This window comes from Podarcis tiliguerta (genome assembly GCF_965153285.1).
Source record: "Podarcis tiliguerta genome assembly, chromosome: 8".
Taxonomy (NCBI): domain Eukaryota; kingdom Metazoa; phylum Chordata; class Lepidosauria; order Squamata; family Lacertidae; genus Podarcis; species Podarcis tiliguerta.
The window spans coordinates 2,350,289-2,421,335 of record NC_139541.1 but is presented as its reverse complement, the minus strand read 5'-3'; the positions used below and the strand labels follow the sequence as shown (position 1 = coordinate 2,421,335).

General features: G+C 47.1%; 1 protein-coding gene and 1 long non-coding RNA gene across 3 annotated transcripts; one reads left to right on the top strand and one right to left on the bottom strand.

Moving 5' to 3' along the window:
- Positions 1-4,418: 4,418 nt before the first annotated feature.
- Positions 4,419-29,071, top strand: ARID5A (AT-rich interaction domain 5A). Its single transcript, XM_083453923.1, has 7 exons — positions 4,419-4,557; positions 13,360-13,514; positions 21,284-21,476; positions 22,139-22,191; positions 23,985-24,082; positions 25,388-25,544; positions 27,157-29,071. The coding sequence occupies exons 1-7, from the start codon at positions 4,554-4,556 to the stop codon at positions 28,684-28,686; spliced, it is 2,190 nt and encodes a 729-aa protein (XP_083310049.1). The 5' UTR covers positions 4,419-4,553; the 3' UTR covers positions 28,687-29,071.
- A 15,435-nt stretch (positions 29,072-44,506) lies between these two features.
- On the bottom strand, positions 44,507-70,801 carry LOC310683949. Of its 2 annotated transcripts, none has more exons than XR_014514577.1 (4): positions 70,779-70,801; positions 62,429-62,522; positions 54,117-54,246; positions 44,507-44,677 (listed from the first exon to the last, which is right to left on the bottom strand). It is a non-coding gene; the product is annotated as an uncharacterized lncRNA (long non-coding RNA). The 2 variants fall into 2 exon arrangements; XR_014514578.1 differs by lacking the exon at positions 70,779-70,801 and adding an exon at positions 62,881-62,896.
- Positions 70,802-71,047: the final 246 nt, after the last annotated feature.

Genomic DNA, 71,047 nt, shown 5'->3' with positions numbered 1-71,047 from the left:
ATGCGTGTGATTCCATGGGGCAGGGCCTTCTTGGTAGCAGCCCCCCAATTATAAAATTCTCTCTCTGTGGAAATCTGCTTGTGGTCTTCAGGCATCAGCCTGAAGAGATACATGTTCAGCTGGGCTTTTGGAAGGTAAATGCCTCGGGGTCCTAGCAGATGTCGTGTGCACCAGCATGTTTAAGTTTGGCTCTGCTGTCGGGAGTTTGTTTTTATTGGTTTCATCTTCTAGCCTCACTGTAGTTTAATGGTGCTGCACTCGATTGTGGGCTGCTGCTTGGGAGGAAGAGCAGTAGAGAGATAAATTTAACAGCAACAATGACGACGATGATGAAGAAGAAGAATTGCATCACTTTGGCTAGATTGTGTAACGTGTTCCACCCCACCCCACCCCCATGATTAAGAGGCATATCAATTATGTTAAATAAACTAACTAAATAAATAGATTGTGGCCCCTAACGGTGAAAAGACACACAAATCTCCTGACTTTTTATTTACTTTAGAGCACTGGGGAAAGGGGAGGAGCTATTTCGCCTACTCACACAACCTCCCTGACCAGTACTGCCCTCTCCTACATGCTATTGAACCTGCTGGAGAAAAGCCAGCTTCCCCTACTGTAGCTGTCTCTTCCGCTGCACCCTGGAGGGTGATAAGAGCAATATCTGGAGGGCAATTTAGATCAGGGAATAAACACAGTTTCTTTAAAGTTTTAAGAAAAACGTTGCGATATAACATCCTCTAATCTCCCAAGTGACGTTATAGTTTCACCTCTAAAAGTAAACATTTTCAGGCTTTATCAATTCAATGAGCTGCCTGTTTGCAGCCAGGCTTTTGTGGGGGTTATTTAAAGGTGCCTTGGTGTCAGACGTTTGAGATGCTCTGCTCTAGAGATGTTGATGGGACAGTGCTGAAAATATACAGTGGTCTTTTCTCCTTCCTGGTCTCCATATAATTCTACTTCTCATTTCCCACAGAGATCTCCTGACAGCGTTTTTATGACCGCTTCTTGCTTGGAAAGGACTAAAATCTTGCCCGCCTCACTTTCCTTCTCCTCCTCCTCCTCTGGAATCTGAGTCCTGAACAGTCTGTTCATTTGCCCTCCAGATCTTACTCATGCTTGCAATCCAAGCGTAATGCCTGCACAGATTTCGTCCAGCCTCTGAGCTGCATTTGGTGATGTAAGCTGATATTTTAATTCTCTTACAAGGAATGGTGTTTAGAGGAATGACTTAAGTGGATTACTCATCTTCTGTAATAACTTGGCAGCACTCCCGTTTCTATTCCTAGACATGACGCTCGAGGCTTTGATTCCTCTCCCGCCTCTTTGGGTTGTTGCTTTTTTGTTTTTTTAATCCGAGAAATTTACGCTCATGTGTTTTTCAAAGCCTCAACCCTCCCTGTGATGTGGCATTGCATTCTGGGAGGCGTAGTTCTGTTTGCATTCAAGGCAGAGATTCCTGAAGCAGAAAAGCCAAAGGGCAGAAAAAGCTGGTGGTCAAAAGCGATGCAGAAACTGGTATGGCAAGACAGAGCCGTCCCTGCTGATAAGATAGCAGAGTGTTTCTAAGAAGTGGACTTCCTATTTCTTTACAACGGAAGCCAAATGCTCACTAAGCCTTGGGCACTTTTCTTGTCCAAAGGTGATTCAGAAAGGTGATTCTTGGGAAGGAAGAAAGTCACCCAAGGAGGCACACATTTTGCACATAGATGGTCCTGGGCAACTGTCCTGCAAAAGGAGCAAGGCACAACTTTATTCCTTGCATATATATAAAAAATCAGGTTCCTTTCAGTCCAATGTTAGTGTATTTGCGGCATTGCAGTGACAAACACCAGAAGATCAGCACGGGATGTCTCTGCAGAGAGTGTTAACCTTTCCACTACGATTTAGTTGTTTATTGTTAGCTGCATTGGTGCACCCTCTGCTCGTTCTCAGCTCTGGTGGGGCTTAGAGGACGGGCACTGATTCTCTTCTCTCTGCCCCATCAGGAATGCTGGCTAGAGAAGAGGACTCTTCTTTGGCGATCACTCGTAGCTGAGCAAGATTGTCTTTCATGAACTTGGTCTTAACAGTGAGTCCGTAAGTTACAGTGGACTACAGGTCCGTCAAGGGAAGACACCATCATGGCAGCAGTGACTGAATTACAAGGGGCTACCCCCAAAGCATAATATGTCCCCCTCCACGTCTGACGGTGGAGATGGTGTTCTTGGGGTCGTAGGCAGCATTCCTCCTCCTCCAAACACCACAAGCTGAGTTGATGCCAAAGAGCTCAATTTTGGTCTCACAACACTTTCACCCAGTTCTCCTCTGGGTCATTCAGATGCGCATTGGCAAACTGCAGACGGGCCTGTACATGTGCTGTCTTCAGCAAGGGGATCTTGCGGGCTCTGCAAGATCTCAGTCCTTCACGGCGTAGTGTGTTACCAACTGTTTTCATGGTGACTATGGTCCCAGCTGCCCTGAGATCATTGACAAGTTCCCCCCGTGTAGTTCTGGGCTGCTTCATCACCATTCTCCTGATCAATGCAACTCCACGAGATGAGATCTTGCATGGAGCCCCAGACTGAGGGAGGTTAACAGTTATTTTGTGTTTCTTCTATTTGTAATACAAGGGGAAAGGTGGGCCTTAATGGGAACAAGACAAAGCCAAAATTATGTGACTATTTAGCTCAGTAAGAATTGCCTGCACAATTATTGGTAGCAGCTCTGCAGTGTTTGAAATTATGTCTTTCCAGCTCTATTTGGAGCTGCCTGGGATTGAACCTGGACCTTTCGCATGCAAAGTGGACCCTAAGGTCTCTCTCTTTCTCCCCCCGCTTGCAATTTGTTTAAATATATGTATATTCCACCTTCCTTCAAGGAGTTCAAGGTGGTCACATGGTTCTTCCCATCCCCATTTTATCCTCACCACAACCCTGTGAAGTGGGCTAGGCTGGGAGACTGTGACTGGCCCAAGGTCGCCCAGTAAGTCTTATTCCAATCACTACACCATACTGTCTCAGCCAGATGGGAAACCCACCCAGATGGGCATGGCATAAATAATAGAATTATTATTATTATTATTATTATTATTCCTCCACGCTTGTTGCCAACCTTCTGTATGGCAGTGAAAAGGTAGCAAGTGGTGCTGTCAACTGGTTAAAGAATGTTTAGGTGATCAGCTGTCTGCTGCTTGTGAATTACATATTTCCATATTACTAAAACCTCACAATACGTGCCTTTTTGAGGCTGAAGAAAACATGTGATTGTTGTTTGTGTGTGCTTCCCGACATGCAAATAATCTCTCTGTACAACAAATCTATGAACTGGCTCAGCTGAAAATTTATTTTGCTTTGAAAGAGATGCGAAAGTTCTCTCTGAGTTTATGTCATGACACGGAGTGGCAACCAGGAACTGGTGATCTTAGCCAACCACTAAATCTTTCCTTGCCAGCCACATCCCCTAATCAGCTGCCACAACCATTGCCAACCTGGTGCTCTCCAGAGGGACTATGGCTCCCATCAGCCCCAGCTGCCATGGCTGTTGGAGTTGTAGACCAAAACATATGGAGGGCATCGTGGTGATAAAAGACTAAGCTCAGCACATATATCTGATTGATCTGGCTGCATTCTTGCACAAAAACGTAAATTGATCTCCCTTCTTTCCCAAGCAAGCTGGTTCTGCTAGTGATTTTAAAAGTTCATTGTTGTAAAGTCCAGTTGCATTTCTTATTCTTTGCCAATTGTTTGAATGGATTCTAATATTGTACCTTTATTCATTGCTGTAACCCACCTTGAGAGCATATAGTGAAGGATGGGCAGGGAACCAAATCTGTAATAATAATATTAATAAGAATCTTTATTTGATCGCTGATTAAATGCCCCAAGTCTCCCATGATCTGAGCCAGCCCTGGACCTCTGGAGGCAGGGATGCCAATGTCAGAGGGGCTTGCCTTTAAAACAGGCTGTGTGGGGCAAACCCTGGTCCTTGTCAGAGGTTGCTGGACCACCCTCATCCCTGACGGATGGGAGCTGGGGGCCAAGGACATCTGGAGGGCCACACCCTGGCTTAGCCCTCCCCAAAGGCTCTGCGAGGGATTCTTCTGGCTGTTCTTGACCTGGGTCCTCCGTACTGTACAGGGCAGCACCCCTAAGCATCCACCCCCAGCCAGATGCCCTCCAGGTGATTTGGACAGCGCCCAGCAGTCCCATGATGTCAGCTGAAACACACCTGGATCCTGTGGAAGATTGTTGCTTTCACCGCAGCAGGCAAGGATGGCTGTCCCACCGGGAAGGATGGAAGAACACCTTTTTTTATTAATGGTGCAGAAGTTTCCTTCTCTCCGAACCACACTTCCCAGAATCCACTCGGACCGAGCAGGCGGGTCCCTTTGGCCTGAGTGACGGCCCTTCTCCCTAATCGCCTGAGGCGGGTGCTCGGCGCCGCCCTATCAGCGCGCAGGATGAGGCGCCCGGCGAGCCGCGCTCCGCGGAGAGAAAGCGCTGCTGGCTCAGTTGTGGTGCGGACGGAGCATCACATGGGAGCTGCGGAGCCGGGCAGGATCGGCGCTCCGGGCGATGGGTGAGCGGGCCAGCGGGGCGGGCGCTTCGGGGCGCGCTGAGGACTAGCCACTTGCTCGGAGGCGCGGAGAAGCGAGGGATGTGGGACAGAGGGTCGGGTCGGCTTGGACCCCCTGCGCTGATTCAAAGTCTTGTTGGCGTTTAGGAACCTCTGCTGGAGGGGAGACTTCCGATCGGGGTGGAGGTGGGAAAACTTTGAGTGTTTGTCGCGGGGGGGACACGCGTTTTCCCGCAGTTATAACAGTTAGTTGTTCCCGGAGAGTTGTTTCTAGCGAGTGTAGGTTGCAATAAAACGAAGCCGCTTCCTTTCTTTGACCCGCTTGGGAGAATTCTCCCGAATCCCGTTTATCCGCGAAGACTCGACTTTTACCCCGTCGCCTTCCCGGGGGGGGGGGGGGCGAGGAAGGGGCTTGTCTTCTTCTTCGGGATGCCTTGTTTTCGGTTGTGTCCGCTTTGGAGCGGGCGGGGGGGGGGGGGTCCAAGCGATGCGCGACTGTTGTTGTTTTTCTGCTGGGGGAACCATCGGACCGGGCTCTAGGCAAATCCTCTTTCCCGTTTTGCGCGGCTCAGCAGATAATAATTGGCGGCGATTAAGTTGCAAAGTCCCTGAGTTTGCATTTCTGAGCAGGTGGAGGAAAGAACAGAGGGCGGATTGCGGGAGGCGGGGGGGGGGGAGCGCGGTCTGCCAAGCCAGCCAGTTTGCTTGTTGGAAATCGTCTTAGTTTGCTGTTAAAACAAAACAAGCTCCCCCCCCCGCTCCCCCCGCTTGGTATTCGGAACATGGGGCATGCCAACTCCGTCCACGTGATTGGATCCTTAAAAAAAGAAACCCAGCATAAACTTTGTCTGAAGTTTTCTTGCGTGTTTTCCCAGTACTTATAAGGAGATTTCCACCTACCGCCCCCCCCCGCGGATTTTTAAAAGTCCTTCTTGGACTTTCTGGTAATTTTGATTTCAGTTCTCTTCTCCCCCCCCCTTCCAATTTAGTCAATTTCAGCACTGCCTTCTCATATTTGGTCATTCCTTTTCCTGTTGTGGTTTTTAATCTCTTGCTCTTCTCAGCTAATTTATTGTGTCAGCTGTAGCAAAAGCCCCCCCGCCCCCCCCGCATTCCCAGAAGAGGCCTCCCCCTCCCACCACGCTCCCGCCCTGCCAATCTCAGCCCCTAAAGAGTTAAAAGAATATGTGCTATATTGAATGAAGTGTGTGCACACGCAGCCCTGGGTGTATTGTACTCTGTGTCATTTCCTGAAAGTGGCTTGATCTACATTCTTTGAAGATGCTAACGGCTTTCGGCTGCTGCTTCCGCATCAGCCCAGAAATGTTTTTCTAGGTTGTTGACCTTTCTCATTTTCCCAAGAACATTTTTTTTCACTGAATGAATAGCGCATCTGCTTGTGGAAGGACTGAGCCGGCAGTCTCCTCCTTTCTTTCATCTGCTGCTTGGCGTACCTAGGGGTGGAAGAAATGGTTGACCCTGTGAGAAAGAGGGACACAAATCGCTGCAAAATAAAACCGCATCCTGGCATCATTGGCAAAGCAGGAGCTGAGCAGGAGCCAGGGAATTTGAAATGCCAGCGGCGCCTCCGCTCTTCCAGTTCAGAAGGGTGTTGCAGTTGTGGAGTGGGGGGTCCTTTAAGAAATCACCCTCGTTCACATGGACACACACTCCACTTCCTTTAGGCCAGATGCTGTTGAGCTTTTCACTCCCAGCCGGCTTGTCCAATGGTCAGAGGCAACTGGAAGTGTGGGGTCTGGCAAAACATCTGGAAGGCCAGCGGTGCCCCATCCCCATTTTCAAGGGTCACATCCATCCATTCCAAATCCTGCACTGAGAAGAACTGAATTCTGCAGCCTGTATAAAATCCCACAAGCGGAGGGAGTGCATTGGCGGATCTTCTCTCTTGTTGTTGTTTAGTCGTTCAGTCGTGTCCGACTCTTCGTGACCCCATGGACCAGAGCACGCCAGGCACTCCTGTCTTCCTGATGTTCTGTGATCTTACACATGCTATATAAGGAACAGCCCACCCATAGAATGAGGTCATTTGTTGGTGATGCTGAGAGGTCAATGTGCTTTGCGGGAAATTCCCTCTGGAGATGGAGTGGCCTGCTGGTCTTCTGCCTTCTCAGGCCGCGTGTCACGATGCTGTTGAGATGAAATGCCGGCTGACAGTCTTGTTGCTTCACTTCCTTACCAGCGAAACAGTGATTAATGCTGCTTTCTTAAAAGCTATAGGTGGGAGGCCAGATAAGATTGTGAAAGGGGCGTTGTTCATGGTAGAGATGCGGAAGTCCCAGCTTCAGTCCCCAAAAGCATCTCCAGGTAGGACTGGGGGAAAAGACCCTTGCTGTGCCTGACACCCTGGAGATCAGCTGCTGGTCAGTGTGGACAATACTGGGCTAGATGGACCAGTTGTCCAATTCAGTCCAAGTCAGCTACATATGTTTCCAGGGTGGGACAGGGGTCTATATTCTGGAGCAGGGCTGAGGAACCCATGGCCTTCCACACATTTCTGGGCTCCCAACGCTCATCAGCCCCAGTTAGCCTGCTCAGTGGTGAACTGGAGTCGAACAAAATATCTCAAGGGTTGTCACATGGAAGATGGAGTAAGCTTGTTTTCTCCTGCTCTGGAGGGTAGGATTCAAACCAGTGGCTTCAAATTACAAGAAAGGAGATTCCGACTAAACCTTCTGACAGTGGAACGGTCTCCCTCGGATGATGGTAGGCTCTCCACCATTGGAGGTTTTAAGCGGAGGTTGGATAGCCATCGGTCATGAATTCCTGCATTGCCAGGGGCTGGACTAGATGATCCTCAGAGTCCCTTCCAACTCTACAATTCTGTGATTCTGTGGAGGGCTACAGATTCCCACCCCTGCTCTACAGAATGGCTTAGGCGGAGACCACCCCTCCTTCCTGCCCCTCCAACTCTGAGAACAACAAACATAATGAGCTCATAGCCTTTAAGCTGTGTCTGATTTCTATGATTCACCCTGAAGTTTTGAAACTGATCTGTGGTTCTTCTCTTTAACTGTATTTTTTTTTTTTTTAACTTACTGGCACTGACAATCTTATTTCCCCATTTCATTCCCTGATGTTTTGTCATTGTGTTTGAGGTTTTTATTGCTGGGTTGTTGTTTTTAAGTTGCTTTCTCTGGAAAGAGGCTTCAAATAGCAGCTCTGAAATGGCTGTTCTGAGATCTCTCCTTGGGCAACTGCCTTTATAAGATTTGCCGTGGCTGGATCAGGCCAAAGGTCCATTGAACCCATCATTCTGTTTCTTACTCAGCCAAGCTGATGCCTCTGGGAGGCCCATCAGCAGGGCCTCAATGTTGTTGGTCCCTGGCATCTGGCAGCCAAAGGTAGAGCAGCCCTGAAGATGGAGGTTCCATTAGTATTTGTCATTATGAGCCATTGAATTGGTCACCATGGGTTGTATCCAACTAAGTTCTACACAGAGTATGCCTATTGAAAAGAACAAACCCAAGTTAGATATGTCTGTCAACTTCAGTGGGTCTACTCTGAGTAGGACTAGCATTGGTTACAACCCTAAGTGTATTCCACTTTTTATACAAGTCTTGTGACTTGTGGCAGAGAGTTCCATAAATTAACCTGCCATTGTTCGACGAAGTAATTAATTCCCCTTCAGTCTTTCTGGAAGGGAGGACACCATCCTGACCCCCCCCCCCATGGCATTATTTTACTTCCTTATTCTGTTTCCTCATCTCTGAAATGGGTTTGAGGCTACTACCCCACTTGGGGCCTGCGCTGGGATGGGGCGGCATATCACTCCAAAAGCCTTAAATCTGCCCCAGATGGAAGGACAAATAATTGGGTTGAGGTCAGCACATTCCTCTCGCTCTCTTTGTCTCTCTCTCTGCTGAGGTTACAGACTGTGGCGCTGGTGTGTGCCCCTCTCCCACCCATGCGTCAATTCCACAACTGTGGATGGAAAACAATTGTTTTTATTTAAGCCACACAGAGTCCCGCAAGCAGCTGTTTTGTATGGTGGGGGCCAGGAGGGAATTAAAAAAAACAGGTGTTTTTAGGACTGTCAAAGGAAACTGAAATGCAGAGCTGTGGCTTCAGATTGAAAACCATTTTAGGTGGGGGGAGTTGGGCAGAAAGACCAGTTCCCTCTACTTCTCTTCCAGTTCACAGGAGGGGTGGCTTTCTGCAGGCAAAGGCTTTGCTATTCCCCCTTGCACAGATGTTGCTCTCTTGGGTTTGCAAGAGCTTGGAGTGGCCAGTCTCATGAACAGGTGGCAATGGTGGTGGCAGAAGCAGCCAAGTCACCTCTTGCCCCCCCCCCAAACCCTCAAATGGTGGCAAGGGGGTTCAGGTGACTTTTCTAGATATATCATTTTGGAGGTAGCGGGTGGAAGAAAATCAGCTGTTTTGGCTTTCGTTCCCAATACCAACCAAGCATCGTTAGATAGCAACCCCCCAACCCCCCTCCAAACCAGACCATTTTTTCTGAAGTGAATGGAGGGCATTTGTCTGGAGGGGGGGGGGGTGCAGAGGAGAGAAATGGGACCATCCTCTGTTGTTTCCTCCATCCTGCTAAGCCTTCAACTCTGCTTCCAATTTAACTTGTTTGGGTTTCTTGGGTATTTTACTCCCCCTGTCCCTTCCCCAAACCCACCCACATTTTTCATAAAAGATGTTCACCTTGGCACTGAGTTGGGGGGGGGGGTTACCAGTGCCACCTCCCCATGCCTCCTTTAATTCCATGTGAAAGCTTAAAGGGGGGGGGGGGCTAAGCTGGTTTCTCCCTCCCCACCCTTTCCTTTTTTTCTTTTTTTGTTTCCCAAAGTTGTCATCATGTCCAGTAATCCTCTCAGAAGCTGGACTTGTTTTGGCTGCCGTGGGCTATGATCTCATTTCCAGAGAACATTAAACTGGAAGGCTTCCCCCTCCTTTTTATAATTCTCTTCTTCTTTCTCTCTCCCCCCCCCCCCGCCTCATTGTACAGCATGTGAGTGTTTGGGGTGAGCTCAGTGACTCCTGCAGGGGGTCTGAGAGGGAAGGAAACATACAAACTCTTTTAGCAAACACGAGCTGGAAATGGATGAGGGGGCAGAGGACTGGGAAGGGCTCAAAACTCTGCTTTCCTTCTGTTTTCCTCCAGAGCCAGAGCGAGCAGCCGGCCTCTTCCTCTGCTCCTGGGTTTGGAGTTTTTGTGTGCCCAACGTACTTTTTGTTGATTTTTTAGACAGCTATTGCAGGTTCATGTGCTAGGAGCCCAGTCACTGAAGCGGATTAAAGCTTTCCAAAACGGAGAAGGTTTTTACATAGATGACCACAGGTCACAGAGGCAAAGGAGAAAGGGCTCACAGCAAGTGTGGAGACAACATACATAAAAATAAAACATGGAATAGGAATGAATAAAAAAGAGGTTACATTTTCCAAATAAATAGAGAGCAAATAATGTAGAAAAATAAAACAGCAAAACACGTCACAAAAGCCAAATCGCACAATTTGGTATGGGGGGAGAGGTTTGCGTATTTGAATTTGGCACGTTTGGAATGATTAAAGCCTTCTGCGCCCCATTGCTAGACTCCCCTTTGCCCCCCCCCCCATTGACATGGGGTGGTGAATAGTGTGCAGTTGGCTTGCAGGGAAGGGTGAAATGTTTGGGAAAGGGACAAAAGTGGCCAGAAATATTGGGGGGGGGGGAGTGAGGTGGATAAAACATTTGGCACCCCCAGCCTCTTCCCACCCCCACCCCATCTGCTTTGCCTCTTTTTAGTAATGGGCCTTTTCTCCACCTGGGAGGATTGTAAATTTGTGGGCGCACCACCTCGTTTATGTGCCCACTGTGTGCAATGCCCCCCCATCAGATGTCAAGCAGGAAAAGAACTCTGTGGCTTTTAGAAGAGATGTGAAGGCAGGGAGGTTTCTAATGGTTATCTTACTGTATTTTTATTATTTTATTGGGAGCCACCTGGAGTGGCTGGGGCAACTCAGATGGGTGGCATATAAGTATCATCACCATCACCATCATCTCTGTGAGTTACTGTTCCTGATGACTGTATGCAAGTAGTATTTTCTAGGCCCTCCCAATAAATAAGAGCATCTCTTGGTTTATCTTCCGCACTTTGTCAGCTTCTTCCCTGCTCTCCTTCCTACGTCACAACCTTCCACAAAAAGCCCTGATGCTGCTCTTCCAAATGATGACGTCTGCCACTATCAGCTGGAAGTACCTTGTTCCTGGGAAGCCACAATAACCTCCGTTCTCCCTGGGATGCTCTCGGAAAGAAACACCAATTTGGTTTTCTTGGACAGGATTCAAGTAAAGTTAAGGCTGGCCAAGGATGCAGAAGACTTCCCAAAATATCGTCAAGTGCCGCTTTGTTTTGGCTAGTGAGAGAGGATGATGGACATGTTTTGAGTGTCCAGAGTCCCTCAGAAATATTACCGCAGTAAATCTTCCAATAAGTCTGTCAGAATTGCCACTGTATTGCAGATGGAAAGCTCAGGATCACGGAGTGTGGGTCACCTCAGGCCACAGAGAGAGTGTGGATCTGGTGAGATCTGAACCAGATTCTGTCCTCTGTGAATTTTATGTACCAAATGTTCTCCAGCTACTCCCTGTATGTTTAATATTCACTGAGTATTCAGTAGTTGTTTTGACATGTGGCAATATTTTGATTTCACTGTTTCTTGCCTGGCATTTGGCAGTATTTCATAGCAGACAAGAAACAGTGGTTTTGAGTGTTGGCAGGAGGTAATATTTGACTGATAACGTTCAGTGGGATTTAGCAGTTGACAGTTGATGCTTGCCAGAAACCAGACAAGATACTGAAAGGCCTGAAAACACTTGGATTTTGAGGTAAAATTTCTCTCTGTTTCTGAATTTCATGTTGAATGGTGAAATTGAAGACTTGGGTGAATTCTTGAGAGCATTCTGTTGACTTTGTGGTGATAATCCTTTGGTGAATGGATGAGGGAAGGACCATAACTCAGTGCGTAGAGCATCATCTGCTTTGCATGCAGAAGGTCCCAGGTTCAATCTCCAGCATCTCCCAGGCGGGGCAGGGAGTGAGTTCCACTGTCTGAAAGCTGGAGAGCCACTGCCAGTCATTGTAGACAATGTGGAGCTCAAGGGATTGTTGGTCTTACTCTGTATAAGGTGCCTTCCTAAAATTCTTTCTTAACTAGTATTTTTGAATCGTCACTTTTAATTATGTAGTTTTTGCTAGTTCTTTAGTTATGTAAATTTTTGCAAGTTTTTTCTCCTGTAAACGCTTTGGTGTAAATTGAATCATAAAAGGTTCAAATAGTTGTGGACACTCATTTTACTCTTGCTCCATTTTAATCATTTTGGCAGGAGAGGCACAGATTAACATAAAATGGTTATGCAGCCAAAAAGGTGATATTCCCTGACTTGGATGAAAGCTTCAAGAGTGAGGCTTTTTCACTTTCCCAAGTACCAGGAGAGTTGTTTTGCTGCCTGCAGCCCGTCTTGGCTTCACCCTCCCTCAGCTGCACTGTCAGGTGGAAATGATGGGTGTATTCAGTAAACCCTGGATTGCGCAAGAGGCTCCCTGCGTCTCCACATGCAAAAAGGAGGTGATTTTTGCACTGAGAGTGGACTTTGGAGGGCTTGCTTGTGGCAGTTGGTTGACGAGCGTCTAGGAGGGAAGGATGTGGCTGGTGGGGGCAAGGCTCACACCATTCAGGAAACCACCTTGAAAGCGAAAGTGGAAACTCTGTAGTCTTGCCCGTCTGCCGTATTCGCACTTGCTCTTGTGTGCAATTGCACCTCCAAGCAGGAAACCATTGAGTTGCATGCGTCAAAGGAGACATCTCTTCTAAGAAAACCGCTCCAGTGGAGTCAGCTGGGGCCCCTCCTCAGAGCCCAGCATCGCTGTCTGCTGCCCAGAATTTCTTGTCGGAGGCAGACCATGGAGGAGTCATAGATTCTGGGTGCTCTTGAGGCAGAGCAGCAGGAGATGGAGACAGCTAATCCATGGGCCACGTAGGGCCTGTGGGCAGAGGTTGAGATTTAGACCACATTTGTACCACACATTTTAAGCAGTACAATGCCACTTTAAATAGCCATGGTTTTCCCCAAGGGATTATGAGAGCTGTAGTTTGTTAAGGGCGATGAGGGTTTCCTCTCACAGAGCAATAGTTCTCAAAGTGGCTTCATCCCTCTTTCCTGGAGACTCTGGGAATTGTACCTCTGTGAGGAAAATAGGGGCTTCCTAGCAACTCTCAGCCCTTAGCAAATGGCACTTTCCAGGATGCTTCTGAAGAAGCCATGGCGGTGTAAATTGGTGGCATAGCACTTAAATGTATGGAGTGAATGTGGCCTTATGGTGGCGAAGGAAAAAAGGCAGCAGGTGGCCAAATGCTGACTGGAGGTTGCTCCTCAGCGTTTTGGGCAGTGCTGTTTCACATCTGCTTTCAAAACACTACCAAACACTTTGTCATGTTGTGTGTGTTGTTCAGTTTCATGTCTGCTGACTGATCCCTTTTCCTTAACTGGAGATTCCAGAATCAAATCTGATTTTGCCTTCTTACAAAGCACCTCTGAACTGTGCCCCTACCCCAGAGGAGCAGGTGGCGGTGGGCAGTAGGCCTATGGCTAAAAGACCCCCGCCCCATCTGCTGGCAGCCTCTCCTCTGCCTCACATGTCTTCAGGGGGTGTTTCCTCCTTGGTCTTCCTGAGGTGGGTTTGGATATTGCTGGGATTTAGGGTAGGGGTCCCTGTCACTCAAGGTCTCTTGATTTGAGGGGAATGGGACTTGGGTCTTGGTTCTTAATGGCTTCTCAACTCTTCTCCCTTGTTGCAGCACCCAGCCTTAAAGGCAAGCGGAAAAAGAAGACCATTCCCATGGCTGAGAGCGAATCCCAGAATGCTCTGGTGCTGTCCCTGGCAGAAGAGACCGCAGTGGGAAGCCCTGGCACTGAAGAGCATCAAAACACGCCAGAGAAGCTGGAAGAAGTGGTGAGTGAAAATTGTAATAATAATTGCATCACTAAAGCCAAGAACTGAATCCTAACACATCTGTGATGATATTCTTTCAAAACCTTGGCCTTTGCAAATCACAGCTAGACCAACCTTTTGCCAACCTGTAACCCTCTAGAGCAGCCTTTCTCAACCTGTGGGTCCCCAGATGTTGTTGAACTACAACTCCCATCACCCCTAGCTAGCAAGGCCAGAGCTCAGGGATGATGGAAGTTGTGGTCCAACAACATATGGGAACCCACAGGTTGAGAACCACTGCTCTAGAGCCGCTGGGGCTGGGGCTGATGGGAGTGGTAGCCCAAAACACCTGGAAGGCAACTTGCTGGCATTGGCATAACTCTACATTTGGATGTGTTTGTTTAATCAATGGGTGCTATGAATGGCCATGATACACTAAACATACAGCAGCCTGCAATCTAAATTTTCAACAGCAGACATGACAGAGACATGACAAGTTCTGGTGTAGCTAGTGAGCAACATATTTATCCCATTCTTCCTCTAAGAATCTCTGGGCAGAGTCCTATTTTATCCTTGCTTGAATCCTGGGAGAAAGATTAGTGATTGGCCCAGCGTCACCCAATGAGCTTAGTGTTGGTTGGGGCTTTGATCTTGCCTCTTCCTGGTCTAGACTGAACCCTCTTAGGCAGCACTCATGCAAGGACGAGCCTCAGCAAACCTTATGCTCACACACCTCCGGCTTGGCTGTAAGTGGGAGGTAGAAAGCCTCTGCTTCCATTCTAGATTAATCATTGTTTAGTGTTCCAGCCAAACCATAAACTCTTACCTATGGTTTGTTGAAACAAGCTAGTTTCATAACCTACCATTTGAAGTTGACTTGTTTCAACAATTCATAGGCTGGATTAACCACAGTTTGTGCAGTGTTGGATATTACAACAAACTGCAGGAAGGCATAGAAGACTTGTTTAGGCTTATCTTCATAATACTAGATGCAGCTTAACTCTGTCACACTTGCTCTAAGTTTCAGGTGTTTAGGCTTCATTTTGTTTTGGGACAAGGACCAAAATAGTGAGCAAAGGCTCTGTGGGCTTTGAGAGAATTGAGTGAGGAGGCACAATATAGAGGCTGGATTTTGACATATTGTGGAACCATGGTTTGGGGTACCCATACTTTGATCTCCCAGAAGTACAAGCATACAGTGGGATAGATCTGCTTGTCTGTTTCTTTTTTTCCATGTGTTCTGCACTCACATCTTGAACTGGAGCAGTGGCCCAGAATGTGGTTTGTCAGTGGTCTGTAAATTCAGACATAGCAGCGAACCCCAGTTAGCTGAATCTGGTTTGAAAATCAGGTTCAAACTATGCTTTCAGGTGCTAGTTTGTCAGTCCTAAACAAGCAACTGTTTGTGGGCAGGCTAAGGTTCAAACATCAAAGCAGACCGTTCTATCACCCCGAGGCTTATTCTGTAAATGGAATAAAAGGTAAAGGACCCCTGGACGGTTAATCCAGTCAAAGGTGACTATGGGGTTGTGGCGCTCATCTCGCTTTCAGGCTGAGGGAGCCAGCGTTTGTCCACCAGATAGCTTTCCGGATCTTATGGCCAGCATGACTAAACCGCTTCTGGTGCAACAGAACACCGTGACAGAAACCAGAGCGCACGGAAACACTGTTTACCTTCCTGCCACAGCAGTACCTATTTATCTACTTGCGCTGGCGTGCTTTCGAGCTGCTAGGTTGGAAGGAGCTGGGACAGAGCAACGGGAACTCACTCTGTTGCAGGGATTTGAACTGCTGACCTTCCAATCGACAAGCCCAAGAGGCTCAGTGGTTTAGACCGCAGCGCCACCCGCGTCCCTAGGCTTTAAATGGAATGGGGTGTACCTGTAGTACTTGCAATTTAGTGGCAAAAAGGGTGGAATTGGAGCAAAGAAAAAAGAAAAGGACTTTCCAAAATTCCCAACTTGCATATGCCAGCTTAAATCTGAGATATTTCTTAGAATCTTGTCTATATTTTGTTTCAGCTTTGAATAAGATAGAGAACAAAACCTTTCCTTCTTGGGGTGCTTCAGGGTTGACCCCTCGTATAGACGCAGTAAAACAAGCGGATTGCTTATGACTTAAAAATGGAAAAGTTTTGTTACAAGGGGTGCAAAATGAAAGGTTCTGTAGAATCATATAAAAATGATGGGTATTAGGACCCAGGAGCTCTAATGAAAAAGACAATCCTTCCAAGCATGATTGGAATCTGGATTCTTGGAGTGCCTGGTGCCGACTTGCCAGTGATGCCTTTTCTATTTCTGCCCCTACAATTCTCATGTCACGTCTTTGACAGAAACTCAGAAAGGCTGCTGGTGTGTGTGTGTGTGTGGATATAAAAATGATGGCAGCACCACTAGTGCCGTCTACCTGGAGTCAGGATGTGACCCATGCAGAACACTGACCTCCTGAATTGGCCAAAAGTTACGATTGGCCCAGAAATGCTGGCTTCCTTCAAATCAAAATGCAAAAATGGGGAGCCAGCCTTGGGGATGCATGCACCTTCCCTTTCTCCTGCCCCCCCCCCCCCAATTTCTTGGCATGTTTGCATTGACCACAGTTTTGCAATAGATCTGCAAAATGTAGTTGATTCCCACTGGAGCTGCTATCTTGACCAGGGTTTGTAAACCTCAGGTAATATAGGAATCCTGATTAGCATCACCCACAGTTAGCATTGGTGCAGATGTATCGGTGAACTATAGTTTAGGCTTGAAAGGGGAGGGAGAGCAAAGCATATGTTGAAGCCAACTCTCAGTTAGTTATTCCACCCCCCACCCCCCCAAGCAAACTGGCGGCTTCATTTTGGGAGTCCTTCTCTGATTGCTTGTCCTGGGTCTGGCTACTGAACTCTCTCTTGATTTTTTTGACCTGTTTATGGAGTGACTTGAAAGTTGAATTGAGTTGACAGAGAGCTGGTTTAGAGGATCATATCTTGGCTTAAAACCCCGCAATCGTACTATAGGTTGCTGATTCACTGAGTTGGTTTGGGTTACCATTACTTTGGTTTCACAAGCCAAGAAATGAACACACATTTTGCCCTTCATGCAAGTTGTGTTTAAAGCAGGAAATATTTTATTGGCCATAGTTTACTGTTTCATAGAAACAAGGAAACGATGGGTTGCCCGCTTTGGAACAAGCCAGGATCTTAAACCAAGGGCGGGTAGCCCTTAGTTTCCTAGTCTGGATGAAACAGGAAACTGTAGTTCATTAGCGACTTCCTGGTTAAAATTATGGCTCATGCAAAGGGTGGGAGGCAGCAACTGCATGCTAATATCTTGGCTTGTCAACCCAAAATATAATAGTTCAAAGCAACTTGGAGTCTGCAACCCCTAGTAAGTTTGGGGGTTCATCCACCTCTCTCTCTTCACACCCCCACTCTCCACTGTGGCACATAGACTCTTCAGTGTTGGCAGTTGAGTAGCTCACTTTTGCCTAGGTTTGTGGGCAGGGTTTAAACAAGAAATGGAGGAGAATGTCAAATTTTTGAAACCAGAGGGTTTAGCGTCAAAAGAGAGAAACTGAAAATGCAAGTGTCGTGTATGTTGGGGAGAAGAAACCTGTGTGAACTTCTGAAATGAGCTCTCTGTTGCTAAGAAGTAGTTGGGTGGTGGTGGGGCATCCTTTTCTTCTCCTTCAATCTCTGAAAATAATTTTTGCGCGAAATACATTGTGCAGAATTTGGACCACTTTGGAATGGGGCAGATGAGGGCTGACCTTTTATAGCTCAGCACTCCTAGAAAGGCATTGCAGAATATGGGTCCACCTGTCTCATCACACTTGCATATTGCCTTCCATTCATGCATGGGACTCTCCTGCTTTATCCTCACAACAATCCTGTGAGGGAGGTTAGGGTGTGTGTGTGTGTGTGTGTGTGAGAGAGAGAGAGAGAGAGAGAGAGAGAGAGAGGAGAGACACTTAGGGCTACCCAGTGAATTTCATCCATGAGTAGTTTCGTCCTCTACATGACCTGGAGTGCAACTGATTAGCATGGTGCACAATGCCAGGTAAAGTAAGGCTGGAGATGGACAATAATTTTACAAGAGTGTAAAGTAAGCATGGTTCAGGGATATTTGCCACACACAAACACGTTTCTTTTGTCCTGCCACAATCGCCAGCCCAACAGGTTTTGGAAACTGTATGAATGCCCGCAACACCTGTTTGACTGGATACGATGGTGGAATGAATGCGCACACTGTAGGGAAAAGCATGCTTGTATCATGTTACCTGCAATATTGGGGGGGGGGGGGAGTGGCCCGTGCAAAGATACAGTGTTCTATCTCCAGCTTGAATGCCGGCAACCCTTCCTAAATTTCACAATCTCTGCAGACTTGTAGACTCTAAATTTCCTTCAGGCAGGACCTAGGTAGCCCTGCAGCCACCGCTTGGGGGGGGGGGGGGGAGAGCATTTTGCAAACACCGTCGGCTTGGCTCTCTGTCCAGTTCAAAATTAGATTCATTTGAAAAAAGAAGCAGCCCCATAAATAGCCCCACAGCTAAAATAACATGTCTATCGTGAGCGGGGAAAAGAATAGAAAGGAGCAGACGTGTTGAGTGCCGAGCAGCTGCCTTGACCAAAAATAGCAACAAGTTTTATAACTCCGGAAAATTTAGAACAAAAAACCAAGAAAACAAAACGCAAGAAACGTTTTTTGAGCCGAGGGCGGGAGGGTGTGTGAGAGTGAGAATTTGTGCTGTTCTGTTTTCCTGGAAACAGTCCCTTGTGTTCTCACACATCCCAGCACTCTGACCAAGTTGGCAGCCTGCCCCATCCCAGGCATATAATACACTCAACATCTCTCTCTCTCTCTCTCTCTCTCTCTCTAAGCTGAACAAGCTGGCGACTCTTCGGAGCTAATAAATTGCCTCCGACCACAAAAACAGCTCTTGATGGGATTGAACAGCCGCGCTTTGTGCGCGGAAAGTGGGGCGGGGGGAATGAGACTGATCCAATCTGTGTAAGCATTCTGGCATTTCCATGGCACATGCCGTAGCTCTGCCTTGCAAGCAGAAGGTTTGTTTAAAGAAAAAATCCGTGGCTATTTCTCACCTCTCCCTTTGTTTAAAAACCCTGGAGGTGTCCTAGAAACCCGACAATTAAAACAGTATCGGAAAAACATCAGCACTATGGCCGAGCTCGACAGTACATCTGACCTCTTTAGTAAGCTGCCCTCAAGCAGACCTGGAAAGCCGTTTCCATTTCACTCTGCATTTAATTGGCTTTTTATGCAAGCTAGTAAGGGAGCACAGCTGGGTCCTTTTTATATACAGGTGTTTATTTAGTCGGAGTGGTTTTAAGTGCATTCTAAATCTTCCTATGTTTTATTGTTTCCCCTCTTTTTGTAAGCTACCTTGAGAGGGTTTATGCCCTGAAGGATAGGGCAGGTGTCAAGTAAAGACATTGTTTCAGCTGAGAATGGGGATTTAGCAGGCTTCCTCGTTCTCTCTCCCCCAAGCCACCTTGCAGCTTGACTTATTTGTGGCACCATGTTTTGGGGTGTTTGAGGTGCTTCCCACAATCTGCGCAGCCACTAATTTTTGTTCTTTTTGCCCAGCTTTGAAGTCTGTGATCTTGGAACATCAGAAGCTGTCTTCTCCTGAAGGGGACGGCTGTTCCACTTAGCTCAGTACGGACCTGACTGGCAGCCGCTCTCTGGATTTCATGAAAGGCAAGGGTCTTTTCCCAGCAGCCCTACCTGGAGAGGCTGGGGGCCTTTTGCGTGCTCCTGAGGAAGGGCCCCCGCCCTTCCTCAGGAGGAAAGATAGTCCTCATGCGCTGGAGGTGGCGTGAGAAGCGAGTGCTGCTTGTGGACTTCCTTCAGCTTCTGCTGCAGCCCTTTCTGCTCTCTCTGGGGAAAACAGGCTCCTTGTTATTCCCTTCCCTGCTAAGTGAGTCCGGGGTTGCAGGTCACGAGTTCCAGAGCTCTGGCTTATGCAGCTGTTCAAAACCAAAACAGAGTCCCATCTGTTTTCTGTTTCTTCAAGAGCAAATGATTTTGGCCCCATAAGAAGACACTCCCCCGCCTGCTTTTTTAAATTAGAAACTGGTTTAAAGTATACACAGCAAAATCAGAATAAGCTGGGAATGGAAATCCAGGCAACCTTGTGGCTGCATTTTGAGCCCTCACCTGGGGGCCAAGGGTTGTGCTGTCCAACAGTTAGAGCAGTCTTTACCAATCTGGGGCCTTCCAGATGTTTTAGACTACAGCTCTCATCTGCCTTTGCTGGCTGGGGCTGATGGGAGCTGTACTCCAGAATGCTTAGAGGGCACCAGGTTGGCAAAGGCTGACTTAGAGAAAGGTTACCAGACGTCCCTGTATTCCTGGGACAGTCCCCGGATTTACAAATCAGCCCCCTGACAAAACCCATCTATTTAGTAGGAAGTTGAAAAGTGTCCCCGAATTCATTGAAAAAAAATCTGGTAACCTTAACTTAGAGGCAGGCCGGGCCAAGACAGAGTCACTCAGCAGATGAAATTCCGTACAACTAAAGAGCAGCATATAGTATTATTTTTGCATGATGATCTTTGATGATTTCTAAGAGCTGAACGCTTCTCTCTCCGGGTCGGCCCCTGAAACCCTGCAGAGCTGCTGCCAGTCAGTGCTGTGCAGAAACCTGTATTTCCCCTGTGAAAATAAACTTCCCTTTTCCTCTTTCCTTCTCAGGGCTCTGTAGAATTCTGTGGGCACAGGGTCTTGCTCTTTCTCTGTCATAGACCACATTCACACCATGCAGCTATAGCACTGTGATGCCACTCTGAACATGTTCTCCTCATCGAGAGACCATTCCCAGACTGCCTCAACAATCTGTCACTCTTCCCAGGGAACTCTGGGAATTGTCACTCTGGGAGGGGAATCAGGGTCTCCTAACAACTCTCAGCACCCTTAACAAACGTCAGCTCCCAGAATTCTGTGGGTGAAGCTATCATTGTTTACAGTGGTATCTTAGTCAGGGGTGGCCCGCCCTGTTTTGCTGCCTGAGGCGAAATGGGAAGGTGCTGGCACCCCCCGCCCCACAGCCTCACTTTCTGGGCTTACATGGTGGTGGTGGGTGGGGTGTCTGTGGGGACACCTCCCTGAAGGATTCTGCCACCTGAGGAGGGCTGCTTCCCTCTGCCTTGTGGGCAGGATGGTCCTGATCATAGTGCTTTCAATGTATGGTGTGAATGTGGCCGTTGTGAGGTGGCCAAGGGTTCCTGTAGGTGTGTGTTATCTTTCCAGTGAACATTTCTCTAGATATCTGCAGCCTCCCCAGCTGCTCACACTTTCTGACCTGAGCAAGCCACGTGGGAGGGGCTCCCTTCGGTTGCTTCCCTGCACGGGCACCTGGGAAGGCTTCAGAGCACAGACCACTTAAGGGGTGATTTGTGGAATGAAGAAAGGACCCTCCTGCTGCCTCAGAAGTAAACTAAACATGCCAAAAGCCTTGCACCCAAGTCGCAAAAAGGCCATCAATATTGTTCCCCCATTGGTAATTTCCAAGATCAGTTCCTTTTCTCATGAATGGATGGCAAATTGTTTTTTGGAGGGGGAGTGGAACGTGAAATATTTCTTCGGCACAGCGTGTGACCACCTTGAGGTCCTTGGAGAAAAGGGGGAGCGTAAATGTAATAATGGTTAAAAATACAACAAAAAGAATCACCATCTTGGACATCTGCTGGGATGTATTTTCACTTCAGCTCTCTGGGTCTTGGCTGCTCCTGTCCTCCTCCTTGATTTCTCCATTGCTTAGATTTGTGTGTCGTCCTCCCACCTCAGGGGTCTCCTGAAACCAAGGCAGATGGGGCTTTGGAAGCGGGTGAGAAGAGCCCCGCAGAGGACTCTGGAGATGATGAGCAGATGCCCAGCAGCGAGAAGGAAGAGGAGCAGGCCTTCCTTGTCAGCCTGTACAAGTTCATGAAGGAGCGCCACACGCCCATCGAGAGGGTGCCTCACCTCGGCTTCAAGCAGAGTACGTCCCTTGCCCTCCATTTTGGTTCCCCTCAGGTCCCCGTTTTCCAGTGTCAAATTCAGTTGTCCACATTTCTGCAGATATTTCCATAATTTTATCTTACCTTAAAAAAATGTATGTATTATTTATTCCGATTCTTCTGGTGCCCTAGGAAGGTCCAAGGAGCCCTCAGCCACTGGAATGTGGACCTAGTCCCTCCGAAGCTGGAGGAGTGGCAAATGTAAACATCATGTAGTGGTTCTAAAAAATAAATAAAAAAACCAGGTGTGGGGGAGGTTTAAGCCTTTCCACTCCAGCCTTGATCTTGGTCACCCCATTTCCCCATGTGTCAATGATCATGAAAACCCCCCAAAACCTCCTCATATTGGTTCCAGTGCTAATTGCTCTGTGTGTGGTGTTTTTTCATTTTTTAACCTGAGGTCATGGCTCTGGAGGGAAAGCTTAACCCACCTCTCCCCTGTCCCTTGCCTCATTTTTTTAAAAGGCCATGTGATAAGTGATCAGGCCCTTTCAAGCACAACTTTTTCAGCCATGAGGACTAGTGGCTTGCTTAAATGAAACCTTTGGTCTTCAGGAAGGAGGTTTTCTGCACTTCTAAGGAACTGCAGTCTGTTGTTATCTCTTGCTGTGCTGATTTCTGGATGTGTTTTTTCTTCCTCTAGTTAACCTATTTAAGATCTACAAAGTTGTGGAAAAGCTTGGAGCCTACGAACTGGTAAGAAGAAATTATAAATCTGTCTATCATCTTTCTATCTGTCGTTTTAATTCTACCAATGTTTTACTGTATTTTAATGATTGGTTTTTAAAATGATTTTAGCAGTTGTTTTTATCTGTAAGCTGCCTTGAGTCTGACAAGGAAAAAGCTATGGTATAAATAAATTTATAATTATTATTGATGCAAGTCCTAGTCCAAAACCTCAGGAGGCTGGCAGATTAGCTAAGGCTGCCTTGGGTGCTTTATATGTGTTCCACTAAATGTACCCATAGCAGCAAGGAACAGAACATAAAGCCTGAACAACACTATTTTCATATTGGTTTACAGTGGTACCTCAGTTTAAGAACAGCCCTGTTTACGAACTATTCGGTATATGAACTCTGCAAAACTGGAAGTAGTGTCCCGGTTTGCAAACTTTACCTCGGTCTAAGAACGGAATCCGAATGATGGAAGGGCACCGGCAATGGGAGGCCTCATTAGGGAAAGTGCGCCTCAGTTTAAGAATGGATTTGGTTTAAGAACGGACTTCCGGAACGGATTAAGTTCGTAAACCAAGGTACCACTGTATTATTGCCATACAATATGCCATACAAATATAACAGCCACCAGTTTCTATAAGCAGTAAGAAAGGACATACTACAACTAACACTGTTGCCATGAACGTATTATTCCAGTTTTTGGTGAGATGGGGACATAACTGGCCACTGACAGCCTGTTTGATACCTGACAGATACCGTGTAAGTTTGTCCCAAATCTCCAGTGATCTAAAATGGCCCATTGATTGATTGATGGATTTGCCTGATTGATTTAATTCGTTTATACGCTACCTTTCCACAGCAAAGGGTGCTCAAAGCAGCTCATGACAGGCATCTCTTGTTACCAAAATACATTGGCAAGGTAACGGTGGAGAAAAAGTAGTTTATGAAAACATATCAGTGAGTCAGTGATGTTATTGATGCTCACAGCTGTGTGAAGAACAAGATGGTGGTGGTGGGGGTGGGGGGGAGAGGCCAGCTAGCTCTGGTGGGCAAAAGCGGACTCTTAAGCCCAGCATAGGAGTTGGGTGTGAGGCAGCAGGGATCAGAGGAGAGACATTTTCAGCAAACACAAATGAAAACATTGTGAAACAAACCCTCACCTCAAGCAAGGTAACAGCTGCAGCACACATTTAACGCTCCATCATGCCACTTTAAATAGTCATGGAATCCCCCCAGAGAATCTTGGGAAACGTCGCTTGCTAAGGGTGCTAAAATTCCCAGAGTTCCCTGGGAAGAGGGATTGATTGTTCAACTGTTCTGGGAACGGCATCTCTGTGAGGGGAATTGTGGTCTCCCAACAGCACCCTTGGCAAACTGCACTTCCCGGGAAGCCATGACTGTTTAAAGTGGTTTGGTACTGCTTTAAGTGCATTGTGCAGGTAGGGCGCTAGTGAAATGCCGCTCCAGTTGTTGCTGCTGTAATTTAGGGCATCCCCATTGTTGCAAACGACATTTTGAATCCTGAAGCTGGAAGAGGCTAAGAAGAAGCTGCCTGCCGGATCAGACCAAATGCTCATTGAGTCCAGCATCCTGTAGCCTGTGGTCACAATGGCTGAGTCCACAAGCAGGACTGGAGGGCAGGAGCACTCTCAAAATTGTGTTCCCCAGCAACTGACATTCTCCTTACCCCCATCCTGCCAAGGGATGGTTTATCTTTTCTTGTGAATTGTGAATGTTTCTGTGTTCGTAATACCGACTTGCTCTCCCCCCCCCCCTTGGCATCTCGGGGTTTCACTCGTTTGCTTCCCATTGTAGGTCACTGGGAGGCGTCTTTGGAAGAACGTGTATGACATGCTGGGGGGCAGCCCAGGGAGCACCAGCGCCGCTACTTGCACACGGAGGCATTACGAGAGGTATTGGACTGCTGCTGCTGCTGCTTCTCCTTTCACTAGCCTTTGCCCTCCTGGCACCCTCCAGATGTTGCTGGACTGTGCTGGCTGGGTCTTGCAGTCCAATGATGTCTGGAGGGGCCAGAAGCTGCGTGACCTACCTGCTCCTGCAAGAAAGAGACTTGCCCAGGAGGCACAAACAAGGCCAGGGTCAGACCGTGGGGTTCTCTCCAGATGTGGGGGGACTCCAACTCCTGCCGGCCTCATCCAGCACGGCTGGGTGTTGTAGTCCAGCCACAACATCTGGAGGACCCCACTTCAGCTCCCCGGGCAAGACAGGGGATCTAAATGTTGCACCCAGAAAGTCTCTCTTGGATTTTGCACTTGAACTGAACTGCAAATAAATAAGCAAAGCCTTCGGTAAAAGACATTTATAAGTAAGAGATCTATCAACCACAACTTTAGTTTCGTGCTCTTTTAATTTTTTGGACTATTTTGCTTCTGGTGTGTTTCAGTAATAGGGAAGGAAAAGGTCACTTTCTGTTCCTTTCTATGCCAGTTCCTTCTAAGAATCAAAAACCTCTGGTTTAATAAACAGAACTATTTTGCACTTCCTTCGGTATCTCCAAAAGGTACCTCATGGTGATGTGCTGGCTTTTATTTAAATGTGACTCACCTGGGGCATAGCATGGGGGGGGGGGCTTCTGGGGCAACTGCCCTGGGCACGGGGGGGGGTGGGGTGCGGCTCACGCCGCCCTCCCTGGGCCAGCCCTGCACCGGTGTCGCTCCGGCAACTTGTGTCACTTTGGTGGCATGGGCTGGCCCAGCGCAGGGGGCTCCTTCGGTCTCTGCTTGCAGCCCCCTGGCGAGGGTGCATACTTCCTCCCTGGACAGCTTGTGAGCAGGCTCCACTGCTGTAACTAACTGCTAAATTTAGAGCCGTTTATGGCTCTGTAGTAAAGTATAGGTAGTCAAAGCTCGTAACTTGGGCTTATCAATGCTTTAGCATGTTTTGCTCCATATATATAATTTTGGCAAGGAGTAGCTTAATGGAGAAAGGCAGGTAATTATTCTAAAACTGAGCTTTCACTGGCAACTTTGGGCTGGAGATACTGCTTGTGTATTTCAAACACACTTTCACAACCATGAGGACTAAACGTTTTAAAAGGACAGCTGAGATTCTTAGGAGTCAAAAATCTGCTGCGTTTGGCAGAATCTGTGGGAAATTCTGCATGTGTGGATTGGCTGTGGGGCTGAGGAACTTCAATGGCCTCTTGCCGCCCCGCCATGTCATGACGCTCTTTTCCTTGTCTTGCACCTGCTTCTCAGGCTGGTCCTCCCGTACGTCCGGCACCTGAAAGGCGAAGACGACAAGCCCCTGCCCCCCGCCAAGCCCCGGAAGCAGTACAAGGTGTCCAGAGAGCCAAAGGGGGCCAAAGGGAATGTGGAGAAGAAGAGGGCCAAGAAGGAGAAGCTGAGGGACCAGGTAAGGCAGGGCTCTCCCAGAGCTGGTGGGGTTTGGGTGCTAAAACATTGAAGCAGTGGAATTTTGGGGGACCTTATGCCTCCCGCCCCCGGTCTTTTTTCTGGGCTAATAAATACAGTCATACCTTGGGTTACAGACGCTTCAGGTTGCGCGTTTTTGGGTTGCACACTGTGCCAAACCTGGAAGTACCAGAACAGGCTACTTCCAGGTTACGGCGCTAGCGCATGTGCAGAAGCACTAAATTGCGCTTTGTACATGCGCAGAAGTGCCGAATCATGACCCGTGCGTGCGCAGACGCGGCGCTGCAGGTTGCGAACGTGCCTTCCACACGGATCACGTTTGCAACCGGAGCGTCCACTGTGCCACCAATCCCTTTGGCTTGGAACATTTTTGGAGCTTGACTGCCCTCTAGCGGTCAGTCAGTAACAACCACCTTCATCTGATTTGCTTTGCCTGTTAATTCTCCTCAGGTGTCAAAGGCCAGGGTAAATTGGCCCAGCACCTGACCACAGCTTTCACCTTTTCCCTTTTCTTGTGAGGAATCCTATTCGGAATAAGGGAATTTCCCTTAAAAAAAGGAAAACGTTGACAGCTACGCACCTGACACCTCATGGGACTTCAGGGGTGGTTTGGAGGAAATGGCCTTGTGGGTCTAGGAGGCTGAGCAGGAAGATTTGCAGATGTGGGGGTGGAGGAGCTGGCAGGGCTGGCAGCTATGGCCTTTGGCTTGGAAACTGGTAAATCTTAGAAGCATCTAGCACAGTTGGCTGGAACCTTGTGGGCCTCCCGATGTTGCTGAACTACAGCTCCCATAAACCCCTGCAAGGAGTGATGGTGGCCAGGAATGATGGGAGTTGTGGTTCAGCACCATCTAGAGGGCTGAAGTTTCCCCATACCTGGTTTAGCTGGGTTGCTGTGTATTCTGCAGTGTTTGGCATTGGATCAGAACTCTGTTCCTGATAATGGTTTTTTAAATGTAAGTTTCAAGCCTTTCTTTCCCTGAAGTGAGCAGGCAGTGCCTGCTGAAATTCCATCTGCTGAAAGGCAGGGTTATGAGGCGCCATGTAGAAAACAGTGTGCAAAAGCATTTTTATTTGCATCCTTTGATTCAGGCTGCAATAGGAGTTTGGGCTGATTTAGTTCATTTTCTTGTTTCAAGTGCAGAGAATGCACAGACCTGAGTTTCTGAGCTGTAAAGAGAGTAGTAGTAAGGAACATTCTCTGCACCCTCTGCTGTATCTTGTGGGGTGAAAACATCAGCAGGGTGGGGGTTGGCATTCTGGCTGGGGCTGAGGCAAGTTGCAGTCCAAGGCAGCCGGAGGGAAGCCAGTTCACTGGCTTAACTTTCCATGCACCACAGCCCATGTTATTAGGGGCATGAAGCGCAGTTCTGAACTGGCAAGCGCAGAAGGAACAGACAAGGATTCCTTGGAAGCGAAACAGCTGCAGCGACCAATTAACAGTACAGCTGTGATATTGCCTGGGGCTGCACCACTATGCGCTCCATTCGCCAACCAGGAAAGGGAAACGTTTCCTGTACCCCAAGTTGCCTCCCCCCTTCCTGACAGGTCCCAGTCTCCACCTGTACCGTCAATGTCTCTTTTGATTTCAGATCTTGCCAGAGAAGCCGACCCCTGATGCCGCCTCTGACGCCAAGCCTGCCAGCGACCCCGAGCAGAGCCAACCGCAAGAGCAGCCCGAGGGGTGTCCCTCTCTTCCAAACGGCCGCGAGGCCTCTGAGAGCCAGGCCCCTGACGCCTGCTGTGGCAACTGCCGTGCCCACGGCTGCTCCGAGGCCTACAAGCGGCTCTTCTCCAGCTTCTACTTCAAAGGGAACCACGGCATCATGTCTCCCTTGGCCAAGAAGAAGCTCCTGGCTCAGGTGAGCAAGGATGAGTCCCTCTATGGTCACCAGAAGCACCTCAGCCACTGCCCAGAGTACAAGAAGGCCAGGATCCGAGAGATCCCTGCCTCGGACACAGAGGCTGCTCCCAAGAATCCGCCGGCCACCAGCCTCCCCCTGAAAGAGGGGCAAACTCCAGCGCGGGAGGCGGACGGGTCCATTGGCTCAGCTGGTTCCTCTCAGCCCTCGCAAGCCGGTGAAGGGGGGTTGAAAGTGTCCCCGAGCCTCACGGAGGGCCACCTGCCTCAGAAAGCAGACGACGCTTGCTGCGGGGGCCACCCATCGCCCGGTCTACCTCTCGTCAGGGGCTACTTCCACACATCCCGAGGTGAGGTCATGAAACCCATAAGTTGCCATCCTCTTCGAGGACCAGCGGAGTATTATGGTGGCTTTCCCAAGAATTTCCCGGAGGTGGCAGCAGCTTCTGCCTATCAGCAGCCGGGCAGCGATGTGCTGTTGAGTCGCCTGCCTCAGAAAAAGCAGGAAGGCTCCGAGGACCAGCCAGAAGATCTCCGCCGGAAGCCGAGTCAGCCTCTGCCCTCCTGGAGAGGGGCTGGTCAGCAGCAAGCCTCCCCCTTCCGGGTGAGCAGCCCCGGGGGCAAGAGAGGCTCCTCCCCCTTTCCCCACGCCAAGCCCTCGTGGGTGCCCCCGGTGGCCAGCCTGGCCAAGGTCAGCCCACAAGTCCTTAAGAATGGAGGCCACTCAGTTTCTCAAGCGCAGGTCGGCAGTTTGGCTCAGAAGAAACGAGCCATGGAGGAGGAGCTGTTCCTGCAGGGCAAGCGGCTGAAGGCCGTCACCCCTTTCGTCAAGGAGGCGCAGTCCAGCAATGGGCTGGAGCGTGGCACTTCCCCAAGCGGCCAGCAGGTGGTGGCAAAGCCCAAGGCTGCTGTGCAGAGTTCAGGTTTTCCAGTTGCTCCCGTGCCTCAGGCTCAGGATATGTACAAAGGGACAATGTTGAGGCTCCCTGTGAACTTTAGCACCCCGGGGGAGCACTTGAAAGGGCAGTCGGCCTCGCTGATTCCTTCCCTGTCCATCAGTCCGTTCATTATCCCGGCCTTCCCCACCCCCTTATTAACTGCTTCCGTTCAGCCCTCTGACCTGTGCCAGCCGCTGGCCCACTACCCCACCTCCTACGACAGTGTTCTCCGCCACCGCCTCTACCCGGTTTCAACGTGGCACAGCCAGCCAGCCTACGCCTCCCCCCATGTGTCAGCCTTCCACCGGAACACCAAGCTGTAGCCTCCAGCCGGGAGCCCCCAGGGGGGGGGCAAGGTTTTTGGACCAGGCACACCACAAGTTGGAATCTGCAGCTGCGCTGCGTTGCCAGCATTTGGGACTGCCGATCGTTGAAGGCTCTTCCTTGGGAAAGCAGCAGGGATGCAACTGTCAGGACCGTGTAATTTTCGTTTTTAAACAAAAACCAAACACTTCCACTCACCCGCAAAACTCTTGAACTTTGAAATGTATTTGTATCTGGTATGATATGCAAATGATGTGCGCAAAAGAACAACAACAACAACCATTAGGGAACAAAGCTCCTATAAAGAGAGATTTGTATCTGTGGCAATGCTGGGCGCAATTCCATTCCGATTCTTTCCTACATTATAAACACAAGTGCCTAGTCCTCAAGGTCTCTGTTTGAGCTTGGCTGTGGGGGAGGGGCTGAGGGTGGCTTCCTTTGTGCAGAGAGGCGCCCTGAGCCTGCTCAGAGGGGAGGGGAGCTTACTGGCCAGCAAACGGCACTCTGTGCGTGAACGGAATTCTCTCTGCAGCGTGGGAAGAAAAGAATCCCAGCCAGTCAATGGGATCCATGCCCAGTTGAGTGTTTATGTTTAGTGCTGCTTTGCAAGTGCACTGCCCCATGGGCCTGGGAGTTGTGGAGGGTGGAAGAGAGGCTCAGGTGTGTGTCTATGCCCCCCCCCCCCTTTCTGGGGAATGCCAGGGTTGGCTGTAGCTCTCAGCGTTGCAACCTGTAAAACGTCTCCTCTTTCAAGACTCCTTTTCACCCCCTGAGGGCCTCTAGTCTCCTTGCTCAGGCGAGTTCTGCAGCACCTGCCAAAGAGAAAGGCTGTACTACATCCATTCAGTGGGGCTTGCCCCACCCTTCCATTTTCACTGCCAGGAATGGGAAATCAGGTGGGGGGGGGCTTGATGTGAGACTGGTACGCTATTCCCTAAACACATTTTTCTCCTCACAGCCCAACGTGGAAATAAATAAACTGGAGGCACCTTTCACCTGTCAACCAAAAAGGTTTACATTCTGGGTGTGTAAATGCAAACAAGTCTTTGTCCTCTGTGGCCATGTCTCTCTGGATTTTGAATTAGGGGAGCGTCTTCAGGACGACTCCTAGAAAAAGATCATCCAGCCTCCCACTTCAGATCATTCTCCCCATTGACAGTAGCTGAAGGTTCCACTTGTGCCCAGTGCATCAGAATTAATGGTCCACAGTGGTGCTTGATTGAAAGCCCCAGTGGTAATTCTTACAGAGTTGCAGCAGGTGTCCACCAGCCAGGGCAGCTAAGAGAGCTTTTGTGTTGTGCTGGCTGTGATTGGCAGGCTCATTTGTGACTGACAAGGCTTATTGAAAGGGGTGGGTGTCCAGAGAATTCAACTCCTGGGGGTGCAGCAACTTCTGGAGAAGGGAGTGTTTTGAGATTAAAAATGGAAGCCCATTCAGTCCTCTGCTAAGAGAAATTGGCAGAATTTAAAAATACTTGCAAACGCCCTGAAGTTGTAAGCCTGTGTGTACTTACTTTGCAATGGGCCCTGTCAGATGGGTGTGTTTAGCCTGGATAAGAGGAGACAGAGGAATTATGAGAGCCACTTTCAAATATCCAAAGGGCTGTCACATGGAAGGTGGAGCAAGCTGGTTTTCTCCTGCTCCAGAACCAGTGGCTTCAGGTTACAGTGGTACCTTGGGTTACAGACGCTTCGGGTTACAAACTCCACTAACCAGGAAGTGGTTGCCCCAGGTTAAGAATTTTGCCCCAGGATAAGAACAAAAATCGCACGTCAGCGACAGTTGGTGAAAGCACGCCTCAGGTTAAGAACTGTTTCAGGTTAAGAACAGACCTCTGGAATGAATTAAGTTCTTAACCTGAGGTACCACTGTACAAGAAAAGAGATTCTGACACTGGGAAGATCTTTGATGGTAAGAGCTGTTTGGCAGTGGAATGGACTCTCTTGGGAGCTTGTGGACTCTGCTACACTGAAGGTTTCTAAGTGAGAGGTTGGATGGGCGCCTGTCATGTAGGACCTAGGTGAGATTTCTTCATTACAGAGTTTGAACCTCTGGGTCCCTTCCAACTCTACATGGAGGCAGAGGCAGTCAACCAGTGTATTTTTCTATGCTTGTGACAGACTGCCAATTTCTCCCACTCCCTTTCCCCAAGAGCCGATACTAGCGCAAATTTAAAATAGTTGTGGACCACTAAGGTCCGCAAAGATCAGATAGACTGCTCTATCATTACCTTGTGAAAGTTGAAATAATTTTTTTTTAAATTTTTTTTTAAAAATTATGAAAGTTGGATTGCCCCGATATAGAGAGTTTTATTTAAAATTGTACAGTAGTCTGGTGCAACTACTTTTCTGCAAGCAAGTGAAAGTAATTCCTTTCTCCCAGCAGAAGGGTATCCAGCAATAGAGGGTCCCTGGAGCAGCCCACAAGCGCCTAACCTTTGCTCCCATAGGGTCACAAGCAAGAAACTTCAGCCAGAAGATGGAAGCAAAACAGCAGCCAGTAGGCCTGATCTTTATGGTTGCAACAAGACTTCCCACTCCCATGAAGTTGAAGCAGCCAGAAGCCCCAATCAATGGGTACATCAGTATTTTAAAGTTTCCCATAATACATCTCAGGATGCATCATCAAGACATCATAGAGATGTCACAGAAAAGGTGTGGTCTCAGGTGGAACCTGAGATCCAGGCATGCCCCTGTCACTCAAATACAGTGGTACCTTGGGTTACAGATGCTTCAGGTTACATACGCTTCAGGTTACAGACTCCGCTAACCCAGAAATAGTACCTCAGGTTAAGAACTTTGCTTCAGGATGAGAACAGAAATTGTGTGGCTGCGGCGGCAGTGGGAGGCCCCATTAGCTAAAGTGGTACCTCAGGTTAAGAACAGTTTCAGGTTAAGAATGGATCTCCAGAACGAATTAAGTTCTTAACCCGAGGTACCACTGTACAGTCTTTTACACTTCCTTCAGCACAGTACAAAGGAAAACATTTACAGTTCCCTGGTCCCTGAGTCAAGTCAAATATACCCCTTTGTCTTGTCCGGGCTCCATCCCACTATGGAGCGGGTAGGCATTGTGATTGAGATGGTTATCTGTCTTGGGGCTGGATATCACCAGGATATCATGACTCCTTGGAAGGCCCTTTAGACCTGACTGTACATCTTGGGGATTATGGTGGGCTCGCTCACCCCATCCCTTACAACTCGCTTCCCTGGCTCCTAAATGCCATTGGAACTGACAAGATTGATACAACAAGTAAGTGATTTCTTACGAATTTCTAAAGTTTTCCTATAGAGCCAATACATTTATCAGTGAATTGCTACCTTTGGTATTGACACTTTCCCTGTTTTCCTTTGTCAGAGGCTTGGGCTCAGCAGGGAGCTGCAGGATCCTGAATTGAGCTCCCCTTGCAGATGCAATGCCTTTGTGGATATGCTGCTGTTATTTTCTCTTGACGCTGGAGGATTTGGTTTGAGGGGTGAAAGGCAGGGAAATACCTCTGTGTGGTCCGTGTGTCAGTGAATGGCTTGGTGATGTGCAGCGGAGACACTCTGGCTTTGCCTTGTGGTGTGCAGAGGCAAGGCAGGAGGGTGGGGGGGTGGTCTTTCACCCCCTCTTCCAATTTCCCAGTTACATATCCTCGGACAGCTGTGAGGAAAATCCCCCTAAACTGGGGTAGCAGGCAGCTGTGCCAGTGAGAGAAGGTAAGCTGGATATGACAATTTGGGTAATTTTTGTTCTGCCTGCATTTCCCCCAATTTTGCTCAAAATAGATTTGAGTGAGAAATTCCAGAACCAGTAATTGCAAAATTACTGTAATCTAGAAAAACAAGTGTAAAGTTGCAATGGTATTCTGTACGAAGAAAGCCCAAAGTAGGAGTCATAGGAGTCAACCTCGGCCCTCCAGATGTTTTGAGACTACAATTCCCATCAACCCTGACCACTGGTCCTGCTAGCTAGGGATCATGGGAGTTGTAGGCCAGAAACATCTGGGGGGCCGCGGTTGAGGAAGCCTGTCGTAGTTGCTAACTCAGATGCCTTTGAAGAGGACTGGGGAAATTCACGGAGACAAAACTATCAATGGTGGTTGGATAGAATAACTCTGGGCTTCCCAGAAGCACCTGTGCTGGATTAGAGCAAGCTTAGCTTTGACCCAGCAGGGCTGGCTCCAGCTTTTCAAGAACCACTAGATTCTGCCAAACTGGCAAGGCCAGCCCAACACATTTTGCTCCCTGAGGCACCACCCCCGTGAACCCCACTTTGCTACTAGTGCTGCTCCTGAGGGAGATCAGCAGGGAGGATCTAGAGGTGGAGAGCAAGGCGCAGGGCACACAGCTCTCTTCTCCAACAGAAGGGCGTGGCCAGGGAGCTCAGGAGGAAGCCCTGTGGGCACCACTGCCTCCCAGCACATGCCACCTGAGGCAGTTGTCTCACTCTGCCTAATGGTAGGACTGGCCGTGAAAAGTGACCCAAACTGCCATGGTCTGAAGGTGTGCAATGCAGCAGCTCGGATGAGGCTGCCTGGAAGAGAGGATGCCTGGAAACCTCAGGCATCCCACCACCTTTTGCTTCATGGATCAAAGGATGATGTTCATTGTTAGGCACACAAGTCAAGAGGCGACTCGTAGATCTACAACCAAAGGATGGAGACATGCTGCCACCTGCTGTAGTCTATTATTGTTAACACTTGCTAGATTCTTTATACAAAAAAGAGTCACAAAGATAACAAATAAAAGCAGTTAACACCTAGAAAATTTAAAACAGTGCACAACACAAAATGCCTAAGATGCACATCCAGTAAAAGGAGACCCCCCCATTAAAGGATGAGCCCCCTCCCCATTATAGGGTGAGGCCAACTTAGCTACCAGAGTCCTGAGTCAATACAAATATTTTGGCTGGGTGCCTGAAAACAGATAATGATGTTCCATCAGCCTTTTCGCCTGGGGAAAGCATTCCACAAATGGCTACTTAAAAGTAGTTGTTGTTTAGTCGTTGAGTCGTGTCCGACTCTTCATGACCCCCTGGACCAGAGCACGCCAGGCACTTCTGTCCTCCACTGCCTCCCCCAGTTTGGTCAAACTCATGCTGGTAGCTTCGAGAACACTGTCCCACCATCTCGTCCTCTGCCGTCCCCTTCTCCTTGTGCCCTCCATCTTTCCCAACATCAGGGTCTTTTCCAGGGAGTCTTCTCTTCTCATGAGGTGGCCAAAGTCTTGGAGCCTCAGCTTCAGGATCTGTCCTTCCAGTGAGCACTCAGGGCTGATTTCCTTAAGAATGGATACGTTTGATCTTCTTGCAGTCCATGGGACTCTCAAGAGTCTCCTCCAGCACCAGAATTCAAAAGTAGGCATGGCTAATTCCCATTGGGTGAAAGGCAGGGAGCCCAACAGTAGGTGGCACCAGAGCCTATGACAGGCAAAGCCAACTTTGAGTGTTGTCCTCCTGTTTGCTGAGTTCTACCAGGGCAGTGCTGAGACTAAGGAGGAGGAAGATGAGTTGGCTGAAGACAGGCTGAGGTTGGGGGGGGGGCAATGCCCTATACACACTAATAGGCCAGCCCATACCAACTTAGTGCAGTGTGTGTGTGTGTCTCTATAGATCTTTTTAAAAAAATCTTTGAACAAGCTCAGTTTTGTTACACGCCACCCGATTCTCCACTGCAGTTGGAGGTTCCAGGAATTGCAGGTGTTTGCTTTGGAAATGAGGCACAGCGGAGACTCTGGTGTCTTCATGATATACGGTTTATTTACACATATAAGCTACGGTACCTTTCCTTACTGTGGAGGAGTCCACAGCATTACACTCAAAGCGGCTCTCTCATGGCTGCAATGTTGCCTCCAAACTGCCTGCCCCCATGGTGCTCCGACCCCCCTTTTTCTCCAGGTCCCCAACTGCTTCCTAAAACTCCACTATTTCCCCTCTGCTTACACCAGCCCACTGCAATCCTGAAACTCCCCCCTCCCAACTCTGCATTGTCTTTTACTAACTACGCAGGGTGGGCCTCTACCCCTCTGAGTTTGGCAGGCAGAGAGTCCTCGCCTTGTTGTGGGCTTCCTTGGTGGGCCACCCCCGTCTTTTGCACCCGCTTAATGGTCCATCTCTTCAGGCGATTACTTCATCAGGAAGCCAGCCTGGCTTGTTTTTTAAAACTTATATTCAGTGGCGGAGCTTCATGCTCCGGCACCTGGGGCGTACAGCAGGTGGGGGCGTGGGTGGGGCGTGTCCTGGGGGCGTGGCACCCGGGGGGGCAGCCATGATGGCACCCCACTGGGATTGTGGTGCCAGGGATGGTGCGCTCCCCCTGCCCCCCTCTTCCTCCGCCAGTGCTTATATTTTAACATGATAAATTCTGTGTCTGGCACTCAGGAATTAGAAGGGGAATCCAGGCACCCCACAAACTTGCCGTATTTTTCGCTCTATACGACACACCAGACCACAAGTTTTGGAGGAGGAAAACAAGAAAAAAAATATTCTGAATCTCAGAAGCCAGAACAGCAAGAGGAATCGCTGTGCAGTGAAAGCAGTGATCCCTCTTGCTGTTCTGGCTTCTGGGATAGCTGCGCAGCCTGCATTCGCTCCATAAGAACCACACACATTTCTTATAGAGCAAAAAATACGGTATAATACTTTTATAGAATTTTCTAATGTTTACAGTTTAATACAGTCAAAACATTTAAATGCTCAGAAATCAAGATGCATCTAGGTATACTGCCTCCCCTTTCAAATGACGAGGTAGCCTGGACTCACCCTGGCTCTCTCTTTGTGGCACATGCCCCCTTCATTCCACAACAAACCGGTCCCTTCAGTCATTCCAGAATAACAGCTTAGGCACAAGTCATGATGCATAAACTCTAAAGGAAACAATTTGTCTCATTAGTTACCCATGTCTGGCCATTTCCTGCGAAGATCCAAAAGGCGTCCTGGATCATTCTTCCCCTGTGCTAGAAATATTAGCTCCATTTACCCCTTGGGGCTCTAAAGGAGTCCTTGTTTCTTACAGGATGGGCATCATGTTATGTCATCTGTTCATTCGTTTTTATTTAACCCAGTAAGCTACATTGGCTGAGCAGAAGATTTGAACTCTGATATGAACTGCTCACCCCACTGGCTCCTGCAGAGGGTTTGCCTCCTGGTGTGCCTCTGCAAGCATCACCTGACCCCTGGATGCAGGAGTCCCATTGTGGACAGGTATCTCAGTGTATTCCTGTTTTTGTTGTGTAGTTTCACATTCACCACACGATGGCAGTGTTGTCAGAGACTGCGGGAACAGAGGCTGCCTTCATTTTTCAGTAGCAGTTTTCAAACTATTGATGCAATAGAGCCAGGAGAGAGAAAACTATGAGGGTGGGGCATGAACAAGGCCTGATTCTGGCAAACCTTTTGCACTAACGGAGCACAATCTTTTGGGAAGCTTTCCTGTGCAAACCCCACTGAAAGGAATAGGAGCTATAAAAGATCAGGGTACCTTCAGGGTTGCCAGGCCCCCCATGCCCTGTAAGACTGCATGGGGGGCGCAGGTGGCACTGTAGTCTAAACCACTGAGCCTCTTGGACTTGCTGCTCAGAAGGTTGGCGGTTTGAATCCCCACGACGGGGTGAGCTCCTGTTGCTCGGTCCCAGCTCCTGCCAACCTAGCAGTTTGAAAGCACACCAAAAAGTGCAAGTAGATAAATAGGTACCACTCTGGTGGGAAGGTAAATGGCGTTTCCGTGCACTGTTCTGGTCTCGGTGTTCTGTTGCACCAGAAGCGGCTTAGTCATGCTGGCCACATGATCCGGAAAAACTGTCTGTGGACAAACGCTGGCTCCCTCAGCCTGTAAAGCAAGATGAGCGCCGCAACCTCAGAGTCATCTGCGACTGAACCTAACTGTCAGGGGTTCTTTACCTTTACCTTTTTAAGATTTCATGGAGCAGCTCATTGGTGAAGAATAGGCAAAAGCTCCTAGGTACAAGCTCCCAAGGCCTCTCAGCTAAAAAGGCTGCAAAAGACCTTTCTCTGCCCCAGCCCTCGAAGAGCTCTTGCTAGTCAGTACCAACACTGCTGGGCTAGAGATCAACAAACAAATCTGTCTTAGTAAAAGTCAGCTTTGTATGCTCGTCAGCAATTCAGTTTTGTGGTGAGAGATGGCATTACGGCTTCTTAGGGAAAAGCCCTCTGGTCCAACTCCTCCAATACTGGCTATGCCTAGGCAGGAAGGAGAAGAGGACTGCCTGTCTCAGTGGCGCTTTGCTTTAGCATCTTATGCTGGTGTTTCAGCTATCTAAAGTCATGCCCAGAATGAGTGGGACCAGAGGTAAAGAGTGGACAGGTTACCTTCCAGCCCAAAGAAACCCAGAGCTTTTTATAGACCTATCTCCCACCCAGGGAAGCAAGAGACTAGGAGGACTCATGCATCCCATCCTTCCGCCCCAGAGAGTGCAGAGCTGGGTTGGTGATGTGTGTGGCCCAGGGGGAGTCCTGGGAGCTACATAAAAGGGCCTAGATGGCTGCCTAGAATGCCAGGCTCAAGGCTCCTCACCCTCACTAGATTGTCACTCAAGTTACAAGCCCTTATATAGACTTTTGAAATTGCCACCCTGTAGCTTCCTCAACCTCGGCCCTCCAGATGTTTTGAGACTACAATTCCCACCATCCCTGACCACTGGTCCTGCTGGCTAGGGATCATGGGAATTGTAGGCCAAAAACGTCTGGAGGGCTGAGGCTGTGGAAGACTGCTGTAGCTCAAGACCACCCCCAAAACATCATACATACACCACAGAAGAGGCGGTCTATGGCAGAAAACCTGTCTGCCAAGCTACCTGATAATGGTCACTGATTGCATTACTTGCGCAGTCTGACCATTCTTTTGTGATGGTAAATGCTCAGTTCCTGAATCCAGGTCACAGGTTCACCCTATTCATATACACAGATACACCCTTAAGACAGGATTTGTGGGCAAAGAGACAATGGGGAGGTTTTCCCATTTCCTTTGTCCTTGCAGAGAAAATTTTGAGGTCAATTTGGGAGAATCAAAATGGTTTCAGGACTGTTTTTGTGTACTGTTTCAGACATGTGGTTTATATATTTATGTACAGTGGTACCTCGGGTTAAGTACTTAATTCGTTCTGGAGGTCCGTTCTTAACCTGAAACTGTTCTTAACCTGAAGCCCCACTTTAGCTAATGGGGCCTCCTGCTGCCGCCATGCCGCCGCAGCACGATTTCTGTTCTCATCCTGAAGCAAAGTTCTTTACCCAAGGTACTATTTCTGGGTTAGCGGAGTCTGTAACCTGAAGCGTATGTAACCTGAAGCGTATGTAACCCGAGGTACCACTGTATGTGTTTGCCTGGTACATTTATGAACATTTATTTTACACCTTAGACCTTATAATTCTCATAACACTGTGAAACCAGCTCTCTTCATGTTTAGGACTATTATGCAACTTGAACGAGGATAAAGCTTCATGGCTGCCAGCTGGGATGGCTGTGTTCTTCCTCTCCCATCACAGGCAGTGATGCCTCTGAATGCCGGTTGCCAGAAACCCCAGGAGGGAGCAAGGCTCATGCGCTCAGATCCTGCTTGTGGCCTTTCCAGAGGCACCTGCTTGGCCATCGTGAGAAGGGGATCCTGGCCCAGTTGGGCCACTGGCCTGTTCCAGCAGACTTTCCTCGTGTTCTTAGGTCATGGAATAAGGAATTTGTGGCATGTCCAAATGCCACTCTCAGATGCATTTGCAATCTCTTGCTCTTGGCAAATGGCAAAAGGGCCCATCTTGAGCTGCTTGGCACAGGGCAAATTTATTTTTGCAGGGATAAATGCTTTTAAATGAGCAGCTGCTGCTTGTTTTGCCCACACAATGATTTGCCAACTTGGCTTCTGTTTTGACAAACAGACGTTTTGCTTTTAATTTCTTTTTTCGTTGAGTTTTGTGGGAAATAAATAACCTATACCAACTTAAAACAAATGAATAAACAAAAACCCAACACAGCAAATGTGTTTTCTGTAATCGGTTTGAGGAGATGATAAAATTGGGTTTCAATTTACTGCTTGTTCTAAACTGTCCCTTGTCCTTCTCCCCAACTGTCAGGTGAGAGAGTGGGACCCACCCATTTGTTTTCTGGCACAGATTCATTTCCTTTGTTGCCTTAATGACACATACTTAGGCCTTTACCCAGAAGCTGCTCTGGCTATTCCAAAAATTGAATCTTTGCTGGATCCAGGAATTAGAAGGTTCTGACAAGTCAGGGGAATGCCAGAATGGACAAGGATGGCATGAAAGGCAAGGGGGCTTCCATGGAAAAAAACGCGGAAGTCCTACCTAAATGAGAGAAAGGAGGGGGAACTCATTATGCAGTCAAAACAGAAGCATCATTTTATAATTTCCCTCATTGCTCAGGAAAAAAGTGAAAAACACAGAGTTGTGGGAATATGAGATTGGCTGCCCCCCCCCCATTGTTACATACGAAAGGAGTTGGCGTGGGATTTTCAAAGCTTAGAAACATGGCTTGGAGGGGTCATCAAGCTTATAGAACTTATATTCACACACTTCTTTATCCAGCACAGCTTTGCATCCCTCAGCTGCACAAATGCCACCATACCTAACAATAAAAGAAAATCAGTTACCTGCCAAAGCTTGCAAGAGTCTTTTAAGGAGACGTGCTGTGATTTAGCAAAAGGTTTTTTTGTGAAATTTCTCTCATAAAGTAGCTAATAGCTTGGGAATCCAATTCAGTGTAGCAGATTCTTGCATTCCTGTGAGTATGTATTTGTGATGCGGAAGACAGACTTTAGTATGTTAAATAGTGGGCAGTAAACGTCCTTGCAAAATTGAGCCAGCAAGATAGCAGGGAGATGCCTGGTGGGAAGAATCAAATACTGCAAGATAAGCCTCTGGCACTGAAAGCAGCCCTGGTCTTCTTAAACTCTGTGCTTCTTCCCAATAAATCTCACTTGGTGGATCTGGAGCTTATTCCTGGCTTTGAGGATTTCAGCTTGGACCAATATGTGGGATAACCAACCTCATGTAACCAACATGCTTAAGTCTAATTAATGTAGAAGTGGTTCATACTATAGGATAAGCTGTCCTGCCAGGCGTAGCTATGTCATGTCCCTTCCCTTGGGGGGAAATAGGTAACCAGGCCTGTTGTTCCCCTCCAGTCGACCTGAGAAGCTCAACAAGCTCAGCTGCATGGCTTTCACCAGCCACGCTTGAGTTCCTCCGCCAATAATCTGGGAACTTTGACCACTTTTCTAACAAAGCTAGTTAGCACCTGGGGCAGCCATTTGCCTCAGACAGCAGATCCACCCCTACCTCTGCCACTGTGCTGCTGCCAGTCCTTGACATTGTGTCCTTGCCGCTGTTTCCTGGTGGCATCCTGGGGTGCAGGTGAAGATACTGTTGTGGTACCTTTTGAATGTCGTGTGTCAAGCAAGAGAGGCAGCTCCCAATTTTTAGGGCTGGCTGAAACCGGCAGTTTCATTTTTCATTTTTCTAGCTATTTCAGTTACTCTCAGTTTCTCTGTTTCTCATAATAAATAAAATAAAATAAAGTCCCTTTACAACATTCTCTGACGATAATGAGGCGTGTTACCAGAATCTTGACTAATAATTTGCTGGTTTATTATGCAATTCCTGCAGTACTCTTATGCTCAGACTGTCCCTATCTAACAAGGACATTGTTTCCCGGCAGGAGTTCATGGGAAGCCACAAAGCCAAGTTTATGTCAACATTTCCCAATCACGTGTCCTCCAAATTTTTGGACCACAACTCCCGACCAACTCTCCTCAGCCTTTGCCCACAGAGCCAGTCGCCGTGTTTTGTTTGTTTTTATTTTATTTGAGAAAATTTATAGGCCACCTGATTGTGAGGAAACCTCTAAGTGGTTGTTGCTGTTCTTATTTCAATTTCTTACCTGCCCCTCACCACAAGGTCCAAATTGTAACCCCTTAAAAATAAAATATTTAAAACAGTTAAAAACGAGTTAAGAGTTGAGACAGATTAGGGATTCTGCTGGTTTACTCCCTGCCTTGCTGCCCAGCAGTCTCCTTGCCTGAACTGGTCTTGAAGGCGGTGCTGAGGACTCCCAGACTGCTCGTTTTGGTGAATTTTTGCATCCATGCTGAGGTGACTGGCTGTAGGGAGGCTCGGGACTTCATGGCTGCCATGACGGGCATGGGGTTGTCGCGACACGTCACTGGCCGTTGGACAGGTCACACTCTGGCAGGCCGCACATGTGGCAGGTCACACTCTGGACCTTGTTTTCTCAACTGGGGAAGAGGGTGATCTGAAATTGGGGGACGTTGACATCAGTCCCTTGCGTGCCAAGACCCTGTGACCCTGCAGTTCCCTAATGGGTGAATAACCAGACAAGACAACAGCATATGGGTTTTATGGGTTTGAATAGGCCACAACTTTATTGGTTACAGATGTGAATGGTTTGGCAAAGGCACTGAGTGAAACTGAATTACATCACTCCAGCCTGCTAAGGGTGAACCACCAGTAGGGGGCCCTATGACCTCCATCAAATAGGGGTACTCCTGAGGGCTCCCCATTGGAGAAGAGCTATGGCCTTAGCCCCCACCTTGCTGGCGGACCATGGAAAATGCTGGTTATTATCATTATCTGGTTTTTTTAAAAATAATATTTATTGGAAATTTAAAATTACAATAGAAAAAGAAGAAAAACAAAAAGAGCGAAAAAACAGAATTAACAATACAAATCAATAAAAGAGAATAAAAAAAGAATACAATACACCAAAATCAAAAACAAGAACAAAAGAATAAATTTAAAAACAAATCCAATATTTCCATATCCTTATCTTCATTAACTTATTTCCTCGACCTCCTCACACCTCCCTCTTTTGTATTCTAATTATTAATTATCTCAGCAAATCCTTTCCATCTTTCACTATATTCTGTCCTTTAATTGTCTTTATTTATTTTGGCCTTATCTTACCATAAAAAGAAAAAACCCTAGAACTTAAAAAATTGTTTATACATAACTCCTTATAACATTTCTACTAAAGCCTAATAGTTTCATTCCAAGATTTTCCTAACATACATTAATTTTACAATACTTCTCTAAATGAATTTTTAAAATTTCTGCCAGACTTCATCCACCGTCTCTTCTTCCTGGTCCCGAGTTCTGTCAGTCCTTTCTGTCTGTTCCATCTAGTCCATCAACCAGGTGATCTTATGTCCGAGGCTCTTAACTCTTTTCCATGTCCCTTCTGCAGCTCTTCTTCATAACTGTACCTACACTTTACTTTGTCTTCTGCTGGTCTTATTCTTAATTTCCTTCCTTTGTCTCTGAGGGGCAGATCTCGGGGAAGCAACCCCAGAGTATCTTTACCCCTTTTCAACTGGTCAGCCTGTTCTCCATGGTTAGCACTAAAATCCAAAAAATATTCCAGAGCATACTTCAATGCCCCTCCAAAACTGAGGGCCTCGACCACTCCAATCTCCTCCTGGCCCAAAACCATGTCCCAAAGGTCAAAACATCCCTGCATAGGAGGATCTGACCAACTTGCCATCTCCAGTCCCGACAGGACTCCGTCTCTCCAAGTCTGACTCACTCCAGATTCAGTCATCAAAGACGACAACTTATGTTCTTGCAGGACCGCATCTCTCTCAACTTGTATTAGTTGAGGTTCAACAATAGCCTCCTCCTTCATCTTCACCACAGCTTGCCCTGTCAGGGCAGATTCCTGGGTCAATTCTTGAGCAGGTCCTATATAAATGTTCACTATTTGGCCAAAGTTAACAGTTGCAGTAGTCATCAAATCCATCTTCGCATGAAGCTGCTCCAACAAAGCAGACACAAAGCTGTCCTGCACAAAGCAGACACTAAGACTTCCTGTGTCAACATTCTCAAGGTCAGAGCCTGTTTCTCACAATCTCTTATCTCTACAGCTGTAGAGTTCCCCAAGTCCACTCCCACTCCAACAACAGTTCAAAAGCTCCCTCTAGAGGAAGCAATTTCGGCAACAAGATTACTTTTGTTTTCCAAGTCTTTGTTCCTTTTTAGTGTAAAGGGAAACATTGGAGTCAATATGTTTCTCTCATTTGACTTTCTGCAACATACGTTATTATTCGCAGCCAATGAACTTTCCCAAAACGTCTGTCTTTGACAGCTCGTTCCCAGGTTCAAGACGATAGAAATTTGTCTTTCTTTACTCCCTCTCCTGCAGGCTTGAACAGTTTAAAAATTTCCCCCCTCTTCTCCTGCTTCCAAGGGGGGTTTTGTGACTTTAATCGATGGAAGTTTAGTACTTTACAAATAGCTTTCCAGACTTTAGCTTGTAATATCTTTGCTTCAAACTATTTACAAAAGCGGAAAGGCGGACTTCCTGTTTAGACCTTCCCGCTCCGGTGACAAATTACTAATTTTCATAATCCAATTTTCCGTTCTACTCACGGGTACTTGTTTAGAGTCCAATTTGTCCACAGGAAAAAAGTTAACGCTCTCCGACAACAGCAATGCGGCTTCACTCCGTGAAAAGAGCAATCGGTTCGAAGCACCGCACCACTCACCCCACATCGCTCCGGATCCCCGAAATCGGGTTTCCCCGTGAGTAGGGGAGGCGCAAAAGGTGCCAGCCGAATCCCAGGTCCGCAGGCTTCTCCCGCCTGTGGTTTTGATGGGTCTCCGCCTCACCATAGCGGTCCAGACCCTAATTTTCACGGAGCGGGTTCCTCCAGATCAAAGGAAGCCCACCATTGCTGGTGGCGCTAACCCAGAAGTCCGCTGGTTATTATCATTATCAATATTATTTAGTCTTCTTCTCCTTCTCCTTCATTTATTTGCATTTCCAATACAATTCAAAATTATTATGTTTTCATTTACTTTCAAAGATACAAACCTTAGTGGACTTCCCTTGCTCTCCTTCCATGGCTCCTGTTACAATCCACCCCCTCCTGCATCTTCTTAGTTTTTCAGTCCTTTCTCTTTTACTCAGCACCGTGCGTTAAGAGTTTGGGTGTAATCTTCGACACCTCCCTTTCCATGGAGGTGCAGATTGCAGCTATAACAAAGGCGGCATTTTTTCATCTCCGCCAAGCTAAGCAGTTGGCTCCTTACCTCTCTCGCCCTTAGTGATGGTCACCTCCAGACTGGATTGTTGTAACTTGCTCTACGTGGGGCTGCCCTTGAGACTGACCCAGAAACTCCAGCGGGTGCAGAATGACGCAGTGAGACTCCTTACAGGGTCCTCGCTGCGAGATCACATTCACCTGGTGCTATATCAGCTGCACTGGCTCCCGGTGGAGTACAGGATCAGGTTTAAGGTGCTGGTTTTAACCTTTAAAGCCCTATATGGCCTAGGACCCTCGTAGCTATGGGACCGCCTCTCCTGGTATGTCCCACAGAGAAACTTATGGTCTTCAAATAAAAACATCTTGAAGGTCCCAGGCCACAGAGAGGTTAGGCTGGCCTCAACTAGAGCCAGGGCTTTTTCGGCTGTGGCTCCAAGCTGGTGGAATGCACTGTCACAAGAGACTAGGGCCCCGCGGGACTTGACATCTTTCCGCAGGACCTGCAAGACAGAGCTGTTCAACCAGGCCTTTGGCCAGGGCACAACCTGACTTGACTTCCTCCTTTGGCAATCTTCGCAGAGCTCTGGCCCAATGATTGCCATTGGTTTGATTTGACTTAATTTTATAATGAATGATTTTAGAGTGTTGTACTGTTTTATTGTTGTTAGCCGCCCTCAGCCCGGCTCCGGCTGGGGAGGGCGGGATATAAATAAATTTTATCATCATCATCATCATCATCATCATCATCATGATATGTACCAAATTCTGCAAGTAGTGATATCAAGTAAAGACAACAGATACACACCGAAATGCACATATGACTGATTTATTCAGATTCTCTTTCATGAAAGCAATTTGGGTGGGATTTGTAAAGCTCAGGAACAGGGTTTGGAGGGATCGTCCAGTTTATAGAACTCATATTTACATGTGTTTGGATTTACCACTGCTTTACATCCCTCAACTTCAGCAGTACCACCGTACCTAAAAAGAAAAAGAACAATGTGTAAACTAAGGTTTCCCTGAGCTTATGCAGATCTTGTAGAGCCATTGCATGTTGCTGTACGATGATTCTCCCCCCCCCCCCAATATGTTTGCGGTGGTTGAGGGCAGCACCCATGAACAAAAAAGTGTGTAGCAAAATGTTGGTGCGAAACCAAGAGGCCAGCCAGGAGGGAGACAGAAGGAGACAGGAAGGTGCAGGAAAGAGGAGGGGTCCACTTCCACTGGGTGCATCGGGGTCCCTCTCCCCAGCACCAACTCCTAGGTGGTCTCTGGATGAGAGGATCTGGGACTCAGGGAGATCCCAAAGTCCAAGCTTCCACACAGCGAATGCCTGGTCTGGATGATTGGAAAGGCACTCTGGACATGCTCAGTGCTTGTTCCAGATCAAATTTCGTGACTCTGCTTTCTATAAAGTCTATAAATATCTGAATTAATCAATCAATTCACTGTTTGGTTCAAGGAAATGCAGGCAACAATTTTATGCAACCCCTCTTCAGATGTATAGATTAATTGGGACACCCGTCTTCAGCTAATTCCGTCCATGAATTTTAATTGAGCAGAAGATCTTCCAGAGAGAACAGGGCAAAATAATTTGAAAGAGATTAATAGACCCAGTGCCATTTTGGGTATTTGGCCTACCTGGAGCAGCACTGCATTCCCCTTTCACTACATCTGCATTTCATGCAATTTGCTGTATTCCACTTGGAGCCGAATGGATGCTTGCTGCCATCATTGAGATCGGTACACTCAGTGGGCAGCACCGGTTTACCTAGGGAGAGAAATTTAATATCAGCCCCCAAACAGCTCATGCAGTAAGAAGCTGCTGCTCAGCACAATGCAGAGACTGCGCAAGAGAAGCACAGTGACTGCAACTTTTCCACTTGTCCAGCTCCTCCTGTGCTTCTGACAGCAGCCTGATACGTGAAAATGTAATAGTAAAGCGTTTCCTGACATGGAGTGGAGTGGGAAGCTTTGCCACCTTTATTCTTGCATGTCCTGGTTGCTGACCAGAAAGGTAGTGACCCTGGACGTCTGTCTTGCTTATACTGCGGCCAAGAAGTCTCCTGCTTGTGTCTGCAGACGGTGGTTCCAAGCTTAAAACAGGGTGGGAGTGAATGGGGTGCCCTGTGGATGGGGAATCTGGCCGTTTCAATTTCTTTCAGTTATTATTATTACTATTTAAGCAGCATCACAACATCCGGAGAAGTGTAGATTTTAAAGGTAGCTGCCTTTTGGTCTGTGTTCTGGTTCTGCAAGAGCAGATTTGGTAGGTGTATGCTAAAAAATCTCTAGTCAGGGACATATTTCCCAAACATAAAAAAATTATTTGGCCATGAATAGGTTGCTTATCAACATTATGTTTCTGTTTACTTACCATCTTTAATCTCTGCTTTGTGCTTGCTGATTGTGCAGTATCCCTGACACAAGGCAAGTGTCAGAGACAAGGCAGTCAGGCTCAAGAGGATTTTCTGCAAAACAGACACACACATACACAAATCGTTCAACATGGTGCTATCATATATTTATATGTAGAACCTCTCGTTCTGTTAAAAATGGATTCTATGTGACTAAATTTTAGTCAGAGCAGACCTACTGAAATTAATGTGCCAAAGTTAGTCTTGTCCATCAATTTCAATGGATCTACTCTGGGTATGATTCGCACTGGATTCAACCCTAGGCCTTTCTAAAAATCCCTCTATATTAAGCTTCTACACTTGAGTAGCTGAGTTGGGTCATTTTATACTTAGGAGGGATTTTTAAGAGGGACGGTTCCAGAATTACAAAAGAAATCCCGGCTTTGGATTTGATCATCAAATGTGACCTCTAAAGCTATAGAGCAGGGTCAGCAACCTTTTCCAGCCGTGGGTCAGCCCACCGTTCTTCAGAGCATGTGGTGGGCTGGACTATATTTTGGGGAGAAATATGAACAAATTACTATGCCCTACAAATAACCCAGAGATGCATTTTAAATAAAAGGACACATTCTACTCATGTAAATACACATTGATTCCCAGACCGTCCGCGGGTCGGATTGAGAAGGCCATTGGGCCGCATCCCGTCTTAGGTTGACTCCTGGACTGTACGCGGGCCGGATTGAGAAGGCGATTGGGCTGCATCCTGCCCCAGGCCTTAGGTTGCCTACCCCTGCTGCAAAGCACAGAATGTGCCTGGAAAGAGCAGAGGAAACGTAAGGGTGGATATGACTTCAGATAAGCCTGGAGTCTGAGAAAGCCTCAGCAAGTGAGGTACTTAATCCTCATAATTCTGAATGCCTTTGCACACCGCCTCTCCACACCTCAAATCCCCCTTTCCACCATTTAAACCTAATCTAGATTAAAGAAAAAGTTGTGTGCCAAAGCATTCCACTTACCATCTTGGTTTTTCAATGAGTTGCTGGCAAACTCTTACTGGGGCGTGCAGGAAAGAGCTCTGGTGTCCCTCCTGTAAGTCTGTGGAGAATCCCATAGCCCCTTTTATACAAATGGGAAGGAGGAGGGGCAAAATGAGAGGGATGGAGGTCCTAACTGGCCGAAGAAAATATTTGCTTCTGCTGACATAAATGTTTACAAGAACAGCTGGGAGAGGAGATATTCATTGATAAGTGCAGTTCAGAACCAGAACCGGGAACAAGAAAATCAGGTTAAACGTTATTAGACCAGGATAGTGTTGAGTTCTGCAAGAGATATGGCTCTAGATATTTGTCTCCAGGGCCTCACCTCAAGAAGGACACTGTCAAAAAAGGCCAGCAAACTGGCCAAGAAAATGCTTACCAGGAAGAAAAGATTGCAAGCAAAATGAACAAGGGGGTGGAGCAACTCCCCCAAGGAAAGATTGCAGCATTTGGGATTTCTTACCCTAGAGAAAAGGCAAGGAAGAGGTGACATGATGCAGGCACATGAAATTAGGAGAGGGCTTTCATCCACTACCAGTCACTGTTCTGCCTCTGCGGTCTGTCATCTGCCAAAGTTGTGACATTTGCTCTGAGACAAGCAAAAGCCCATTTATCTGCAGGAAAAATTCCTCCCTGGCTGTGAGAAATATATATAGGTTATCTTTTCAGATTGCTTTCGCAAAATAAAACATGCTTTTTTATTAATTATGAAGGGCTGAAGGCTATAGGACTATAGCATCTAGGGTGTAGGTTGCTATTTCAAAATAGCTGTGGCTAAACATTCTTTAGGTTGTTGTTTCTTTAGAAATTGTGAGGCTAGGGACTTTTTAGTAAAAAAAACATGTTGCATGTTTCTGAAGAAATTTGTGTTTGTTCATTCTTCAATTAAAGGGCATCTTTAGCAACCTTGCGGTCAGGGGCTTTCTAGCAAGAAGAGAGAGGCGCCAACGGTCACACAGGGAGGGAAACATGGCCCCCCAGGACCAGATTACGGCTGCGCTGAGGCAGAAAACACCACTTCCCTGGAGCCCCAGGGAAGTGAATTCCTCAGCAATATTTTGGGTGATGTATCAATTCCTCTCAGCGAGCTACACTTCCAGAGTAGTTTAACCATCAATCCCTCTTCCCAGGCAAGTCTGGAGAAGGGACTAGGGCACCCCTCAGCACCCTTCACATCCTTCCCAAGATGATTTGGGGACACCATGACTGGGAAAGTGACTGTGAGAGTGCTTTCAATGGATGCTGCTCATGTGGCCTTAATCTCAGCCGACCCAAGTGAGTTGTGGGCCTGAGGTGCCTTGCCTGCATTTTCTGGTGAGAATGGGGGTAGTTTTTTGGTCACAGTGGAATATACCGTATTTTTCGCTCTATACAACGCACCAGACCATAAGACGGACCTAGTTTTTGTAGGAGGAAAACAAGAAAAAAAATATTCTGAATCTCAGAAGCCAGAACAGCATTTCCCCTTACTTTTTAGGAGGGAAAAAGTGAGTCTTATAGAGCAAAAAATACGGTACTTGTTTTTATCCATGATAATAAATATTCTATAAAAGATAAGAGACGCACACAAATAACTGATTTATTTAGATTCCCGTATGTGAAAGGACAGGGGTGTGTGTTGAAAGCTTAGAAACATGCCTTGGAGTGGCCTTGGATTTTAATGTACTTATATTCCCATGTTTTTTAGTCTAACTCCCCTTTGCATCCATCAGCACCTGCAGAATCATCGAATCTAAGAAGGAGCTGAACATGCAGGCCAAGCTTGATCTAAAGTCGCCAAGGTGTTTTCTTCCACAGCCTTCATCTATCTTGGAAATGCTTTGCTGGATCCCGGGGAAATGAAGGTTTTGGAAATCATACCTGGGTTTGCCTGAGGCAAATTTGCTTGGGGAATCTTGGGCTGGGTGTAAAAATGTGTTTCATTCTACACAACATTTCAAACACACACACTGCACGAAATGTGCTTGGCTGCACATTAGAAGAAACCGGTCTTGATTAGGGATGGGGGGGGGGGTTCACTTAAGTTCATACTGAAAGCCAAATTTATCAAATTTGCACTTTCCAAAATAATATGAGAACCAAAACAGAGGCATCTCTGGAAATTCAGTTATCCAAATTTTGTGATGCAGTTCACCAACTAACCATTGTTTACCAAAATACATGAAGTGGGTAAAAAGGTGCTTAAAAATGGATATATTAGTGGAAATAGCATATCTGTCGGGAAGCCAATGAAGAACAGTGGTTTGCAGAAGGGCATAACCCGAGAGGCTGCAGAGGGCAGAAGCTGGGAAATATTGGGAGAGGAAGAGCCGAAGAAGCAGCAGCACCAGGGGGGAGACAGCTGACAGACTCCGTGTCCTTGGAAAGGATTCCTGGCCAGCCCCCCTTCCGGGGCCAGGTGGGCATCGAGGGTGGCAGAACAGAGAGCGCAGAGGCAGACAGCTCAAATCAGCCGATGCAGGAGTGGCGTAGAATAGGGGAGACCTGGAGGGGAGGGGCAATCCCTTAATTTAGGGAAGACTGCGTTCCTTGGTCACGCTTTGTGAATTATTGAATAAATTGCTTGGTCAGGACTTTCATCCTTTCTCTGCCTCTTGGCTGCCACCGTGGGGGGATCTGATCCCCCAAAGCCTGGCACTCCCCGGACCCTACAATCCTCTTCTGAGGCCCTTCTTCATCTGCCTCCTTCCCAAGAGGTCCAGGGGGTGGGAGAGGGAGTTGCCTTTTCCCTTTTCTTTTTCTCCTCCTGTTTTTAGTAGGTATTTTGTGTTTTTACTTTGTGTTTTTATGCTGCCAACCGCCCTGAGATCTTTGGGTGGAGGGCAGTATACAAATATAATAAAAATAAATGTTAAAAGGTGAGTCTCTAACCCTCCTAGGAAGAAAGTTATGAATCACAATGTGCATGTTCTAAGCAACTTCTGTTAAGTGAGCCAGCCTGGCCCTGTCTGTCAAGGGTTTCAGCCAAGTCAGAATAGGGATTGGTGAGTTCTTTGGACACCAAGGAATAGGAGCCCCCAACATCCTAAAGGTAAAGGGACCCCTGACCATTAGGTCCAGTTGTGACCGACTCTGGGATTGCCGTGCTCATCTCACTTTATTGGCTGAGGGAGCTGGCATACAGCTTCCGGGTCATGTGGCCAGCAGTGCATGGTCTTCCCGCTGAAGTGGTACCTATTTATCTACTTGCACTTTGACGTGCTTTCGAACTGCTAGGTTGGCAGGAGCAGGGACTGAGCAACGGGAGCTCACCCCGTCGCTGGGATTCGAACCGCCAACCTTCTGATTGGCAAGTCCTGGGCTCTGTGGTTTAATCCACAGCGCCACCCGCCTCCCTCCCAACATCCTAATAGGGCCCAATTTCTAATGGTGCAGTTAGAGTAATTGCACCTGAACCTATGCTAGCCTGGGCCTGTATGATGAGCTTTCTTTTTAACAAAAGGAAGTCTCTAGCCCTTTAGAAACAAATTATTTTGACAAATAATGTGCAGGCAACCATCTAAACTGAGGGCTGATAACCCAACGCAAAGAGAGGGGGGAGTCTCATGCTTCTTCTGGTTCTGCAGCACAGAGCACCCACTTCCAGCTACAACTGGCTCTGCTGTTCCTTCCTTCACTCCTTTCCGGAGGGAAGCCCTTGCCTTGGGAAGGCACAAATACAAGATGGGTGACACCTGGCCTGAGAGCAGTACATGTGAAAAGGATCTAGGAGTCTTGGTTGACCACAAACTTGACATGAGCCAACAGTGTGACGCGGCAGCTAAAAAAGCCAATGCAATTCTGGGCTGCATCAATAGGAGTATAGCATCTAGATCAAGGGAAGTAATAATGCCACTGTATTCTGCTCTGGTCAGACCTCACCTGGAGTACTGTGTCCAGTTCTGGGCACCACAGTTCAAGAAGGACACTGACAAACTGGAACGTGTCCAGAGGAGGGCAACCAAAATGGTCAAAGGCCTGGAAACGATGCCTTATGAGGAACGGCTAAGGGAGCTGGGCATGTTTAGCCTGGAGAAGAGGAAGTTAAGGGGTGATATGATAGCCATGTTCAAATATATAAAGGGATGTCACATAGAGGAGGGAGAAAGGTTGTTTTCTGCTGCGCCAGAGAAGCGGACACGGAGCAATGGATCCAAACTACAAGAAAGAAGATTCCACCTAAGCATTGGGAAGAACTTCCTGACAGTATGAGCTGTTCGACAGTGGAATTTGCTGCCAAGGAGTGTGGTGGAGTCTCCTTCTTTGGAGGTCTTTAAGCAGAGGCTTGACAACCATATGTCAGGAGTGCTCTGATGGTGTTTCCTGCTTGGCGGGGGGTTGGACTCGATGGCCCTTGTGGTCTCTTCCAACTCTATGATTCTATGATTCTATGGCAGATGCTGTGGGACTAAAACAGAGAGGGACTTTGTGGGTGCTGTTAGGGGTACGGGAAGTGCTGTTCATCACCTCTGCTTTGGCTGCCCATGAAAGGGCCTTTGAAAAAGCATGAGAGCTCAAAAGTGTCACACCCGCCAACCTTCCCTTTACTTTGCCACCCATGGAAGGGCTTATGGAAAATGTGGAGGGAAACATTTTATTGTGGGTGGGGGAAGTCTTTTTGAAAAGGAGGGAGCAGACATGTCAGGGTCTGATTCCCCCCTCCTTCCTTTGCTAGGCAGCTGCTTTGGCCATGGAGGAGCGGGTTCTGTTTTTTGTTTGAAAGTGTGTGTATATGTAGTGCTGGAGGAAGAAGGGCAGAATCCACCCACTTGCTAGTTTTGCATTGCTGCCTGCCAGCCACATGGAGCTACAGGCAAGCAGCTCCTTTTTTTATTTAAAAAGTGTGTGTTGGGATGCAGAGCAGTGCAGGAATTGCCTGTTCCTTGTGTTGCTCCTTGAGGGACTTTTTGAAAATGCCGGGGTGGGTTGGAGGAAGAAATAGGGAGGTCAACCCATGGCTGCCGAGTTTCTTTTCTTGCCTGCAGACATATGAAGCAGGCAGCTACTTGAGAGGCGCCTCAGTGGAAAATGAGAGAGAGGGGAGGAGATGGCAATGCTATTTTATTCCTGCTGCCTGTTGCACAGCAGAGGTTGTTGCAAAGCTGTTGCAGGAGGCCACCTAGTTCAGAGGCATCATCAGCCCCATCCATGATCCACTTTTACCTAATTGTTCCCAAGCCATTGTTGTTGGGGGCAGTGCAGATGCGCTAGTATAATCATTATCAGAAATTATATCGTCTTGATCTATTCCCTGAATCTTCCAAGTCGCCCCCCCCCTTGTATGGGGAAGGGGGTTCCCAGTGTGGAGGCATCAGAATTGTTATAAACTTCCCCCAGATAATTCCCAAGTTCCCTTGGGAGGCAGTAAAAAAGTATCATCAAGATCATCATCAGCAGCATTGTCACCATATTTCCCCCCATAGTTCCCAATTTTTTGGGGGGAGGGGAGGGCATGTATTTCAGAAGCATAGCACCACCTTTTCCTCCAGCAGGAATTGTTCCCCAATTGTTTGGGGAGGGGAATCAGAGTGCAAACCCAGAAATATTATTGTTGTCGACTCACCCCCCCCCCATGTCGACATAATCATATTTGTTTAAGTGAAGGAAGAGGGCCTCAAAGAACTATAAATCCACACCTGCACTTCCCTGGGAGTTAGCACAACTGAATTCAATGGGACTTACTTCTGAGTAGACGTAACAAGGATGGGAGCCACAGATGGCTTTGTGATGGGCCATTTAGTCACTACATTAACTTTGCCTATTATTCTTATTCTTATTCTTATTCTTATTCCCCACCCATCTGGCTGGGTTGCCCCAGCTACTCTGGGCTGCTCCCAACACACACAAAAACAGAATAAAATGTCAAACATTAATAATAACCATCTGATGCAATACAAAAAAGTCACAATAACTTTAAAATAAACAACATATCAAATTAAGCAATATTTAATAATCCATTGCCTGGTGTGCTCTGGTCCAATGGGGTCACGAAGAGACGGACATGACTAAATGACTAAACAACAACAACAATCCATTAGAATCTAAAAAGCTGCTGATAGCTGAGATAGGCATGTCCATCACTATCATTATGATATGTACCAAATTCTGCAAGGAGTGATATCAAGCAAAGACAACAGAAAGACACCGAAATGCACATATGACTGATTTATTCAGATTCTCTTACATGAAAGGAATTTGGGTGGGATTTGTAAAGCTCAGAAACAGGGTTTGGAGGGATCATCCAGTTTATAGAGCTCATATTCACATGTGTTTCGATTTAGCACTGCTTTACATCCCGGAGCATAAACAGTCCCACCATACCTAAAAAGAAGAAGAACAATGTGTAAACTAAGGTTTCCCTGAGCTTATGGAGATCTTGTAGAGGAGTGCCAAGAACATGGACACGCCAAGAATGATTGGAACTGCCTGGCAGAAAAGCAGTTTTGCAAGATGTTTGCTCCATCCAGGGAAAACCAAGCGCTTGGAAAACATTTGCCCTGAGGCCAATTTCTCCTGGGGAACCCAAGCTGAATGCACAAAGGACATGTCTGCACAATATGCCATTGCATGTTGCTGTACCATGACCCTCCCCTCATATGTTTGCAGTGGTTGAGGGCAGCACCCATGCACAAAAAAGGGTGAAGGAAAATGTTGGTGCAAAACCAAGAGGCCAGCCAGGAGTGAGACAGAAAGAGACAGGAAGGTGCAGGAAAGAGGAGGGGTCCTCTTCCATTGGGCGCATCGGGGTCCCTCTCCCCAGCACCAACTCCAAGGTGGTCTCCGGATGAGAGGATCTGGGACTCAGGGAGATCCCAAAGTCCAAGCTTCAACGCAGCGAACGCCTGGTGATTGGATGATTGGAAAGGCACTCTAGGCATGCTCAATTTTATGCAACATATCTTCAGATGTAAAGATTAATTGGGACACCCATCTTCAGCTAATTCCATCCATGAATATTTATTGAGCAGAAGGTCTTTCAGAGAGAACTGAGCAAAATAATTTGAAAGAGATTAATAGACCCAGTGCCATTCTGGTTATTTGGCCTACCTGGAACAGCACCGCATTTCACTTTCACTACATGTGCATTCCATGCAATTCGCTGTATTCCACTGAGTTCCGAATGCATGCTTGCTCCCATCATTGAGATCGGTACACTCAGTGGGCAGCACCGGCTGACCTAGGGAGAGAAATCCCATACATTTAACATTTAAGAAGTGTAGATTTTAAAGGTAGCTGCATTTTGGTCTGTGTTCCGGTTCTGCAAGAGCAGATTTGGTAGGTGTATGCTAAAATATGAATGGGGTGCATTTTCCCCTCATATCTAGTCAGGAACACATTTTTCAAACATTAAATAATTATTTGGCCATGAATAGGTTGCTTATCAACATTACGTTGCTGTTTACTTACCATCTTTAATCTCTACTTTGTGCTCGCTGAACGCGCAGAATCCCTGACACAAGGCAAGTGTCAGAGACAAGGCAGTCAGGCTCAAGAGGATTTTCTGCAAAACAGACACACACATACACAAATTGTTCAACATGATGCTATCATATATTTTTATGTAGAACCTCTCGTTCTTTTTAAAAATGGATTCTATGTGACTAAATTTTAGTCAGAGTAGAGCTACTGAAATTAATGTGCCAAAGTTAGTCTTGTCCATCAATTTCAATGGATCTACTCTGAGTATGATAGGCCTGGAGTCTGAGAAAGCCTCAGCAGCTGAGGTACATAATCCTCATAATTCTGAATTCCTTTGCATATCCCCTCTCCACACCACAAATCTCCCTTTCCACCATTTAAACATAATCTAGATTAAAGAAAAAATTATGTACCAACCGTCCCCAAAGCATTCCACTTACCATCTTGGTTTTTCAATGAGTTGCTGGCAAACTCTTACTGGGAAGTGCAGGAAAGAGCTGTGGTGTCCCTCCTGTAAGTCTGTGGAGAATCCCATATGCCCTTTTATACAAATGGGAGGGAGGAGGGGCAAAATGAGAGGGATGGAGGTCCTAACGGAGGAAGGAAATGCTTGCCAGGAAGGAAACATTTGCTTCTGATGACATAAATGTTTACAAGAATAGCTGGGAGAGTTCTACATCTTCTGGAGATATTCATTGATAAGTGCAAACCAGAACCAGAACCCAGAACAGGAAAATCATGTTAAATGTTATTAGACTAGGATAGTGTTGAGTTCTGCAAGAGATATGGCTCTAGATATTTGTCTTTACAGCCTCACCTCAAGAAGGATACTGTCAAAAAAGGCCAGCAAAATGAGCAAGGGGGTGGAGCAACTCCCCCAAGGAAAGATTGCAGCATTTGGGGTTTCTTACCCTAGAGAAAAGGCAAGTAAGAGGTGACATGATACAGGCACATGAAATTAGGAGAGGGCTTTCATCCACTACCAGTCACTGTTCTGCCTCTGGAGTCAGTCATCTGCCATAGTTGTGACATTTGCTCTGAGACAAGCTAAAGCCAGTGGACCGGCCCATTTATCTGCAGGAAAAATTCCTCCTTGCCTGTGAGAAATATATATAGGTGGTCTTTTCAGATTGCTTTCACAAAATAAAACATGCTTTTTAAATTTATTATGGGGGTCACAAGGCTAAAGGACTAAAGCAGTTAGGGCATAGGTTCCTATTGCTATTTCAAAATAGCTATGGCTAAACATTCTATAGGGTGTTGTTTCTTTAGAAATCACGAGGTTAGGGACTTTTTAGTAAGAAAAACAAGTTGTTGCATGTTTCTGAAGAAACTGAGTATCTTTAGCAACCTTATGGCCAGGGGGTTCTAGCAAGAAAAGAAGATCTTGCCATGCTTCAATCATAAGGCATCTTTAGCAACCTTGCGGTCAGGGGCTTTTTAGCAAGAAGGGAGAGGCACCAAGGGCCACGCAGGGAGGAAAACATGGACCCCCAGGACCAGACTACAGCTGCGCCGAGGCAGAAAACGCCACTTCCCTGGAGCCCCAGTTAAGTGAATTCCTCAGCAATATTTTGGGAGATGTACATGGGTAGCGCTGTGGTGTAAGCCAGTGAGCCTTGGGCTTGCCGATCGGAAGGTCAGTGGTTCGAATCCCCGCGATGGGGTGAGCTCCTGTTGCTTGGTCCCTGCTCCCGCCCACCTAGCAGTTCAAAAGCACGTCAATGTGCAAGTAGATAAATAGGTATCGCTCCAGTGGGAAGGTAAACGGCATTTCCATGCACCACTCTGGTTTCCCCAGAAGTGGCTTTGTCATGCTGGCCTCATGACCCGGAAAAACTGTTTGTGGAGAAACGTCAGCTCCCTCGGCCAGTAAAGCCAGAGTCATTCGCCACTGGACTTAACTGTCAGGGGTCCTTTACCTTTTGACAAGTAGTGTCAATTCCTCTCAGCGAGCTACACTTCCAGAGTAGTTTAACCATCAATCTCCCTTCCCAGGCAAGTCTGGAGAAGGGACTAGCGCACCCTCAGCACCCTTCACATCCTTCCCAAGATGATTTGGGGGACACCATGACTGTGAAAGTGACTGTGAGAGTGCTTTCAATGGATGCTGCTCATGTGGCCTTAATCTCAGCTGACCCAAGTGAGTTGTGGGCCTCAGGTGCCTTGCCTGCGTTTTCTGGTGAGAATGGGGGTAGTTTTTTGGTCACAGTGGAATATTCCGTATTTTTCGCTCTATATGACGCACCAGACCATAAGACAGACCTAGTTTTTGGAGGAGGAAAACAAGAAAAAAAATATTCTGAATCTCAGAAGCCAGAACAGCAAGAGGGATCGCTGCGCAGCGAAAGCCAATGAAGAACAGTGGTTTGCAGAAGGGCATAGATGAGAGGCTGCAGAGGGCAGAAGCTGGGAAATATTGGGAGAGGAAGAGCCGAAGAAGCAGCAGCACCAGGGGGGAGACAGCTGACAGACTCCGTGTCCTTGGAAAGGATTCCTGGCCAGCTCCCCTTCCGGGGCCAGGTGGGCATCGAGGGGAGCAGAACAGAGAGCGCAGAGGCAGACAGCTCAAATCAGCCGATGCAGGAGTGGCGTAGAATAGGGGAGACCTGGAGGGGAGCGGACTTCACTCAGAGCAATGCCTTTATTTAGGGAAGACTGCGTTCCTTGGTCACGCTTTGTGAATTATTCAATAAATTGCTTGGTCAGAACTTTCATCCTTTCTCTGCCTCTTGGCTGCCACCGTGGGGGGATCTGATCCCCAAAGCCTGGCACTCCCCGGACCCTACAATCCTCTTCTGAGGCCCTTCTTCATCTGCCTCCTTCCCAAGAGGTCCAGGGGGTGGGAGAGGGAGTTGCCTTTTCCCTTTTCTTTTTCTCCTCCTGTTTTTAGTAGGTATTTTGTGTTTTTACTTTGTGTTTTTATGCTGTCAACTGCCCTGAGATCTTTGGGTGGAGGGCAGTATACAAATATAATAAAAATAAATGTTAAAAGGTGAGTCTCTAACCCTCCTAGGAAGAAAGTTATGAATCACAATGTGCATGTTCTAAGCAACTTCTGTTAAATGAGCCGGCCTGGCCACTCCTGTCTGTCAAGGGTTTCAGCCAAGTCAGAATAGGGATTGGTGAGTTCTTTGGACACCAAGGAATAGGAGCCCCCAACATCCTAAAGGTAAAGGGACCCCTGACCATTAGGTCCAGTTGTGACCGACTCTGGGATTGCCGTGCTCATCTCACTTTATTGGCTGAGGGAGCCGGCATACAGCTTCCTGGTCATGTGGCCAGCAGTGCATGGTCTTCCCGCTGAAGTGGTACCTATCTATCTACTTGCACTTTGACGTGCTTTCGAACTGCTAGGTTGGCAGGAGCAGGGACTGAGCAACGGGAGCTCACTCCGTCATGGGGATTCGAACCACTGACCTTCTGATTGGCAAGTCCTAGGCTCTGTGGTTTAATCCACAGCGCCACCCGCCTCCCTCCCAACATCCTACTAGGGCCCAATTTCTAATGGTGCAGTTAGAGTAATTGCACCTGAACCTATGCTAGCCTGGGCCTGTATGATGAGCTTTCTTTTTAACAAAAGGAAGTCTCTAGCCCTTCTAGAAACAAATTATTTTGACAAATAATGTGCAGGCAACCATCTAAACTGAGGGCTGATAACCCAACGCAAAGAGAGGGGGGAGTCTCATGCTTCTTCTGGTTCTGCAGCACAGAGCACCCACTTCCAGCTACAACTGGCTCTGCTGTTCCTTCCTCCACTCCTTTCTGGAGGGAAGCCCTTGCCTTGGCAAGGCACAAATACAAGATGGGTGACACCTGGCTTGAGAGCAGTACATGCGAAAAGGATCTAGGAGTCTTGGTTGACCACAAACTTGACATGAGCCAACAGTGTGACGCGGCAGCTGAAAAAGCCAATGCAATTCTGGGCTGCATCAATAGGAGTATAGCATCTAGATCAAGGGAAGTAATAGTGCCACTGTATTCTGCTCTGGTCAGACCTCACCTGGAGTACTGTGTCCAGTTCTGGGCACCACAGTTCAAGAAGGACACTGACAAACTGGAACGTGTCCAGAGGAGGGCAACCAAAATGGTCAAAGGCCTGGAAACGATGCCTTATGAGGAACGGCTAAGGGAGCTGGGCATGTTTAGCCTGGAGAAGAGGAGGTTAAGGGGTGATATGATAGCCATGTTCAAATATATAAAAGGATGTCACATGGAGGAGGGAGAAAGGTTGTTTTCTGCTGCTCCAGAGAAGCGGACACGGAGCAATGGATCCAAACTACAAGAAAGAAGATTCCACCTAAACATTAGGAAGAACTTCCTGACAGTAAGAGCTGTTCGACAGTGGAATTTGCTGCCAAGGAGTGTGGTGGAATCTCCTTCTTTGGAGGTCTTTAAGCAGAGGCTTGACAACCATATGTCAGGAGTGCTCTGATGGTGTTTCCTGCTTGGCAGGGGGTTGGACTCGATGGCCCTTGTGGTCTCTTCCAACTCTATGATTCTATGATTCTATGGCAGATGCTGTGGGACTAAAACAGAGAGGGACTTTGTGGGTGCTGTTAGGGGTGGGGGAAGTGCTGTTCACCACCTCTGCTTTGGCTGCCCATGAAAGGGCCTTTGAAAAAGCATAAGAGCTCAAAAGTGTCACACCCGCCAACCTTCCCTTTACTTTGCCACCCATGGAAGGGCTTATGGAAAATGTGGAGGGAAACATTTTATTGTGGGTGGGGGAAGTCTTTTTGAAAAGGAGGGAGCAGACGTGTCAGGGTCTGATTCCCCCCTCCTTCCTTTGTTAGGCAGCTGCTTTGGCCATGGAGGAGTGGGTTCTGTTTTTTGTTTGAAAGTGTGTGTATATGTAGTGCTGGAGGAAGAAGGGCAGAATCCACCCACTTGCTAGTTTTGCATTGCTGCCTGCCAGCCACATGGAGCTGCAGGCAAGCAGCTCCTTTTTTTATTTAAAAAGTGTGTGTTGGGATGCAGAGCAGTGCAGGAATTGCCTGTTCCTTGTGTTGCTCCTTGAGGGACTTTTTGAAAATGCCGGGGTGGGTTGGAGGAAGAAATAGGGAGGTCAACCCATGGCTGCCGAGTTTCTTTTCTTGCCTGCAGACATACGAAGCAGGCAGCTACTTGAGAGGCGCCTCAGTGGAAAATGAGAGAGAGGGGAGGAGATGGCAATGCTTTTTTGTTTCTGCTGCCTGCTGCACAGCAGAGGTTGTTGCAAAGCTGTTGCAGGAAGCCACCTAGTTCAGAGGCATCATCAGCCCCATCCATGATCCACTTTTACCTAATTGTTCCCAAGCCATTGTTGTTGGGGGCAGTGCAGATGCGCTAGTATAATCATTATCAGAAATTAAATCGTCTTGATCTATTCCCTGAATCTTCCAAGTCGCCCCCCCCCTTGTATGGGGAAGGGGGTTCCCAGTGTGGAGGCATCAGAATTGTTATAAACTTCCCCCAGATAATTCCCAAGTTGCCTTGGGAGGCAGTAAAAAAGTATCATCAAGATCATCATCATCAGCATTGTCACCATATTTCCCCCCATAGTTCCCAATTTTTTGGGGGGAGGGGAGGACATGTATTTCAGAAGCATAGCACCACCTTTTCCTCCAGCAGGAAGTGTTCCCCAATTGTTTGGCGAGGGGAATCAGAGTGCAAACCCAGGAATATTATTGTTGTCGACTCACCCCCCCCCCATGTCGACAAAATCATATTTGTTTAAGTGAAGGAAGAGGGCCTCAAAGAACTATAAATCCACACCTGCACTTCCCTGGGAGTTAGCACAACTGAATTCAATGGGACTTACTTCTGAGTAGACGTAACAAGGATGGGAGCCACAGATGACTTTGTGATGGGCCATTTAGTCACTACATCAACTTTGCCTATTATTATTATTATTATTATTATTATTCCCCACCCATCTGGCTGGGTTGCCCAAGCTACTCTGGGCTGCTCCCAACAGACACAAAAACAGAATAAAATGTCAAACATTAATAATAACCATCTGATCCAATACAAAAATGTCACAATAACTTTAAAATAAACAACATATCAAATTAAGCAATATTTAATAATCCATTGCCTGGTGTGCTCTGGTCCAATGGGGTCACGAAGAGACGGACATGACTAAATGACTAAACAACAACAACAATCCATTAGAATCTAAAAAGCTGCTGATAGCTAAGATAGGCATGTCCATCACTATCATTATGATATGTACCAAATTCTGCAAGGAGTGATATCAAGCAAAGACAACAGAAAGACACCGAAATGCACAAATGACTGCTTTATTCAGATTCTCTTTCATGAAAGCAATTTGGGTGGGATTTGTAAAGCTCAGAAACAGGGTTTGGAGGGATCGTCCAGTTTATAGAACTCATATTCACATGTGTTTGGATTTACCACTGCTTTACATCCCTCAACTTCAACAGTACCACCGTACCTAAAAAGAAGAAGAAGAATGTGTAAACTAAGGTTTCTCTGAGCTTATGGAGATCTTGTAGAAGAGTGATCCTTTCTCCTGCTCACTTAGGACATGCCAAGAATGATTGGAACTGCCTGGCAGAAAAGCAGTTTTGCAAGATGTTTGCTCCATCCAGGGAAAACCAAGCCCTTGGAAAACATTTGCCCTGAGGCCAAATTCACCTGGGGAACCCAAGCTGAATGCACAAAGGACATGTCTTGCACAATATGCCATTGCATGTTGCTGTACCATGACCCTCCACACCCCCCCCATATGTTTGCGGTGATTGAGGGCAGCACCCATGCACAAAAATGGGTGTAGCAAAATGTTGGTGCGAAACCAAGAGGCCAGCCACGAGGGAGACAGAAGGAGACAGGAAGGTGCAGGAAAGAGGAGGGGTCCTCTTCCATTGGGTGCATCGGGGTCCCTCTCCCCAGCACCAACTCCTAGGTGGTCTCTGGATGAGAGGATCTGGGGCTCAGGGAGATCCCAAAGTCCAAGCTTCCATGAAGCGAATGCCTGGTGATCAGATGTTTGGAAAGGCACTCTGGACATGCTCAATTTTATGCAACATATCTTCAGATGTAAAGATTAATTGGGACACCCGTCTTCAGCTAATTCCATCCATGAATGTTTATTGAGCAGAAGGTCTTTCAGAGAGAACGGGGCAAAATAATTTGAAAGAGATTAATAGACCCAGTGCCATTCTGGTTGTTTGGCCTACCTGGAACAACACTCCATTCCACTTTCACTACATGTGCATTCCATGCAATTCGCTGTATTCCACTTAGAGCCAAATGCATGCTTGCTCCCATCATAGGAATCAGTACAGTCAGTGGGCAGCACCGGCTTACCTAGGGAGAGAAATCCTATACATTTAACATCAATGCAATCAGATGTTGCTGCGCAGCACAATGCAAAGACTGCGCAAGAGAAGCACAGTGACTGCAAATTTTCCACTTGTCCAACTCCTGGATGTCTGTCTTGCTTATACTGCGGCCACGCAGTCTCCTGCTTGCGTCTGCAGACGGTGGTTCCAAGCTTAAAACAGGGTGGGAGTGAATGGGGTGCCCTGTGGATCTGGCCGTTTCAATTTCTATCAGTTATTATTATTATTACTATTTTTATATAATCCTCAGGGCAGTTCACAACCTAAAAATACAATATAAGAAACACAAAATACATAATAAAAGAAAGAGCTTAAGCAGGGACTCATCAATGAGAAGATGAGACCGGAGCAGCGTTAGGTCATTTTAGACTCTGAGCAGCATCACAACATCCAGAGAAGTGTAGATTTTAAAGGTAGCTGCATTTTGGTCTGTGTTCTGGTTCTGCAAGAGCAGATTTGGTAGGTGTATGCTAAAATATGAATGGGGTGCATTTCCCCATCATATCTAGTCAGGAACACATTTTTCAAACATTAAATAATTATTTGGCCATGAATAGGTTGCTTATCAACATTACGTTGCTGTTTACTTACCATCTTTAATCTCTGCTTTGTGCTCGCTGAACTCGCAGAATCCCTGACACAAGGCAAGTGTCAGAGACAAGGCAGTCAGGCTCAAGAGGATTTTCTGCAAAACAGACACACACATACAGAAATCGTTCAACATGGTGCTATCATATATTTATATGTAGAACCTTTCGTTCTGTTTAAAAATGGATTCTATGTGACTAAATTTTAGTCAGAGTAGAGCCACTGAAATTAATGTGCCAAAGTTAGTCTTGTCCATCAACTTCAATGGATCTACTGTGAGTATGATAGGCCTAGAGTCTGAGGAAGCCTCAGCAGCTGAGGTACATAATCCTCATAATTCTGAATTCCTTTGCATATCCCCTTTCCACACCACAAATCTCCCTTTCCATCATTTAAACATAATCTAGATTAAAGAAAAAGTTGTGTGCCAACCGTCCCCAAAGCATTCCACTTACCATCTTGGTTTTTCAATGAATTGCTGGCAAACTCTTACTGGGAGGTGCAGGAAAGAGCTCTGGTGTCCCTCCTGTGGAGAATCCTATACCCCCTTTTATACAAATGGGAAGGAGGAGGGGCAAAGTGAGAAGGATGGAGGTCCTAAGAGGGAAGGAAATGCTTGCATCAGAAGGAAATATTTGCTTCTGCTGACAAAAATGTTTACAAGAATAGCTGGGAGAGTTCTACGTCTTCTGGAGATATTCATTGATAAGTTCAGACCAGAACCAGAACCCAGAACAGGAAAATCATGTTAAATGTTATTAGACTAGGATAGTGTTGAGTTCTGCAAGAGATATGGCTCTAGATATTTGTCTTTACAGCCTCACTTCAAGAAGGATACTGTCAAAAAAGGCCAGCAAAATGAGCAAGGGGGTGGAGCAACTCCCCCAAGGAAAGATTGCAGCATTTGGGATTTCTTACCCTAGAGAGAAGGCAAGTAAGAGGTGACATGATACAGGCACATGAAATTAGGAGGGGGCTTTCATTCACTACCAGTCACTGCTCTGCCTCTGGAGTCAGTCATCTGCCATAGTTGTGACATTTGCTGTGAGACAAGCTAAAGCCAGTGGACCAGCCCATTTATCTGCAGGAAAAATTCCTCCTTGGCTGTGAGAAATATATATAGGTTGTCTTTTCAGATTGCTTTCACAAAATAAAACATGCTTTTTAAATTTATTATGGAGGTCACAAGGATAAAGGACTATAGCAGCTAGGCTAAACATTCTATAAGGTATTGTTTCTTTAGAAATTGTGAGGTTAGGGACTTTTTAGTAAGAAAAACAAGTTGTTGCATGTTTCTGAAGAAACTGAGTATCTTTAGCAACCTTATGGCCAGGGGGTTCTAGCAAGAAAAGAAGATCTTGCCATGCTTCAATCATAAGGCATCTTTAGCAACCTTGCGGTCAGGGGCTTTTTAGCAAGAAGGGAGAGGCACCAACGGCCACGCAGGGAGGGAAACATGGACCCCCAAGACCAGACTATGGCTGCGCTGAGGAAGAAAACGCCACTTCCCTGAAGCCCCAGGGAAGTGAATTCCTCAGCAATATTTTGGGAGATGTATGTGGGCAGCGCTGTGGTGTAAACCAGTGAGCCTTGGGCATGCCGATCGGAAGGTCATTGGTTTGAATCCCCGCGACGGGGTGAGCTCCCGTTGCTCGGTCCCTGCTCCTGCCCACCTTCTGGTGAGAATGGGGGTAGTTTTTTGGTCACAGTGGAATATACCATATTTTTCGCTCTATACGATGCACCAGACCATAAGACGGACCTAGTTTTTGGAGGAGGAAAACAAGAAAAAAAATATTCTGAATCTCAGAAGCCAGAACAGCAGGAGGTTCCATAAGATGCACACACATTTCCCCTTACTTTTTAGGAGGGAAAAAGTGAGTCTTATAGAGCAAAAAATACGGTACTTGTTTTTATCCATGATTCCCATATGTGAAAGGACAGGGATGTGTGTTGAAAGCTTAAGACAATAAGACGGACCTAGTTTTTGTAGGAGGAAAACAAGAAAAAAAAAATATTCTGAATCTCAGAAGCCAGAGCAGCAAGAGGGATCGCTGCGCAGCGAAAGCAGCGATCCCTCTTGCTGTTCTGGCTTCTGGGATAGCTGTGCAGCCTGCATTCGCTCCATAAGATGCACACACATTTCCTTTTACTTTTTAGGAGGGAAAAAGTGAGTCTTATAGAGCAAAAAATATGGTACCTGTTTTTATCCATGATAATAAATATTCAATAAAAGATAAGAGACACACACAAATAACTGATTTATTTAGATTCCCGTATGTGAAAGGACAGGGATGTGTGTTGAAAGCTTAGAAACATGCCTTGGAGGGGCCTTGGATTTTAACGTTTGCCTGAGGAAAATTTGCTTGGGGAATCTTGGGCTGGGTGTGCACCAGGCCCGGCTGTGTAAAAATGTGTTTCATTCTACACAACATTTCAAACACACACACTGCACGAAATGTGCTTGGCTGCACATTAGAAGAAACCGGTCTTGATTAGGGATTGGGGGGGGGTACACTTAAGTTCATACTGAAAGCCAAATTTATCAAATTTGCACTTTCCAAAATAATATGAGAACCAAAACAGATGCATCTCTGGAAATTCAGTAATCCAAATTTTGTGATGCAGTTCACCAACTAACCATTGTTTACCAAAATACATGAAGTGGGTAAAAAGGTGCTTAAAAATGGATATATTAGTGGAAATAGCATATCTGTCGGGAAGCCAATGAAGAACAGTGGTTTGCAGAAGGGCTTAACCGAGAGGCTGCAGAGGGCAGAAGCTGGGAAATATTGGGAGAGGAAGAGCCGAAGCAGCAGCAGCACCAGGGGAGAGACAGCTGACAGACTCCGTGTCCTTGGAAAGGATTCCTGGCCAGCCCCCCTTCCGGGGCCAGGTGGGCATCGAGGGGAGCAGAACAGAGAGCGCAGAGGCAGACAGCTCAAATCAGCCGATGCAGGAGTGGCGCAGAATAGGGGAGACCTGGAGGGGAGCGGACTCGGAGCAATGCCTTTATTTAGGGAAGACTGCGTTCCTTGGTCACACTTTGTGAATTATTGAATAAATGGCTTGGTCAGAACTTTCATCCTTTCTCTGTCTCTTGGCTGCCACCGTGGGGGGATCTGATCCCCCAAAGCCTGGCACTGCCCGGACCCTACAATCCTCTTCTGAGGCCCTTCTTCATCTGCCTCCTTCCCAAGAGGTCCAGGGGGTGGGAGAGGGAGTTGCCTTTTCCCTTTTCTTTTTCTCCTCCTGTTTTTAGTAGGTATTTTGTGTTTTTACTTTGTGTTTTTATGCTGTCAACCGCCCTGAGATCTTTGGGTGGAGGGCAGTATACAAATATAATAAAAATAAATGTTAAAAGGCGAGTCTCTAACCCTCCTAGGAAGAAAGTTATGAAGCACAATGTGCATGTTCTAAGAAACATCTGTCAAATGAGCCGGCCTGGCCACTCCTGTCTGTCAAGGGTTTCAGCCAAGTCAGAATTGTGATTGGTGAGTTCTTTGGACACCAAGGAATAGGAGCCCCCAACATCCTAAAGGTAAAGGGACCCCTGACCATTAGGTCCAGTCGTGACCGACTCTGGGATTGCCGTGCTCATCTCACTGTATTGGCTGAGGGAGCCAGCATACAGCTTCCTGGTCATGTGGCCAGCAGTGCATGGTCTTCCCGCTGAAGTGGTACCTATTTATCTACTTGCACTTTGACGTGCTTTCGAACTGCTAGGTTGGCAGGAGCAGGGACTGAGCAACGGGAGCTCACCCCGTCATGGGGATTCGAACCACTGACCTTCTGATTGGCAAGTCCTGGGCTCTGTGGTTTAATCCACAGCGCCACCCGCCTCCCTCCCAACATCCTACTAGGGCCCAATTTCTAATGGTGCAGTTAGAGTAATTGCACCTGAACCTATGCTAGCCTGGGCCTGTATGATGAGCTTTCTTTTTAACAAAAGGAAGTCTCTAGCATAGAAACAAATTATTTTGACAAATAATGTGCAGGCAACCATCTAAACTGAGGGCTGATAACCCAACGCAAAAGAGAGGGGGCAGTCTAATGCTTCTTCTGGTTCTGCAGCACAGAGCACAGCACAGAGAACCCACTTCCAGCTACAACTGGCTCTGCTGCTCCACTCCTTTCTGGAGGGAAGCCCTTGCCTTGGCAAGGCACAAATACAAGATGGGTGACACCTGGCTTGAGAGCAGTACATGCGAAAAGGATCTAGGAGTCTTGGTTGACCACAAACTTGACATGAGCCAACAGTGTGACGCGGCAGCTAAAAAAGCCAATGCAATTCTGGGCTGCATCAATAGGAGTATAGCATCTAGATCAAGGGTAGTAATAGTGCCACTGTATTCTGCTCTGGTCAGACCTCACCTGGAGTACTGTGTCCAGTTCTGGGCACCACAGTTCAAGAAGGACACTGACAAACTGGAACGTGTCCAGAGGAGGGCAACCAAAATGGTCAAAGGCCTGGAAATGATGCCTTATGAGGAAAGGCTAAGGGAGCTGGGCATGTTTAGCCTGGAGAAGAGGAAGTTAAGGGATGATATGATAGCCATGTTCAAATATATAAAAGGATGTCACATAGAGGAGGGAGAAAGGTTGTTTTCTGCTGCTCCAGAGAAGCGGACACGGAGCAATGGATCCAAACTACAAGAAAGAATATTCCACCTAAACATTAGGAAGAACTTCCTGACAGTAAGAGCTCTTCGACAGTGGAATTTGCTGCCAAGGAGTGTGGTGGAGTCTCCTTCTTTGGAGGTCTTTAAGCAGAGGCTTGACAACCATATGTCAGGAGTGCTCTGATGGTGTTTCCTGCTTGGCAGGGGGTTGGACTCAATGGCCCTTGTGGTCTCTTCCAACTCTATGATTCTATGATTCTATGGCAGATGCTGTGGGACTAAAACAGAGAGGGACTTTGTGGGTGCTGTTAGGGGTGGGGGAAGTGCTGTTCACCACCTCTGCTTTGGCTGCCCATGAAAGGGCCTTTGAAAAAGCATAAGAGCTCAAAAGTGTCACACCCGCCAACCTTCCCTTTACTTTGCCACCCATGGAAGGGCTTATGGAAAATGTGGAGGGAAACATTTTATTGTGGGTGGGGGGAGTCTTTTTGAAAAGGAGGGAGCAGACATGTCTGGGTCTGATTCCCCCCTCCTTCCTTTGCTAGGCAGCTGCTTTGGACATGGAGGAGTGGGTTCTGTTTTTTTGTTTGAAAGTGTGTGTATATGTAGTGCTGGAGGAAGAAGGGCAGAATCCACCCACTTGCTAGTTTTGCATTGCTGCCTGCCAGCCACATGGAGCTGCAGGCAAGCAGCTCCTTTTTTTATTTAAAAATGTGTGTTGGGATGCAGAGCAGTGCAGGAATTGCCTGTTCCTTGTGTTGCTCCTTGAGGGACTTTTTGAAAATGCCGGGGTAGGTTGGAGAAAGAAATAGGGAGGTCAACCCATGGCTGCCGAGTTTCTTTACTTGCCTGCAGACATATGAAGCAGGCAGCTACTTGAGAGGCGCCTCAGTGGAATATGAGAGCAAGGGGAGGAGATGGCAATGCTTTTTTGTTTCTGCTGCCTGCTGCACAGCAGAGGTTGTTGCAAAGCTGTTGCAGGAAGCCACCTAGTTCAGAGGCATCATCAGCCCCATCCATGATCCACTTTTACCTAATTGTTCCCAAGCCATTGTTGTTGGGGGCAGTGCAGATGCGCTAGTATAATCATTATCAGAAATTAAATCGTCTTGATCTATTCCCTGAATCTTCCAAGTCGCCCCCCCCCCTTGTATGGGGAAGGGGGTTCCCAGTGTGGAGGCATCAGAATTGTTACAAACTTTCCCCAGATAATTCCCAAGTTGCCTTGGGAGGCAGTAAAAAAATATCATCAAGATCATCATGATCAGCAGTGTCACCATATTTCCCCCCATAGTTCCCAATTTTTTGGGGGGAGGGGAGGACATGTATTTCAGAAGCATAGCACCACCTTTTCCTCCAGCAGGAATTGTTCCCAAGTTGTTTGGGGAGGGGAATCACAGAGCAAACCCAGAAATATTATTGTTGTCGACTCACCCCCCCCCCCAATGTCGACATAATCATATTTGTTTAAGTGAAGGAAGAGGGCCTCAAAGAACTATAAATCCACACCTGCACTTCCCTGGGAGTTAGCACAACTGAATTCAATGGGACTTACTTCTGAGTAGACGTAACAAGGATGGGAGCCACAGATGACTTTGTGATGGGCCATTTAGTCACTACATCAACTTTGCCTATTATTATTATTATTATTATTATTATTCCCCACCCATCTGGCTGGGTTGCCCAAGCTACTCTGGGCTGCTCCCAACAGACACAAAAACAGAATAAAATTTCAAACATTAATAATAACCATCTGATCCAATACAAAAATGTCACAATAACTTTAAAATAAACAACATATCAAATTAAGCAATATTTAATAATCCATTGCCTGGTGTGCTCTGGTCCAATGGGGTCACGAAGAGACGGACATGACTAAATGACTAAACAACAACAACAATCCATTAGAATCTAAAAAGCTGCTGATAGCTGAGATAGGCATGTCCATCACTTTCATTATGATATGTACCAAATTCTGCAAGTAGTGATATCAAGCAAAGACAACAGAAAGACACCGAAATGCACATATGACTGCTTTATTCAGATTCTCTTTCATGAAAGCAATTTGGGTGGGATTTGTAAAGCTGAGGAACAGGGTTTGGAGGGATCATCCAGTTTATAGAGCTCATATTCACATGTGTTTGGATTTAGCACTGCTTTACATCCCGGAGCATAAACAGTACCACCGTACCTAAAAAGAAGAAGAACAATGTGTAAACTAAGGTTTCCCTGAGCTTATGGAGATCTTGTAGAGGAGTGCCAAGAACATGAACATGCCAAGAATGATTGGAACTGCCTGGCAGAAGAGCAGTTTTGCAAGATGTTTGCTCCATCCAGGGAAAACCAAGCCCTTGGAAAACATTTGCCCTGAGGCCAATTTCTCCTGGGGAACCCAAGCTGAATGCACAAAGGACATGTCTTGCACAATATGCCATTGCATGTTGCTGTACGATGACCCTCCACCCCCCACTATGTTTGCAGTGGTTGAGGGCAGCATCCATGCACAAAAAAGGGTGTAGCAAAATGTTGGTGCGAAACCAAGAGGCCAGCCAGGAGGGAGACAGAAGGAGACAGGAAGGTGCAGGAAAGAGGAGGGGTCCTCTTCCACTGGGCGCATCGGGGTCCCTCTCCCCAGCACCAACTCCTAGGTGGTCTCCGGATGAGAGGATCTGGGACTCAGGGAGATCCCAAAGTCCAAGCTTCCATGCAGCGAACGCCTGGTGATTGGATGATTGGAAAGGCACTCTAGGCATGCTCAATTTTATGCAACCTATCTTCAGATGTATAGATTAATTGGATCACCCGTTTTCAGCTAATTCCGTCCATGAATGTTTGTTGAGCAGAAGGTCTTTCAGAGAGAACGGGGCAAAATAATTTGAAAGAGATTAATAGACCCAGTGCCATTCTGGTTGTTTGGCCTACCTGGAACAACACCGCATTTCACTTTCACTACATGTGCATTCCATGCAATTCGCTGTATTCCACTGAGTTCCGAATGCATGCTTGCTCCCATCATTGAGATCGGTACACTCAGTGGGCATCACCGGCTGACCTAGGGAGAGAAATCCCATACATTTAAAATTTAAGAAGTGTAGATTTTAAAGGTAGCTGCATTTTGGTCTGTGTTCCGGTTCTGCAAGAGCAGATTTGGTAGGTGTATGCTAAAATATGAATGGGGTGCATTTCCCCCCCATATCTAGTCAGGAACACATTTTTCAAACATTAAATTATTTGGCCATGAATAGGTTGCTTATCAACATTACGTTGCTGTTTACTTACCATCTTTAATCTCTACTTCATGCAGGCTAAACATGCAGTATCCCTGACACAAGGCAAGTGTCAGAGACAAGGCAGTCAGGCTCAAGAGGATTTTCTGCAAAACAGACACACACATACACAAATCGTTCAACATGGTGCTATCATATATTTATATGTAGAACCTCTCGTTCTGTTTAAAAATGGATTCTATGTGACTAAATTTTAGTCAGAGCAGACACACTGAAATTAATGTGCCAAAGTTAGTCTTGTCCATCAATTTCAATGGATCTACTCTGAGTATGATAGGCCTGGAGTCTGAGAAAGCCTCAGCAGCTGAGGTACTTAATCCTCATAATTCTGAATTCCTTTGCATATCCCCTCTCCACACCACAAATCTCCCTTTCCACCATTTAAACATAATCTAGATTAAAGAAAAAGTTGTGTGGCAACCGTCCCCAAAGCATTCCACTTACCATCTTGGTTTTTCAATGAGTTGCTGGCAAACTCTTACTGGGAAGTGCAGGAAAGAGCTCTGGTGTCCCTCCTGTAAGTCTGTGGAGAATCCCATACGCCCTTTTATACAAATGGGAGGGAGGAGGGGCAAAATGAGAGGGATGGAGGTCCTAACGGAAGAAGGAAATGCTTGCCAGGAAGGAAACATCTGCTTCTGATGACAAAAATGTTTACAAGAATAGCTGGGAGAGTTCTACGTCTTCTGGAGATATTCATTGATAAGTTCAGA

What these genes read in the sequence shown, in the direction of transcription:
- ARID5A (XM_083453923.1), top strand. An exon ending in AGCTTGGAGCCTACGAACTG is followed by an intron (nt 22,192 to 23,984) that starts GTAAGAAGAAAT and finishes TTCCCATTGTAG; the next exon opens with GTCACTGGGAGGCGTCTTTG. An exon ending in AGGAGAAGCTGAGGGACCAG is followed by an intron (nt 25,545 to 27,156) that starts GTAAGGCAGGGC and finishes TTTTGATTTCAG; the next exon opens with ATCTTGCCAGAGAAGCCGAC.